The 72089-nt window shown below is 37.5% G+C and overlaps 4 protein-coding genes across 5 annotated transcripts; 2 read left to right on the top strand and 2 right to left on the bottom strand.

Annotated features, from left to right (window-relative positions):
• Positions 1-7467: 7467 nt before the first annotated feature.
• Positions 7468-8021, bottom strand: LOC109011540 (IAA-amino acid hydrolase ILR1-like 4). Its single transcript, XM_018992791.1, has 2 exons — positions 8004-8021; positions 7468-7866 (listed from the first exon to the last, which is right to left on the bottom strand). Exons 1-2 carry the CDS (start codon positions 8019-8021, stop codon positions 7468-7470), a joined length of 417 nt encoding a protein of 138 aa, XP_018848336.1.
• Positions 8022-17175: 9154 nt separating this feature from the next.
• LOC109011538 lies at positions 17176-21193 on the top strand. The gene is made up of 5 exons (XM_018992788.2): positions 17176-17330; positions 17798-18687; positions 18988-19188; positions 19393-19588; positions 20720-21193. The coding sequence occupies exons 2-5, from the start codon at positions 17833-17835 to the stop codon at positions 20899-20901; spliced, it is 1434 nt and encodes a 477-aa protein (XP_018848333.1). The 5' UTR covers positions 17176-17330; positions 17798-17832; the 3' UTR covers positions 20902-21193.
• Positions 21194-38619: 17426 nt separating this feature from the next.
• LOC109011536 (dnaJ protein ERDJ2A) lies at positions 38620-51877 on the top strand. Of its 2 annotated transcripts, XM_018992785.2 has the most exons (12): positions 38634-38776; positions 39004-39078; positions 39817-40064; positions 40167-40262; positions 40476-40596; positions 40717-40823; positions 42153-42370; positions 43152-43329; positions 43432-43551; positions 48989-49075; positions 50370-50480; positions 50877-51877. In XM_018992785.2, exons 3-12 carry the CDS (start codon positions 39873-39875, stop codon positions 51705-51707), a joined length of 2061 nt encoding a protein of 686 aa, XP_018848330.2. In that variant the 5' UTR covers positions 38634-38776; positions 39004-39078; positions 39817-39872; the 3' UTR covers positions 51708-51877. The 2 variants fall into 2 exon arrangements, with proteins under 2 accessions (XP_018848331.2, XP_018848330.2); XM_018992786.2 differs by lacking the exon at positions 39004-39078 and having other exon boundaries at positions 38620-38776.
• A 1467-nt stretch (positions 51878-53344) lies between these two features.
• LOC108999396 (DNA repair protein RAD51 homolog) lies at positions 53345-57090 on the bottom strand. Its single transcript, XM_018976292.2, has 9 exons — positions 56907-57090; positions 56269-56413; positions 56033-56143; positions 55755-55846; positions 55283-55377; positions 55090-55203; positions 54603-54732; positions 53837-53958; positions 53345-53730 (listed from the first exon to the last, which is right to left on the bottom strand). The coding sequence occupies exons 1-9, from the start codon at positions 57000-57002 to the stop codon at positions 53607-53609; spliced, it is 1029 nt and encodes a 342-aa protein (XP_018831837.1). The 5' UTR covers positions 57003-57090; the 3' UTR covers positions 53345-53606.
• Between the last annotated feature and the right edge of the window lie 14999 nt (positions 57091-72089).

Below are 72089 nucleotides of genomic sequence, written 5' to 3'. Positions count from 1 at the left end.
AGGCCAACAAAGGAAGAGAGACTCACAGACACACACACACAAACACACATACATGCACTCACACACACTCCTGCAATGCAAGCACCAACAAACACACCCATTTGTGCACTCACACATGCACTCACACACACACACACACACTATATGCCATGGTGTTGATTGGATCCTGTGATCGTCCTTTCCACCTACGCATGCTTCAACAGCAATAGTAAGCCTCTATGCAGCCAAACCACCATAAAAACAACAACTAAAACACCGCAAAAAATACCACCAAAATAAATACTTAATTCTAACTGATATACAAAAGAAGTATAAAAAATCATAATCATCACCAAACTTTACGCACAGAGAGAGAGAGAGAGAGAGAGAGAGAGAGATACCTGGATTAAGGAGGTTGAAGTCGACAAAGAGAGAGGAAGAGAGACAGAATACGAAGGATGGTGGGAGCCTAAAACATTGAAGTCGATAGAGAAATAGAGATTGAGACAGGAAAAAGTGAGGGGGAAAAAGGGAGACAATTGATGCGGGGAGGAAGAGTTCAGGTTCTCGACAATAGCTAATAAGAAACGATCTTATTTTGGAGAGACTCAGGACTGGGTGTCTGCACAAAACGACATCATTTCATTTTAAAATATATGCTAAGGCAAAAAGTACGTCGTTTTTGGGGAGTAACCTGTTTGTTGTTCCCAAAACCTCATAGTTTTATAAAAGAAGTTTAATAGTTAAGGCCGAGCAAATGAGAGTAAATCCTGGGCATGATAGGGTCCACCTAGAGCCTCACCCCGGCTCCCAGTTAAGCATGTTTCTCTTCCATCCGTATGCGCACTCACACGTGCACTCACACACGCACTCACCCATACACACGCCCAGATGTGCATTCACACCCACACATGCTCTCTCTCTCAACACACACACACATACATCCACACGTACACACACACGCACTCTCACCCACATTCACACATACACGCCCACATGCACACACGAACACAAACACACACGCCGACACACATTGACACACTCAAATGCACACACATGAACACAGGGCACGCTCACATGTGCAGTGGCCCACACACACACCCACACGAACACGAACACACACACCCACACGCACACACAAACGCACACTCATACATATACACGCACAAGCGCACACACCCATAGACACACCCAAAACACAAACACAAACACACACACACACCCACACCACACATGCACACATACACGCACAGGCACATACACCCACATGCGCACACGCGCGTGCATGCGCACACTCACACACACGCACACCCATGCGTATGCACACACAAACGCACCCCCACTTACGCACTCACACACTCTGTCACACATACACACACATGCACGCACATACACACACAAACATGCACACATGGACACACACATACACAACGTATGCCACAGGATTGATTGGCCCCCGCGGCCGTCCTTTCCAGCCACCTAAGCTTTTACACAATAGCTCAGCCTCTACGACAGCCCAAACCACCATAAAAAATATGGCCCAAAATACTGCCAAAAGAACTGCTTAAATCCAACTGATAAACTAAAGAAGTATCCAAAATCATAATTATCCAAAACCAAGCTCTGGCATAAAGAGAGAGAGAGATACCTAGAGCAGGATACCCGAGGTTGACGAAGACGGAAAGAGAGAGACAGCGACAGATGGCGGGGGTCTGAGGCATGGAGGCCGCCAAAGGAAGAGAGATTAACACACACACACGCACTCGCACACACACCCATGCGCGCGCACACACAAGCACACCCACTTGCGCACTCACACATGCACTCACACACCCACACTGTATGCCATGGTGTTGATTGGACCACGTGGTCATCCTTCCCATCTACGCAAGCTTCAATACCAATAGTAAGCCTCAAAGGTAGCCAAACCACCATAAAAACAATACCAGAACACCGCAAAAAATACCACCAAAATAAATGTTTTAATCTAACTGATATACTAAAAAAGTATCAAAAATCATATCATAAAAACTCAAACTCTGGCACAGAGAGAGAGAGAGAGACATACCTAGAGTAGGCAGGTTGAGGTCAATGGAGAGAGGAAGAAGAGAGAGAATACGACGGACGGTGGGAGCCTGAGACATTGAGGTTGATGGAGGAATAGAGATTGAGACAAGAAAGACAGAGGGGGAAAAGAGAGACATTTGATACGGGGAGGAGTGGTTTAGGTTTTCAACAATACATAATAAGAAATGACCTTGTTTTGGAGAGACTCAGGACTGGGAGTTTCCACAAATCGACATCGTTTCGTTTTAAAAAAAAATGCTAGGATAAAACGATGTCATTTTTTAGGAGTAACTCGTTTATTGTCCCCAAAATAATATGGTTTTATTAAAAAATTTTATTTTTTCTGAATATATATGTATATATAGTTAAGGCCAAGCGCACGGGGTAAATCCTGAACATTCTAGGGCCCTATTAGAGCCCCGCCCCCATTAAGCATGTTTATCTTCCAATTAAGCATGTTTCTCTTCCACTCGTATGTGCACATGTGCAATCACACAGGCACTCACCCACAGACACGCCCACGTGTGCATTCACACACACACACATGCTCTCTCTCTCTCTCTCACACACACGCGGGCACACACACTCACATACATCCACACACACTCACTCACAATTGTGCACTCACACATACACGTCCACATACACCCCCAAATGTACACACACCAACACGGGCTAAACACACCCGCTTCTGCCCCCATGCATACACCCACATGAACACCCACACACCCTCAAAATACAAACGCACCCACCCACACACGCGCACACACACACACAAAAACATGTATGCACATACATACACACACACGTGCACAACACAAACATACACGCGCACCACACACACACACCCATGCGTATGAACACACATGCACCCACTTGCGCACTCACACACAAATGCATCCTCACTTACGCAGTCACACACACATGCACGCACATACACACACAAACAAGCATGCAATACACACACATACATGCATACACACCATATGTCACAGGATTGATTGGCCACAGCAGCCATCCTTCTCACCTGCCCAAACTTTGACACCAATAGCTCAGCCTCTACGACAGCCAAATCCATCACCAAAAACACAGCCCAAAATACTATCAAAAGAACCACTTAAATCCGACTAATAAAGTAAAGAAGTATCCAAAATCATAATCAACAAAAACCAAACTCTAGCAGAGAGAGAGAGAGATACCTGGAGTAAGGAGGCCGATGTTGACGGAGAGAGAAAGATAGAGAGGCAGTAAGGGAAGGCGGGGGTCTGAGACATTGAGGCCAAGCAAAGAAGAGAGACTAACACACACACAAATGTGCACACACCCACACCCACACCCACACCCACATGCACACTCACACACAGTACAGACATGCACACAAAGACGCACTCACCCACACCCACAAACGCACACACAAGGCACATGCACATACCCACTTGCACACTCTCATTTTCACACTCCCACGCGCACCCACAACCACTCACACACAAAGAGACACACCTACATGCGCGCGCATACACACACGCACGTCTAAAACACAACACACACACACGCACACACCCACACAGTCACAACACACACATACATGTGCACCACACACACACACACACCCATGCGCATGCACACTCATGCACCCACTTGCACACTCACACACAAACGCATCCCCACTTACGCAGTCACACGCACGCACTCACACACCCACAAAATGCATGCAATACACACACATACATGCATGCACACTCACATACACACCGTATGTTACAGGATTGATTGACCCCAGTGGCCATCCTTCCCACCTACCCAAACTTCGACACCAATAGTTTAGCCTCTATGATAGCCAAAACCATTACCAAAAAACATCGCCCAAAATATTATCAAAAGAACCGCTTAAATCTAACTAATAAACTAAAGAAGTATCTAAAATCATAATCATCTAAAACTAAATTCTAGCACAAAAAGAGAGAGAGAGAGAGAGAGACCTGGAGCAAGGAGGCCAAGGTTGACGAAGAGAGAAAGATAGAGAGACAGCGAGGGACGACGGGGGTCTGAAACATTGAGGTCGAGCGATGAAGAGAGACTACACACACACACACAAACGTGCGCACACCCACACCCACATGCGCACTCACACACACCCACACCCACAAACGCACATGCACATACCCACTTGCACACACCCATTTTCACACTCCCATGCGCACCCACAACCACTCACACACATAGAGACACACCCACACGTGCACTCACTCACACTCTCACGCCCACACGCACCCCAACATACCCATACGTACACCCGCGCACATGCCCATGAACATTCTCAGCTGCATGCATGAACACACACCCACCCACCCATACACCTTGCGCGCATGCACGCACTCCCACTCTCACACACATACAAAGTTCTACTCAAAAGTAAGAAACAATAGACCCCACCTGCGTGTAGAACTTGTATATGTTAACCAATTACTTCAAAAAGCAACTTATTCTTATAGAATCTAGTAGAAGAAATGAATAAATAGATTACAATATTTAGGGTTATGATGTAAATATAAATATTTCTTAGTAGATGTAATAATTAAAAGTTATACCAAAAATAAAAATATCAATAAAAATATTGTGATCACTGTGAACTTATTGTAGAGAACTTATTGTGATCACTGAAAAAAGATAATAAAAAACTAGAATGCTTATGCATTGTTGGAGCTTTGGTCCTAAAATGCAAAAGAAACAATAGGCTTTGTCATTTCAAAATACATAATTGTTTTTTTTTTATTTATTTAAAATAAAAAGCGTTTCTAGGCTGAATAAAACTAATCAGATTTTTCTCCTTTTTCAATCGAATGGAGAGAGAGAGCTCTATGCTTCTAGAAATTTTACATATCCCAAGTAATTAACTATGTAGCCTACTTATCTTTTTAAGATTTCACGGAAGGATTATAATTATTTTTGAGGTAATAAAAGTGCATTTTATGTCAAGTGAATAAAGGGTGAAAAAACTCAGGCTAATTTATTTTTAATTAATTAAAAATGGATTTCATTGTCTGAGACGTCAAACTAGGCCACTTATTGTTTTGTGGAAAATGTATAAGCTTTCGTGCACCCATTGGTTCTAACAAAAACAAAGGTTATGATTTGTGGGCAAGATGTATTCTATAATACTGACGTAATCAATAAATGTATTCGGCAAGATGTATTCTATACTACTTTAACAGTTCGAATATATGCAAAAAAGGACCACTAAAGAGAACGACACAAAAATAAGAATACCAAGATTTGATCTAAAAAAAACAAGAAGATAATGTCACTAACCCACTTCAATGCAATAGAGAAGCAATTAAGTGAGTTGCTAATCTTCCAAAGGGTTTTAGGTTCCATAGGTGAGGATGCAATAATTAATAAAGAAACTCATGCCCTTTTTTGTTTAGGATTCATGACGACATCAAATGAATGTCCAAAAATACTCTAAAAAAAAATTAGTCGATTTCGCTGTAAAAATTTCTCTAGAATTTGTTAAAAAAGCAAGTTAAAATTTACTACATAGCATCCATTTTTTACTTTTATTGTAGATTTATTTTAGCGTCATGCTTCCCCCTGATTCAAAATAGAAAAAACGACTGTTTACAAAAGCATCGAAACAGATTTAGACCATGTGTGTATTTGTTTTTCTTTCCGTGCAAAAAGAAAAAATCCAAACAAACAAAAACAGTCAATGATAAAATGCCACTGCATTAATAAATTTTATACTGTAAAATTATAGAGAGTTACGTTTCTTGGATATTTGAGTTTGGCAAAAGTACAAGAATTTTTACTGTAAGTATTGCGATCAAATAAGAGAGATGAGAAGAAGGAAGAATTATATCAACCTGTGAGCGTGTGAAGAAGCAGAAGAACGATCTCTCCCTATCTCTTCATTATAGAGCTGAGACTCCGGCAGCCAGAACAAAAGTTTTTAAGCAACCTCGCATAGAAAATGAAATTAGCAAATTGGGAATTGTGGTTGACTACAAAAAATCAAAAGAAACTACATTCATGTGGCTCTCTCGAAATTGTTTAACAAAATTAAGAATCTTCATGTTCTATCAGATTTCTCCGATTACACGAAAAGCAAATCACATCATAAAAGGAAATCCGATTGCAAATTGAATCCAATGATGCGAAAGAAATCAAACCAATGTACATTTCATATAAAATCAACAAAACAAAAAGTGAACAAACAGAGATAGATTGAGAACTAAAAAATAAATTTTGAAGTACCTCTGGCTGTTGCAGGCGAACAACTCCAGAGGCCATCTCTTGTTGTTATTGAGAGGTATAGCAAACAACGACTCCCAAGCTAGACAAAAACGATGATAGAAACACTTGGAGACAACTGTTGCGCGTCCTTCAGCGTCTGCGGTCAGTCGTCGCCAACTCGTCGAACCCAAATTCTGCAATCTCTCTCTCTCTCTCTGATTCTGAGTTTCTGTGTTTCTTTCTCTTTACGGGCATAGGGTTTATATTTCTCCTACAGGCTTTTTGGTTTTGAAATTCCTAGCCAATTTTATGTTCGTAGAATTACTAGCCGTTGCTTGTCAGTCCTTTTATATATTATGAAGAATATGATTTAGGATTAATTTTTGTTTGTGGGGAAATTTCTGACCGTTGGATGGATATCTAATCCAAACAGCTACATATCCTTCTAGGCTTTTTATGTTGCGGGATTTTCTAGCCGTTAGCTCAACCTATTGCAATTCGATTTCCTAATTTTCATTTTTAATTTACACACACAGATATATGTATGTATATATACATGCCATACACACACACAAATATAAACCTGTAATAATGTCTTTCACCATGGTTGTTACCTTTAAAGCAAACACAAGGCTGTCCTCACAACACATGGAGCTTCGTAGCTGACAAAGGTAAATTAGCTGATATTATGGATTTTTCTGAGCAAAGTTGTCAATGGAACAATTACAGAGGTAAAAAGACTGAGAAATTAGGAGCAGTTCAAATTAGGAGCAGCAAGAAGATTGAGAAATAGCTACCATTGGGTGTTTTCAATGCCGGAGAACAGTTCCGGCGAGTGTAACATAAAAGAATACTAGTGTCGACATAGATATTGGCTCCGAACTTGTTCGTAGAATTGCCAAAATGGCACCGGAAATTGGTGGCTTTGGAGGACTTTTCCCTCTAGGTATTTTTTTTTTTTTTTTGGCTTTTTTTCTTGTGTTATTATATAGTTATATTTATATACAAGCTGCAAATTATGAACTTTGAGAAAATTTGAAATTCGAATAGCTATATATATATTGTGTATGCGTTCTTTGCCTTCTAATTGTGAGAAAAAAAATACTTTTCTCAATAAACAATCTTGTAAATAGATTTCCCCATGCATTAGTAACAAGAGGCTTCATTCACATGCTTTAATAAATCACCTTAGAGCTCATCACGAAAGCTCACAGCCTTTGGCAGATTAGGTTTGGGCTTGTTTTCCAGGAGGTACTTGGTGACCACTGATGCATGTAATGCTGCTCCATAAGGAAGTGCATCTTCATTAACCATAAAGTAAGGTGAATGTCCCCGTTTAAACTTTCCTTTAGTCTCATTCTTCATCCCAATGTAGACTAAGTATCCGGGAATCACCTCTGCATAAATCGAGAAGTCTTCTGCTCCCATCATTGGTTGCATTTCTAATACGTTATGGCCACCTAGCATATTCCCTTCAACTTTCTGGAAATGCTCGTGTAGATCTTTGTCATTTACAGTCACTGGGTAAAAGGGCTTCTGATCATTTGCATTAAAAGTGACAGTTGCATTGCACCTGTGTACACTTGCCTGTTTTGTGATAACCTCTCACATGCATGTTGCATCTAAACAAAATTAATTAACTTTCACCCATAGAAGTTTTCTTTTTTCTTTATATATATATATAAGTAATGAAAAGCTTTATTGATGAAAACATGTACATATACCTTAAAGACACTAAGCATTATTGACAACAGATACAAGACAAATGTTGTGCGATATATACTCATTACAACAAGAACGGTGCTTGTGTGTGTTGTGCGAGCATGAGAGTGGAGGTGAGGGGAAAAAAGAAATATTTTCTAAAAAGTGGATGTTGATGGTCACTGGGCGTGTTAGAGGGATGCGACTCGGGCTAGGATGGGCTTTAGTGTATCTAGGTCAGGTCCAACCCAATGGGGGATGAGAATATCTCCTCCAATTAACCCACTAATTCTTACCGCACGTGTACAGTAGGAATTTTTCCATTTTTTAGGGCATCTCGGCTAAACGTAAACTTCTGACTGACGTGCTCTCGAGTGCGCCCGTTTAACTTCCGACATTGTTTCTTGCAACCCAAATCGCGAGATCCATACCCTGTCACCTTTCCTCCTATGACGCGTGTTAGTTTACAGTCCGAGTAAGTCCATACGGTGTGGACTTCTATTTATACCCAGACTCCTTCCACTCTTGGTTCATTTGCTTTCATTCCCTCTTGAATTTTCGAATTCTCTGCGTGTTGCTGGCCTTCTTGCTTTCTTCTTCTCTTTCCCTCCTCTGCTTCCTTCTAACCAATTCTTCTCTTTCTTTCCATGGCTTCCAAGAGCACTTCTTGCCCTTCTTCTTGGGGTGCATGCTCTTCCTGTCTAACAAACTCTTACAAGACCCTAAGGGGTTTGGACTCTCCAGAGGTCCGTGGTGCCTCATAGTACTTTGAGGGGCATCATTGGGATTCGGTTGTTACTCCCACCGACCTATAGTTGCTAAGATCCTTGTACGGGTTGCCAAACTCTGTTGCGCTGGAGATCTCGGTGGCCCATCAAGGAGCCTTGGATTCTAATGGTTATGCCACACAGGTGGCGTTATTCCTCTTGATGTTCTTGAATGGGGTGCGGCTTCCCTTCTGCCGGCTAATTCGAGATGTACTCGACTACCTCTGCTTGGCTCCCTCACAACTCCACCCTAACGCGTGGAAGATCCTTGTGTGTTACTGCATTGTCTGGCGCAGAGTGTTGGAGGACACAGAGACAGACTACCCAGACCTTACTGCTAAGGAGTTCTTCCTCCCCCATAGCTTGTTGAGGCATTGATGGGAATCTGTGCAGCTTCCCCTCCCATCAGGGGCAAATGGTTGCCTACCTGGAGTCTCAGTTTTCCCATATCAAAAACTAGACTCAACGGTTTTCTTTATGTTTGGTAGAGGATGGGAGTTCCCTACCTTGAAAGCTAGTCAGCAGGAATTCCATGTCCGTGTCATTTGGGGGCTTGTGCTTGAAGACAAAGAGGACTAGTCAGCCTCAACTAAGGAGGAGGAGGAGGCTTGATTAACGACTATTCGAGCCAGGGTGAAGTCGCATTAGCAGGAAGTTTACACCGACGCCCTGTTGACCGATGCCAACATAGGTTGATATCTAGTCCACTCGTTTCGAGGGCCACCGCATTCCAATGCAGTCCCTAGTATGCTAGGACCATAAGAGGCCCCCTAGCCCGCAATTGGAGGGGAAAGGGAAGAAGCCTGGGGTCAAGGAGTCCTACAATAGCAGTTCTAACTTGGCTTCACCACCTCCCCCCAGACAGTCCTCCTAGGGTGGGCGACGACATGTTTCGAGCCCATCGGGGGCCCTTCTGGTGCTACATCTATCGTTCCTTGGCCGAGACCATCTCCTGTCTTGGTGGGGACTTCTTTCTCCACCCCGCCACCTCTTTCTCCTCAGACCGCGCGTCTTTCCACCCCGCCAGGCAACGAGGGCACCATGGGGGTACCCTAGGGGATTCGAGTCATGCCTGGCTCAGCTGAAGTCCCCCGAGTCATTACCCCCTCTCTTGCTCCTCAAATAGTGTCATCTCCTACCCCGTCAGGCAATGCGGGGAGGACCAAGATCCACACTCAGGGAGAGGAAGAACTCAAGATGGCATTCCTCTCGGCCTTTTTGGAGCCACTCAAGATGGCATTCCTCTCGGCCTTTTTGGAGTCTACTCCCAAGGAATCTCTGTTCTTCCTACCACCACTAGAGGTCAACTTGGAGATTATCCTCTCCCCAGAGGCCGGCAAACGCGTTAATGAAGGCATGGAGTCTCTTGTCACCAGGAGGCTTTGGATGCGGCGCTGTAAGGCCAAAATGGAAAACTCTTTTGAATCGGCATCAAGAGTCTGTTTGGTAGTGAAAGTTTGGATTCGGAAGATTTCGTCTCTGATGGAGAAACATTGGACTATCTCGGCCAGGGATGGAGCTATTCTTCGCACGCTTGAAGTTCATTACGTTGATCAGGCAAAGCCTATTCCGAAACTGGTTTATTGGAGGAAACAGAATGCTGGGTGGATCAAATTGAATATAGACGGGTGTTGTCGTGGCAACCCGGGCAGCTGTGGTGGAGGAGGAGTCATTCGAGATGAGAGAGGTATTTTCAAATGTGCTTTCTCTTCTTCTTTTGGTCATGGTACGAATAATGAGGCTGAATTGGGAGCTTTAATTTCTGGACTAGCTTTATGTAAAGAATTGGATTTTACTCAAATTATTATTGAGAGCGACTCCAGTTTGATTGTCTCTTGGTTGAGTAGTCGCAAGTGCACAGCTTGGTATTTATGGGATTATTGGGATGAACTTTTGATGTTATTAAGAGACATGAATTTCTCCATTGGACATCAGTTTCGCGAGGGGAATAATGCAGCAGATTTCCTTGCTAGACAGGGCGAGGAAGGTTTTAATAAAATTGTTTATGATTTTATTTCGTTGCCTCGTAAGTTGAAAGGCATGCTTCGGTTGGATAAGGCGGGTTTGCCCCATGTTAGATTTTAAGTGGGTTTGTGGGCATTTTCTTAGGCATGTTTAGTTTGTTTATGGTAACGTTTTTTTTATGGTCTTTTTTTCTAGACTTGGGATGTTTTTCTTTCATTATTTGTAAATCACAAATATCCTGCTTATTACCACGGTTTTCCTCCACCATAAGTGAGGGCTTTTAATAAAATTGGGAGGACGTCACTCATGGACAGGTGATCTTCGTCTCTTCTTAAAAAAAAATAAAAAATCTCGGCCTCTTGCCTCTTCTTCTCCAGCAGGTCGAGTTGCTCTTCCAACTTTTCATCGTTCAAGCTTTGGTCAAAGTGCTAAACCCTGTAGTTGGCATTCTTACTTCCACAGGCACCACTACTACTTCACCCCCATAAGTGAGGGCGAAAGGGGTCTCCCTTGTTTGTGTCTTGACCGTGGTACAGTAGGCCCACAAGACCCCGGGAAGCTCCTTTACCCAAGCCCATTTCTTGTTGGCGAGCTTCTTCTTGAATATCCCGAGCAGTGTCGTATTAGTCACTCCAAGTTGACCGTTAGCCTGGGAGTGTCTCGGAGATGAGTACCTGAACTTGATTCCTAAGTTTCTACACTAGTCGTGTTAGTAGTTTCAGTCGAACTGTCGCCCGTTGTTCGAGATGATGAAGCAGGAGATACCGAACCTACACACCACTATCTTCCACAAGAATCGAGTGATGGTGTTGGTCATTATTGTTGCCAAGGCTTCGGCCTCTACCCATTTGATGAGTCTTACTCCTCCCTTACTCGGTGGTAAGGGTCTGACCAGGTCGATTCCCCACTGTGCAAATGGCCAGGGCGACATGGTTAATGGCAGCTCCTCTGGCGGGCAATGAGGTATCGGGGTGAACACTTGACACTTATAGCATTTTCGGACGAACTCTGCCTTGATCACTTTTCCTGCTAATGCCTTCCCACCGAATGGTTCCTACACACCCCTTCCTGTATATTCGCCAGTATGTATCACGCTTCTTTGAATGAGACACACCTCAGGAGGGGTGTGGAGTAGTCCCATTTGTACATGACCCCATCTACCAAGGTGAAGTACGCTGCCCAATTTTTACCTTACGCGCCTTCCACTTCTTATCAGGGAGCTTGTTTGCATCCATATACTTGATTATCTCTATCACCCATTCTGGAGCCCCCGTCTGACTTCTAAGATTTCGAACCTTACTGCGAGAATGTCGACCGTTCTAATTACCGTATGTTCTGGCAGAGGGGCGTATTCTTTTCCAGACATGGCTCATGCTGGCCTATCTACCTTTTGGATCTCTCCCTTCGATACTTGCTAGATCTGGAAGTAGCGGAAGTGCTCATGTTTTCCCCATACCATCAGCAAATATTTCTTTAACTTCTCACTTTTCATGATGAACTCTCCTTGGACCTGGATAACGACCACTTGGGAGTCGGTACTTACTTCTACTTTATCAGCACCTAGTGACTGAGTGATTGCTACTCCAACCAACAATGTTTCATACTCTGCCTCATTATTGGTGGTTTTGAATGCTAGCCTGATCGCGTAGTTGTGTTCCTCTCCAGGATGGGCCATCAACAAAGACCTACCAGGGATTCATCAGAGGTGCATCTTGGACCTCTTTCAGGAAGTCAGTGAATTCTACAACAAAGTCTGCTAATATGAATTTTATGGGTTGCAAGAGAAGAACAAGAAAAAGAGAAAGAAACAAGAACTGAATCAAGAAGCACACTGATGGATTTTACTCCGAGGGAAAATCCCACCTCCTTAAACTACAACAAGCAAGTTCTTCTAAATATCTATTTCTATCTTCCTGCTGGCGTTTATACACATACATGAAACAAACCATTTGTAATACAAGCATTCACAAGTTTATTCACAATTACCACTAGTTTAAAACGCATCACTTCACTAATCTTCCAACGCACTGTTTTGTCTACTTTTTTTCATTACTTCTCCTTCTCGACAACACTTCCTCTAATCTTCCGCATCACTTCTGATCTTCTTCTGCACTTCACTTCCCTTCCTAACATTCTCTCCTTCACCAAACCACAAGGTTGGCATGGCAAGGAGTTCAAATTCACCAAACCACAACGCATCTTTACAAATTTCAATATTCCAACACTCTTCATAGAGCCCATTATTTGCAAAGCCTTAGATCATTGTCATCCAACCTATGGAACAAAAATTATAAGGGGCCACTTAAATATATCTCTGACGACTTAATTCCTCATGATATTACTTTCCTCTGTCGAAGGGCCAGCAAGTTGGTATTTCAAAGAGCTTAAATGAAAAAATAAACAAAATCATAGCATAAGTTTTTGTTCTAGGGTGAAGGGCCACAACCCATTCAGCCATTACATCAAACACTTTGAAGCCAAGTTCCCAAGACTTGCATTTCGCACAGACTTGAAAAATAGTACTGCCCAAATACAAGTCAAAAGCAAACACAGATTTAAGAATCTGAGTTGCCATTTCAAAGACTTGGAACATCTCCTTCTAAACTTTTGTTTCTTCTTTCTCCATATATTGTTTTTTTCACTCGTATTCTTGCTTGCTTCCCATATTCTCAACTTTATTTTTAGTCAAACTATTTTCTTCAAATGACTTTGGAACATCAGCAATATTTTGAACTGTGTATGAACTTGGTGCATCCCCCAAATTGTGGCGTAAGCTGGAACATTTCTAGTTTCGTCATGCTTATTCCCTTCAAGATCGTCACCAAGAGCAGGTGTAACTTCAAGACCTTCAAGATCAGCACCAGGAGCAGGTTCAACTATTTTTTTCTCTTCCTTATAAAATTCTCTTCTCTAAGCCTCCTGAAACTACAAGAAGCAAGTTCTTCCAGATATCTGTTTCTATCTCCTCGCTGGCTTTTATACACATACATGAAATAAGTCATTTGTAATACAAGTGGTAATTGCATTACCATTAAAACTGCTCATATACAAGGAGAGCACTATGGAAGGCAAAGTGCTCATCCCCATTGAAATATCATGTAGAGTAAAAGTGCTTACTACTGAGCACCGTGAGAACAAAAGTGCTCGCCACTTTGGTGAGAACCATGGGAGGCTTCATGCTCGTTACCCTGATGAGAACCGTGCAAGGCAAAGTGCTCCTCAGTTAGGTCGATTTGGATGCACAGCGGTGACAGGCGTCCATAGGTCGATCTGGATGCACGGTGTCGCCGTGGTCCATCTTTGGGTTGTTGGACCCACGATGGTGCTGTGGGTCTATCGGTGGGTTGATGTCGACACACAGCACTATCGTTGCCGTGGATCTTAGCACCAAAGACCCATAGCACCGGCACTGCCATCAGTTTGGTTTTTTTGTTGTATTGACCCACGTTGTTGCCGTGTGTCTCTGATTTTCATACCCATGGCACCATTGTGTATGTTCTATGATTGATTGAGATCTAAGATGGAGATTCCCAGACTTTCGATTAGAAAATAAATTTATCTCAATTCATCATTATAATTTTTTCAAATCTCAATATAAAATATAATAAATAATTTAAGTTTTTCAAATCTTAAAATAATAATAATAATAAATAATAATATTCTAACAATATTTTATCATTTCAACTCAACTCAATTTAACATCTAAACGCACCCTGAGTCATAATTGTGGAGATTTCTTATTGGACTTCGATCGACTAGTTTGATTTGGATCAAGGTATTGTTTTCTAATTTGATTTGTTGTAGGGGTATTTTAATACATTCAAATATTTGGCAGTGAAATTTTAGCCTAATCCAAAAATTATAGTAGTGGCACTATGGTCAAATCAATATCTGTAGGATAGGTATTTCAATCTAACATAGGATCTGTAAGGGGGCATTTTGGTCTAAGTAATTACATAATTCCTATGTCATAGCTTCTAAACTCACTCTTATATTATAAATAGGGGTCTAACAATTATTTAAATTTAAGTAAACAACAAGTGTCTCAAGTAGAAGGGTCCTGCTGCTGGGACAACTGCGTTTGATCGCTAGTGCATTTGTGTGGGTGTTTTATTTTTAAAAATATTAAAGAAATATATAAATATATTAATAGTCACAGATGATGATCAGAATTTTCTCAAATAAAAAGTGTTTTTCGCATCTCTTGAATTTGGACATTCGAGTATTTTTAACTGAAACTGAGTATGACCCCTATACTATAAAAAGGGTTATCTCCAAACAAGAAAAAAAAAAAAATCAAGAAGATAATCAAAAAATTATTAAATAGAAATATGAAGAGAATTAAAAAAAATTATAATATATAAAAATCACTATAGATGAGTAGGATTCAAAGTTAATCTCAATTCATCTCATTATTATAATTTTTTTAAATTTCTACACAAAATATAATAAACGATTTAACTTTTTCAAATTTTAAAATAATAATAATATTAAAAAATAATATTTTATTCAACTTTCATCTCAACTAATATCATATCAACTCACTATCTAAATCTCGCTTTAGTATTAATACTAATATATACTATTAGTAATCCACGCCCCCATTATGGCCCATTATATATAGTATTAGTATACTATACTAATACTATATGTTAGTGATGATATAGTATAATTACAAATACTATAGTTATTTATATAGTTATTTATATATAGTGGATTACTAATAGTATTAGCATTAGTGTGTGTGTATATATATATATATATATATATATATATATATATATAATAGTATCATATAGTGATATAATATTTGATTATGTATATTAGTGATAATATGCTAGTGATAATATGTTAGTCTATAACTTATTTATATATTTGATTATATATGTTGGTGATAATATGATGGTTAAATACATTTTTTATATGATATTATAATTTATAAAAATGTATTTATAAAAAAGAATATATATTATAATTTATTATGATATAAAATGTATTTATCCTTAATAAATATATATAAATAGTTTATATTAATAACATATGATCAAATGTTCATATTTAAAATTAAAATTTTATATTATATTAATTTTATATTATAAAATTAAAATTTCTAATGATAATGTTATGTTAAATGTTATATTAAGATTTATAAAATAAATTTTATGTTATATCAAATGTTATATTAATATTATATTATTCGATTATTATTATATATGAAAAATAGGATTTTAAATTTAATGTTATATTTATTAAAAATTTAGCATATAATATAAAATTATTTTATATAATATAGAAAATTAAATATATATAAATCGGTCCAGTCGAATATTTAAAAAAAAATCTTCAACCAATTTAAAAAAAAAAATCGATACCAGTCTAAACCGTTTTTAAATCGAACTAAATCTACCAATTCGGTCCGGATAACCAGTTCACCATTTTTGTTTTTCACTGCTAAAATTTAAATCAAGAGAAAATCTTCACACATGCATCTCCGTTTTTCCCCAAACAATAGCCTCCAATTATGAGGTGCCACCTATACATGCATCTTCGATCGACTCACCCCCTTCAAACCGTCGCAATTTACATCGACGTCTCTCATCTGCAATTTACATCTCTCATTTTTTTTCCATACCCAAACCTGCGTCTCTCATTTGTTTCCAAACCTAAACCTGCATCTCTAATTTGATCTTCTTTTTTTCATTCTTGATCATGTTTGTGGTCACGAAGTGATTAAAAAATAAAGTGTAGCTGTTGTTTATTGTGCTGGGTTGTGACTGGCTTTGATGTTTTACCACATTTGCCATGCGAAGAAGTTGTAAGATTACTCGTACAAGTAAATGGTCAGCTTGTACAATGGCCTCTGAAATTTTAGAATAGGCATGGAAAAACTGCTCTGTTCTTGATTTCCTATAGAAGTAAAGATTAAAAAAAAATAGAGAGTTCTTCAATCAATCGTTGATTTGAGAAAATTTTACACGGAAGCATTTCCACTGGCTAATTTACACTCATTTTGAAGCTTTGAGAAAAAATATCCCTCGGCTGAATAATCACTCTCTGTTCTTGAAAAATTTACATTTGAAAGCACTGACTAGCTCAAAGAGGAGAGACAGAGAGAGAGAGTGAGAGATAGAGAGGGAGGGGGGAAGCAGAAATGCGAAAATGGCGAGGGAGCTACACGGGTACTGCAGGAGCTTTATTTTTGCTATCCTGTGATGAGGTGCAATAATTTTTTATAAGGACTCCTGATCTGTCAGTTCTCTATTGGGAGCCGATAAACTCACAAAATAGGAGTTGCCGTTCAAAGAGAAACTCTTTATTCAATAGATGTGATGAATAGAATGGGGTGTAATTCCTTAGAATTGGGCCTAAGAAACTGAGTATTGTAGGGACTGGACCTACAGAGAGGTCCGGTCCATCCATATGCTTTATTTTTCGTTAAATAAATATATGCATACGTGTACGCAACAAAAAGCCATCTTTAACTTCATAACTCATCTTCTTCCTTGTTATCTTCAATTTCAAAGCTCCTCTTCTTCTTCCTTCTTCGTCCTCCTTTTGGTTGGTTTGATTGGTGATTGAATGTCCTAACAACTTCAAATTCTCCAGATGAAATAAAAGGTATTATATTTATCCATTTATTCGATATTCTTGATATTGAGGTAAACGTAGGTATGGTTTGAAAACCCTAATTCGAACCAAATACTGATTCAGGGCGTCTGCGTAGCTATTCTTCTTTTCTATTATGTTACTTGTTGTTCCTGATGGCTGGTGTTTCTGTAATTCCTTAAATTCAGCTCTCTTTATTTTTCGGTTGTTAATTCTTTTAATTGAAGAATTACTATGTCCAAACACGAGAATTGTAGGCAAAAATTGGTCGTCTCTATAGTTCCTTACACGAATATGATTATTATGTTGTGTAGAAGTTCGTCCACATGTACAGTTCCAGTGACCCTTCAACCACATAATTTGAGCTCATTAGTTCTTTCCGTATCTCCATGTAATTGGAGGTCTTTTTTCCAATTTGTTGCAAAAAACTTGTAGCATTGTCTCTGTTTCTTACGGGTGTCAATTTTGGATTTTTTCAGTTATACATCTTGTTGGTTTTCGGCCGTTATAGCGCATGGCAAACTTTGACGCAAGAGTTTCATATTCTTCACTATCTAATATAGAAAAGGACAATTCCAGATTCCACTATGAAGATGACTACAGTGATTCTCCATGGTCTGTGCCACAAGCCCCATCAGGCTCAAACTCCTCTAAACAAGAATACTCATACCATTTCCCAATTGAATCCGATGACTTTCTTGATGGAGGATATGATTCAAGTGATGATACTCGAAATTCCATGCTAACTAACTTTCCTCCTGAGGTGAACTTAAAGAATGTGCTCAGTGGCATGTTTGCCATTTTGACTGGCCGGAACAAATCGGTTCCAAGACTCACCTCAAATCAGCAACTTCCCAGTTCGGATGTTTCGTTTCTTGAGTCTGGAAAGAATGGAAATACCTTCCTTCATTCCTCTGTTTACATACCCAGTGCCCCACCACTCCTCGAGCCTAGTGGAGTTAATTATAGCGCATACAAAGAGGTCTTGGAGGCCGAGCCCCCCGAGTGGTTGCCAGATAGTTCTAGTACAGTTTGTATGCAGTGCACTGCTCCTTTCACGGCACTGACTCGTGGTAGACATCATTGTCGGTTTTGTGGAGGGGTTTTCTGCAGAGCTTGTACCAAGGGGAGGTGCTTGTTACCTGTTAAATTCAGGGAGAGAAATCCGCAGAGGGTCTGTGATGCCTGCTATGATAGGCTCGATCCTTTGCAGGGTATTTTTGTGAACACTATAAGCAATGCTGTGCAAGTAGCAAAGCATGACGTCATTGATTGGACATGCACAAGAGGATGGTTGAATCTTCCTCTTGGTTGGTCCATGGAACATGAGATATACAAAGCCTCCAATACATTGAGAAGCTACTGCCAGGTGCAATTCTGACTTACATCACTGCTTGTTTTATACATGTCAGATTTTTTTTTGTCTCTGTAAAACTATGTTCAGTTTCCTGCTTTGTAATGTCGTATATAGGATTCAACTTGCTAAGCGTGTAGTTCATGCTAGCTCATAGATACTGTTTTGGAGCTTTATTTGTGTTGAATCTTTGCTTCATTCATGTACTTGTCAACTAGCTGCTCATGGTACTTTTAGAAGTTGGTACTTCCATTCTAACTAACCATATCCGTTACAAAGTGATTTTTAACTTCAGATTGTTTTTGGAAGGCACAGGTTGCTAGGTTGAATCCTGATAAGTCCATACCCTTGGCAGTTTTAAAAGGAGCAAAAGGCCTGGCAATTTTAACTGTTGCTAAAGCTGGTGTTCTAGTTACTTACAAACTTGGCACAGGTTTGGTCATTTCTCGAAGGTCAGATGGATCATGGTCTGCACCGTCAGCCATATTCTCCATGGGCTTAGGATGGGGTGCTCAGGTAAAGACACCATTGGTTCTTAGTACTTCTATAGTATATTTCCGGCTTTTACTGCTACAATAAAACTTGAAATTTTATCAACTTAAATGAATAGCATAGAAGAAAAATATTGGATATGCATGTTTTGGGATGAACTCTTTTACATAGATGTGAAGTCGTATTCTTTTGGCTTCCATTGTTTTTATACTTGCCACGTGTTCCCAGATTGGGGGTGAGCTCATGGACTTCTTAATAGTGCTTCATGATTTGAAAGCTGTGAAGACCTTTTGTAGTCGGATGCATTTTTCTCTTGGTGCTGGTTGTAGTGCTGCAGCAGGACCTGTTGGGAGAGTGCTGGAAGCAGATCTTCGTGCTGGAGATAGAGGTTCTGGCATGTGCTATACTTATAGTTGTAGCAAAGGTATTGTGTTATCTATTAGGTTTTCTCTGTAACTTCTTGGTTTATAGGGGATCAGAATCGTATACTTGTATGTCTTCGTATACTGGTATGAGCACCTTATAGATAGCGATAACATGAAATAAGGGGATAAACAGTTGTTTATATCATTGGCTTTGACCTGTATCTTCCTCAATTTTCCACTTCTTAAATAGGGGTTACCTTTTGTATACCATCTTGTGTACTTGGCCGATGCCTATTCATTTGAATATAATCGTTCACTTATAAAAAATTAAAAAAAAAAGTATCTTCCTCAAGTCTTGTTCAAACCTGTGAAATCTGCTGAGAATTAACATCCAATTTGTCAAGCCAGAGAATTCACTGCCATATCCGTTTCTTGTTTATGGATTTATATTGACCAATCAATCAACTACTAAGCCCTAATTCAGTTGGTTGAGTTTATTTTCATGAATTCTTTCGACTAACACTATAGGAAAAATGTAATGATAAATGTTTTATGTTCCATTTTGAACATTTTATAGGGGATAGCCCATACTCATCTACCTGTATTCATGTGAACTCTGGTACATACCTTGGGCGCCCACTTTTTTCTTTGCTGGAATTTGGTGGTGGGTTGGTGGGAGGCATTCTTCTGTCAGTATTATTGAATTTAACAAGATTTCAGGGCGAGGAAAGATATATTTTATGACTCTTTTTAGTATATGGGTGTTTTGTGTTGGTTGATGTATATCTTTGCTGCTTTCAGGATTATATGTTCTTTTGGTTGTACAGTACTTGGCACTTTAAAGGTTATAACTGAATTGGATGTAATTATTTTCAGAAGACAGCCTAAAATAAATGCACAATGGAGTGAACAGAGACTAGAGAAAAATGCCAAAGTATCATGTTCCAGAGATCAGTTATTGATTTGCTGTTAAAATAAGTATTTTGGTTTAAATATTTAAATCAGTTTGTAGTAGAAACCCGACAAAAGGAAAAAAAGTGTGTAGTATTCATTTCTGCAAGGTGGTAGTAAAGACAGCTCAAGGATGTTTCGTGAATTCCATTCTAATGTGGTTTTTGCATATTTTGTGGTAGCCTGAAAATAAAGGAGCACAGCTGATATCTTGTATTTTTTTTTATAAATTATGACAGGCGCATTTGTGGGAGTGTCCTTGGAAGGGAATGTTGTTGCAACAAGGATGGACACCAACTTGCGCTTCTATGGCGATCCATATCTCAGCACATCTGATATTCTACTTGGAACGGTAGACAGACCAAAGGCTGCTGAGCCCCTGTATGCCTCCCTTGAAGACCTCTTTTCCTGTGTACGGTGATGGTTCCGATTGTCTTTGCAATATGGTGTCTTTCTGGAGCACGTGAAGAATCTTTGCAACCACTGGCAACCTCCACTTTTCAGACACATGGTCAGATTCTGTTGCGCATTCCTCATCTTAAATCTGTTACTGTAAATAAGTTATTATTTCATGTACTCTGTATAAAGGTATTTACTAATCTCGTGCGTGCATCTGTAATTGCCAAACCAATCAGTTTATTATGACGTGATACATTTAGTAGAACCGTTTGTTTACCCGTATAAATGCAATAAAATGATATAATTTCTCTCTCTCGCTGTGATTCGACTATGCTTACCAAAGGACTTCCTGTCATGCATGGTGGAACAGAATCATTCTAAAGTCGCATTGTAGGCGAGCATAATATGGTTAACAATCTGAGTTGTGTTGGCATATTTTAGGGTTACTTGGTTTTGTTATTGATGATGTGCCATGGTGGAGCAAGAGCATCATGTGCCGCGAAATTTGATAAAGAATGTCTTGGAATGGTCTGAGTATCGCACCTGATTAGCAGCATCAGGTAATTAAGGGCTTGTTTGAACACTATCTGTGAATAGCAGTGAAATGATTTAAGTTAAGATGATTTATTGAATTTTGGAAAGAGAGAGAAAAGTTGAATAAAAATTTTATAAAGTTAAATTGTTTAAATCTAAATATTTTTTATATATATATTTGAAAAAATTACATTATTTTTAGTCTTTTGTTTGTAAATTTGGAAAAGTTGTAATGATTAGATAATGATTAGATGAAAAATTTGAATATTTGAAATTGAAAAATATTTTGTATCTGAGTGATGGTTGAGAAGAAAATATCTAAAAATATTTGAGAACATATGTATTTTTAAACTTATTATGTCCCAATTGAGCAAGACAATTGTTGCGAGCTATAACTAGCTAATAATACTTTTTTAAGATACAAAACATAATCATCATCAATAAGACTGACCATAAACACAATATCAGGATAGGTTTCTCTTGAAACGTAAAGCTCAGCACAACATATATATATATAAAGATATTTGTGTTGGGATAACTTGCAATTAAATATTGAAAAACAATAGCAAACGCCCTCCCAAGCTGTCTACTAACAGATCAAGAATCATTTTCCAACAAAATGAAAAATTACAGCGCTATGGTACAAGTTGAGGATGGCATGGGGAACTCGGCTAAAATCCACCTTGGTCCTTTGAGGGATGATATGAGTTTGCCCATGAAGGTTCAGAAACTGCATTACATCCCTAAGAAATCCCTCCTGCCAGGACGTATAATTTCAGGAACAAATTATCGAAAAACGTTCACATACTAGTACAAAGATTCCTTGGGCATGAATTGCACTTCGTATATATATTTAGGTCTAAGGCAGAACATGGATTATCTGGTTCCGGACTGGGCCAGGAAAAAATCCAGCCTGGATGAACAGTACTAAAACATGGATTAAGGTTTTGTTTTGTTTTTGTTTTTTGTTTTTTGTTTTTAATTTTCCAAAATGGGAGGACAGTACTTCATAATTTTATTTAAGAACCCTTACTCATTGGAGTGCTATGGTTACCTCTTGTGATTATTTGGTGGTGACAAATATTCAAGAAATCCATAAGATACCTTGGCGGTTACAATTATTCCATAATAATTTAATGTAAACACTTTTAACAATAAAATATCACTATTGTCAACAACATATAGATGGAATGCCTCCTTCCCCTGACCTCTCCAGGCAGCACTTTCCCCTAGCTCCTTGTTTTGCCAAGAAATCTGCATCAGCATTTGCTTTTCTAAATACATGTGAAACTGTAATACCCATGGTAGATATCCATAAGATAATTTGGTCCCAGTAATTCATCACTGACCATGGCATTCCTACCTTTGTTTTCAACAAGTTGATCCCCACCTGAAGAATCATATTCTATATCTACCTTTTCCAGATTTTTTTTTCTTTTTTCTACACAGCTCTGCCCCATCAAGATCAAGAGCTTGTACCTCTGCCTCAATATTTATAACTTTTTGTATTGTAGAGAAAAGCTGCAAGACAACTACCTCTCTCATTCCTTAATACTCCTCTGCCTCCACATGGTCCCAGGTTGCCATGGCTACTTTCATCCACATTCAGCTTCACCCTACTAGGACTTGGTTTCTTCCATACAACTCTTACCAATTGTTTAACCTTAGTGGGGAGACTGGGAAGCCCCAATTGTCTCATGATATGGTTTTCTGTAAATTAAAGCTTTGCAACCCATTTAACTTTGCCTAACGATTCAACAAGGATCATTTTAACTTTCCAACATACTAATGATATATCCTCTTTTTTGTTGCCCATACTTGCCTTGCATCTCCTATTCCATAGAAATCGACTGATGATTAAAGTAAAACAACAATGCCCACTTGAGATTTGGTTTGTGTTTAGAAAAACCATAGCATCACTCTTCCATTGCAAAATTATTCCACACCTAGATAGTAAAGTCTCCATTATACAATACATGATTCATTGATTCTATGTGAGAAGATTCACAACAATCACATCTTTAGGCTAATGGAATTTTACACCTCTAGATATTAATGTCAAAAGGCACTCCTTTAAAGAAACATTTCTACCCAAATATGGAGACCTTGTTGGACATGTACTTATTCTACATCCATTTATCCCACTCCAACTTAAGATTTTGATTTCTTTGTATGTCCCAGGCTAAAGTGAAGAAAAAGCCCTAGAGGAGGATTCTATCCAAATTGGTGTGTCGCTTCCTTCTCTTATCCATATCGGTTTGCTTATAATTTGAGCAACAAAAGCAGGTGACAACACCTCTCTAAGGATTTGTTCATCCCATCCTCCTGTCTACAACATACCTTAAAGACTTTAACTTTTAAATCTAGTTTGCTAATATGCTCAACTTCTTCTACCAAAATGCCAAGTCCTAACCAGGTTTGGAACCAAAATGATACCCCCACCCTATCTAAATATCCACCCTAAGTGCTTTAAAACTTTTGAAATGAGTCGAAAGATAGATTTCCAAATATTTGAATCTTGTCTTGAAGTTGAAACCTGGTAGGCTAGGGTTGAATGTCTTTTCGGTATTTTGCTCCAAAGTATTTCAGCCCATAGGGAAGTTCTCTTAAATAAAAACCACCAAGCAAACTTCATATGTAGGGCCCTCTTTACTGTTTCTAGATCTCACCATGTAACACAGTGAAATGAAGCCTGATTTATATAATTTTGCCCACTTCGAGGGGGTAGCCTCCAGAAACTTAGAGAGAAACTGCATTAAAAAATAACCATTATAATACTGTCTTACACACTAAGGATATTAGTAACTAAGGAATCCACTTTGCAGCATTCCCTAGTCTCATCCAATGGAATCACAATATCTCATAATAGAAAAGGGTAAAATAGTAATAAGAGTTTCTCTAAGATTTTAATGGGCTCAATAAGGCCTTACAATTGAAAAGAAAGATAAAAACAAATGACTAGGCTCAAGCCCACCAGCGCGACTCTAGGCCTTCTTCGATGCAATCACCAACTAAGCTTTTTGTGCCTTCTTCATGCATGTGACATAGTCCCCCCGATTAGAACACATTGCCCACAAGGTGTGGGTAGGTCTCCTTCATATCACGATATGCTTCCCAAGTTGCCTCATCCGCGAGCTATCCCTGCTTGTGAATCAGTAGCTCAATCCAAGGTTGGTTCTTCACCTTTCACATTCTTCTATCTAGTACTTCTTCTGGTTATGGTCTCATTATTCCTTCTGCACTGATGGGTGGCAGATTTTGGTGTGCCACCACCTACTGGCCGAGCTTCTTCTTGATTTGAGACACATGAAACACTGGGTGGATGGAGGAGGATGGGGGCAGCTCCAATCGATAAGCAACATCACCAATTTTTTGCGTGATCTTGAATGGCCCGTAGAAACGGGAAGAAAGTTTCAAGCTATGGCAACGGGCCACCGAAAGCTGGTGATAGAGCATGAATCTAAGGTAAACCCATTCCCCTATCTCAAAAAGACTGCTCCTTTTTTTTTAAGATCATCATATTTCTTCATCCTGCTTTGGGCCTTCTGTAAATTGTGCTTCAATAACTATAAGATTTGGTCTCCGAATCTTAGTCCCTCATCTACTGCCTCGACCTTTGTAGTACTAGAGGTAAGGAAGTAGTTTGGGTGGTGCATAGCAGTATAAGGCATCAAAAGGGGTGATACAAGTCAATGAATGGTAGGTGGTGTTATACCACCATTCTGCCAAGGGAATCCAATAAGCCCATACTTTGGGTTGATCTCCCACAAAGCACCTTAAGTAGTTCTCTAGGCACTTATTAACAGCTTCACTCAGACCATCCGTTTGCGGATGATAGGAGGAGTCGAATGCTAGTTGAATACCATGTACCTTGAAGAGTTCTTGTCAAAACAGACTCGTAAAAACACTTCCCCTGTCTGAGACAATAGAGTGAGGCATGGCATGAAGCTTAAAGACATTTTTAACAAAACGCTGAGTCACTGTCTTGGTAGAAAAGGGGTGAGCTAAGAGAGTAAAGTGATCATATTTAGTGAGGCAATCCACAACCACCCACACACTACTGAACCCCTGAGAAGTGGGCCAAAGTCCATGGTAATGTGTATCCATGGCTATGAGGAAATTGGAAGGGGCTGTAGCAACCCACTTGGCTTAGATTGGTCTGCCTTGACCCCTTAGCAAATTTCACACACTCTTATATACCTTTTTAAATCTGATCTGAATCCAAGCCGATAAAACTCCCTCTTAATTTTGTGCAAGGTTTTGTCATAGCCAGAGTGCCCACATAGTGGTCCACTGTGCAGTGTCTGTAGAATCTTCTGCCTAGACCCCCCATGATCAGCAATCAACAGCCTCTGTTTGTAGTAAATTAACCACTCTCTGCTGGTGAAATTCAGTGGAAGCTTCCCCTCCTTAAACTGCAAGAAAAGACTAATTGTATAAGAGTCCTGGTTGTACCCTTTCTTGACTTCTTCCCACCACTCAGTAGTGGACATAGACAGAGTTGAGATGTTGATTTCTAAATCTTTCTTAGTGCCCTCATTGATTGGGCTGAGTTATTGTATATTTTATACATTTAGAACCAATATATTTTATTTATTTCATTACATTATTATTGGTTTTAGATGAAAAAATGGTTAAGATGAATAAATCTGAGTTGTGATTTAAATTGGTTAATAGCATGATTTATGCTTAATTTTATAACTTGTGATTTAATTGGACAATGTTCATTTACATACACAACATTTTTTTTTATATTCTATTTTTTATTTTATTTCTTTTCTTTTCTAATTTTTATTTATTTTTACATAGGCAAAGAAATGCATGAAAAAAAGTCAAAGAAAAAGGCAAGTCAAAAAGAAGTAAAAATGACACCAACCTCTTGGTGTTTGGATAGTGGACGGAAGTAACAAAAAAAAAAGGATCTTACTCAAAAAGGGACTCAAGACCTGCAAGACTCACGGAAGGGGAAAAAAAAAAGGGAAATGCACGCACGCCGCACCGAAAGGAAAAAAAAAAAAAAGCAAAGGTTTTTTTTTTAGGACGGACAGAATAACATACTTTTTGAGGAGAGGACGCAGCGCCGCTTGAAGAATTCCTTTGGGGTCCAATTGCTGCTCCAACCTTCTCCTCCATTGCCTACCACCTCCATCTACATTCATTTGGCTTGCTCTTTTTACTCTCTACTATTTATTTAATTTTAGTTTAAAATTTGTGATGTATTTTTGAGATATTTGGCTTAGACCTTTGGGCATTTTATTTGCTATTTATTTACTTCGTGTTATTTATTTTTCTCGCTTCTTTAAACTTTCATTTAACAGTAATTACAATTGCTATAGATTGATTTTTAGAATTTGTGATTTAAATACAATGATGAACTCTAGAATCTTGATTTTGGGACTTTTCAATTCTCAATTCGTATTTTGTCAATTACTTTCTAATCTAGTTTAATTCTTAAATTAGTTTTATTAATCTCTTAGTTCCATTGCATATTAGATTGATTAAAACTTAATTAGAACTTAAATAATTTCAGTTTTATTATTTAATTTTCAGATTAATTAAGATTGTTTAGTTTAGTTGATTCCTTGATTGTTAATTTCAATTTTTTAGTCTTTTACATTTCATTTCGACACTCAAAAAATCTAAAAATATGAATCTAGTCCATGACTAGTGCCCTTTTCATTTTCGTTGCACTCTTCCATTCATTGCATATACCACTATTTTTATTTTCTCTTTGTGAATATTTTCAACATTTTAAACGAGTTTGATTTTAAGTAACTTTCCCTGAAGAGACGATTTATGAATTTATTCGTAATTATTACGCGACATCCTCCTACACTTGGGATAGCCTTTGTGCTACTCATTTTTGAGTGAGTCAAGTTTTTGACACCGTTGTCAGGGAATAGTTGCTTGACGTAAATTTAGACTCGTTATCTTTTTTTTTATCTCAAATGTTTCTTTCATTATCTTATCTCTGATTACACAATTCACTTGTCACCTATTACTCAGTCACTTGAACCTTACTTATGCTATTTGGACTAATGATTCATGTTATGGATGAGGGACAATTCAAATAGGTTGGTTAGAGTTACATCAAGCACTGAGAGTAGAATACACAGCCCAGAGATAGACAGCTCTTTTATTTTTTCTACAGACGAGAACATTGAAATTAAACAAACCATGGCTACACCTACACCACGCACTCTTAGGGATTATTTGCAGCTCACTCGCACCACTACACCATCATGCATTATTTTACGTGATTATTTACCATCATGCATTAATTTTTACACGGCATCCTCTTGTACTTGGGATAGCCTTTGTGCTGCTCATTTTTTAGTGAGTCACTCATCCCTCCTAGATAAAGCATCTGCCACTCGGTTGTTTGCCTCCTTCTTGTATTCTACCTTGATGTCATACCCCAACAATTTGGAAACCCGTTTTTACTAAGTGGGGGTTCCCACCTTTTGCTCAAAAAAGTATTTCAAATTGTGGTGATCAGTCTTCACTGTGAAATTCTGCCTTGTCAAAGAAGGTCTCCATTTTTGAATTGCAGCCACCAAAGCATAGAGTTCTTTCTCGTAGATGGACCAAGCCAACACCCTACCCTTAAGGACTTAACTAAAATATGCAATGGGTCTTTTTTTTGCATTAATGCTGCCCTAATGGCCCTCCATGAGGCATCACACTCTATAACAAAGGGAAGTGTGAAATCTAGCAGGGCTAAGACACGAGGATTAGTAAGTGCAACCTTTAACTTTTCAAAAGCCTTCCTAGCCTTTTGTGTCCACACAAACTTATTTTTTTTAACAAGCTAGTTAGGGGTCCAACAATGCTCTCATACCCCTTAATGAATTTCTTGTAGTAGCATGTTAGGCCTAGGAAACCTCTTAGTACCTTGAGTGAAGTAGGGAAGGACCACTCTTCCATAGCCTTAATTTTCTCAAGGTCTGCTTTTACACCTTCTACAAAAATTAAATGACTCAGATAGGCACTTTAGTGCATGCAAAACTACACTTGGAGGGCTTGGCCAATAATTGATGCTCCCTTTCTGTTTCCAAAGTCCACCTGAGATACTATAAATGATCTTCAACAGTCTTACTATACATTAAGATATCATAAAAAAAAGATTAAAATAAACTTCCTCAAATAGGGTTGAATATGTCATTCATTAACTCTGAAAAGTTGAGGGAGCATTAGTTAGCCCAAAGGGCATAACTAAAAACTCATAATGGCCCTCATGTAAATTTTAAAGCCAGATTTAGGCATGTCCTTGTTTCTCACCCTAATCTGGTGGTATCCTGAGTGAAGGTCTAGTTTTGAGAAGATCTTAGCCCACTTAGCTCATCCAACAGCTCCTCAACCACGGGATGAGGTATTTATCTTTTACACTGGCCTTGTTGAGTGCCCTATAATCAACACACATCCACCATGAGTCATCAACCTTCCTTACTAAAATTATTGGGGAAGAATAGGGATTTTGACTGGGTTGAATCACCTAGTCCTAAGTAATTCCTGCACTATTTTCTCAATCTCTTTTTTCTAAAAATATGGGTACCTATAGGGCCTTATAGACATTGGTGGAGTATTAGGCAATAAGTTAATTGAATGATCATGTCTCTTGTGGGGTGGTAACCCTTGAGGTTAGGCAAAAACATCTGAAAATTGCTCTAATAGTTCCTTAATAGTCGAAGTTGGACTTGAAAAATTCAGAGTTCGGAGTCGGAGTCAGAGTTTGAGGGTGAAAATAGTCGGAGTCGGAGTTCGGATTTGAACAAGACTATAAACTACCGGCTCCGATAGATATACTTAATATATTTAATATTACAACATAAATACCTGAGGCTTGATTAGCCTAATTGTTGTTGCGATTTTTATTAATCTCCATGCGGTTTTTATAAATACCTGAGTTCGAGCTCCTAGTGCCCCACGACCATGAGAATAACTTTTTTTAGGCTTTTTAACTAAAACGACGCCATATATATTAGAATGAAATCAATTGAATAATGTTTTTCTTCACTTTCTCCCCCCAGGCCAGTCCCCCTCCAGACTTATTTCTCCCCCTAGACCCTAGTCCCTCTCCAGCCTTCTTCACTTGTTTTCACTTTTCGGTGCCGAGAGTCGAGAGAAGCATGGTGCATGCTATTCAACAAAGATGGTGGCTGAACCGAGATCGATCGGATTTGTGGGCTGAGGTGAGATGGGTTTCGTTAGGCTAAGAAAATGGAGGAGATAGATCGAATATAAGTATGAAATTTCTTAATCTTTGTCGAATGTTGTTGGATATTGTTTGGATGTTGTTTGGAATCTTTGGGTGTTGTTTGGATGCTAGGAATGTGGGAAGAAAATTGAAAAAATCCCTAACTTCGAGTTGGGCTTCAACTTCCGACTCCGACTCTGGAGCTTCGATCAGATTTAGAATCTGCTCCTGATTGGAGTTGGAGTTGGAGTCGAAGCTCAACTTGGCCTCCGACCTTAGTCGGAGTCGAAGGTCGGAGTTGACCATTTCAACTTCGTCGGAGTCAGAGTCGGAGCCCACCCCTAGGCTCACATGAGAGCTCGACTTCCGTACATTTGATCTGACCCCAAATCAAATTGTCAGATCATGTGGGAGCACAACTCCTAAGCATCTGATCCAACCTTGATCAAATAGGATGGATCACGTGGGGACTCGGTTCTCGAGCATGTGATCCAAATATCGATCAAATTAATCGAATGCTATGGGAGCTCGACTCCCCGGCGTGTAAAGTGTTGGTTAGCAAGCAAAGTGCTTCCCTCAAAGGGCAACTAACAACAACGAGCACTTTGCTCAAATGTGAGCTAAGGTCCTCACATCCAAGAGGGCAAGTGACAACATTAAAAGGAATGCTCTCACCCGAAGACAAGTAAAAACTGCATGCAAATTGAAAAGCAAGCAAAACTATCCGACCCCTTGCCAGCAAAAGTGCTTGAACCTACCATGGAGAGTAACAACAACTCGCACACTGGAGCGAGAAGCCACATCTTGCACCCAAGTCGAGTAAAGGGTGTCCCACCGAAGCGAGCAACACTATCTTGCACTCGGACAAAAGGACATCTTGACAGGGTGAGCAAACAATGCTCATCTCGAATGGCAACCAAAAGATCTTGCCTCGAGAAGCACTCCTCCTAAGGGCGAGCATGGTGATGTTTGCAAAAGTGTTCATCTCAAGCCCCGTTGTGCAAGCACTTTGCTCACATTACATGCTCGGGTATTATGCATGATCTAGTTTAGATTACATGGGAGCTCCTGAGTATGTAAAGCGTACTAGATTGCCAACAATATCCGATCAAGTAATGTTTTAAATTCCATTCTAGTGATCATTTTGGTTGTAAGTATTGGGATAAAATATTTTGGTACCGGTACATTCTGATGTACCGTTTTAAGATTAGATATATATATATATGTATGTATGTATGTATTTATGTATGTATGTATGTATCATATATGTATTTGTGTGTATGTATGTATGTGTGTATATATATATATATATATAAGATTTGAATATTTCTAAATATACCTTGAAAATATTAAAAAAAAGGTAGAGATATTGGTGTCACAAGATTATTAAAAAGATTACAAACTTGAGTTGGAACACAACAAAGATAGAGTCGAGTAATTATTAAAAATAATAAGATTTAAAAAGAGTGAGAGAAAATGAAGGGACATATTTAAGGTTATAAAAGAATTTAAATTATATAAATCCCTTTTAGATTTTAGAATTACATGAATGTCATCTAGATCTGAAATTTATAAAATGCCATCCAAACTCAAAGAAATTACAAAACTGTCACTAAAACAATTCAGAGCGAAATGTAGATTGAAATTGGCTGGAACGGACATAAATTTGGAATAGGATGTATATTGTTCAGATACTACACCGGAACAAAGGATTTCAGTCGTTTCCACTAGAAATCTCCATCTAAGAACCATCAAGTAGGCAACACACATACCCATAAAAAATCTCCATATTAGAACCATCAAGCCAAAGGCGGAAATACCCACTAGAAATCCCCATCTCAGACCCATGACAACAATAGCATCGTGGATCTCTAATGGGAAAGTGAAGATATTTCAAATTCTTCTATACAGTATAGTGTTTGAACTGAGTAAAAGTGCTCGCACCTAATAGAGCAAAAGTTGTTGCACCTTTGGGAGAGCAACAACAGCTTACCATTTTGCAAGCAAAGAACTCCTCACGAAGGGCAAGCAACAACATCTCTCACCTAGAGGCAAGCACTTTGCTCAGATGTGAGCAAAAGTCCTCACATCCACCAAGGTGAGTGAAGCACTTGAACCTCAAGTGAGTGACAATACTGAAGAAGTGCTCATCCCTAAGCGCACAAAAGCCAAAAGTGCTCGCCAAGGCGAGCAACAAGTGTTCCTCTCAAATGGAAGCCAAAAGAGCTCGCCCCTAAAAGTGTTCCTCCTAGAGGCGAGCATTAAATTAATAAGTGATGTTCACATAAGTCCTCGTCCTAAAGCGCACAAAAGTCAAAAGTGCTCTCCAAGGCGAGCAACAAGTGCTCTCGAATGGCAGCCAAAAGAGTTTGCCACGAAAAGTTTTCCTCCCTAGGGCAACCATTCAAAGAAATAAATAAGGTGTTGTTTGCAAAATCACTATTCCTGGGTGTGCAAAATTCAAAAGTGCTCACCACTCGAGGCGGGCAACAACATCAAGCACCCGTTGGGTGAGCCCTTTGCTCACATTATATGCTTGGGAATCATGGTTATTTCCATAAATATCTTACCCTCAATCAAATTGGTAGGATTACATGGAAGCTCGGCTCACGAGTATGTAAAGCGTACCAAGCTGACAACACAGATACCCACCAGAAATCTCCATCTTAGACCCACGACAACACCAACGACGTTGGTCTTTGGTGTGAAAGTTAATATATTTCTAGTTATTTTCAACATGAATCACGTTGTGGGTCTCTGGTGCAAAAGTGAAGATATTTCTAATTATTTTAACTGCGAGTTACACCATGGTTAGATCCAATCACTTCGACGTGGTCGTCCATCTGTGTCATGGGTTGCGTAGTCACGTCAGCGAATAAACATGGCTATGCAATTTTTCCAAAGAAAAAGAAGTTTGAAGCAGAAGAGAAGAGAAAGAGTAGAAGATTGAAGAACAAGAATAGGGTAGATGGAGAGAGGGGAGTGCGAGAGAAGATGAGGATGAAACTAGTGTCGGAGATTTTTGGTTGTCAGTTGGTTTAGTTTAGATCAGGGTTGTTTCTTTCTAATTTAACTTATTATAGGGGTATTTTAGTTAGTTTGGATATGTGGCAGGGCCATTTTAGCCTCACCCAAGTATCTTGCAGTGGCACATTCGTTGGATCACCATATGTAGCAAAGGCATTTCAGTCCAACATGTGATTTGTAGATGAACATTTTGGTCCAAGTCATCACATAAATTCCTACATCGTAGACTCTACAATCGCTTTTTTATTTTATATATATATATATAATAATTATCCCGAAGCGGTACAATAGTATGTACTAATACTAAAATATTCTGTTCCATTGCTTAAATTGGAGTAATCACTGAACATAATTAATTGGAATAAACAACTAATCTATTTTGCTTAATGACTTGAATGAATTTATTTTAATATTTCTAACGTTTTTCTATAGATAAAAAGAAAATTAATAGGCCATTTATATAAATGAATGAAAAATGGGTAAAGAGAGTGAATATCTCATTTAGGACTCTTCCTCATAATAACAATGTGTGAGATAATATTATGAAAATTCAATATGAGTATTTTTGGTTAGAATGGCATCACATTTCATTCATAATAGCCAAATGAGACTGTAAAAGCAGTTTTATAATGAACTTTTATTATTGATTTATATTTTTTAAAATCCACTTTTCATATCAAATTTTTAAATATATAGTGGTATTATATAATAGTGATAATAAATATTTTTTATTAGGAATTAGCTAATAAGTCATTAATCTCTTTTTTACAATACTCAATAACTCAATATAGAAGACAATACAATTATATGGTGACTTACTTTTTCTAATCAATCATTTTTCTAATCAATTATTTTTTTAATAAATTGTCAATATAATTTTTTATAATATTCTAATAACTCATTATTCATTTAAATAGGTTTGGCTTTAATATGAAGGTTCTTTTCCAAAAACTCTTTCTCATTAGATAATTCAACTGCATGATGCTTCCTATTTCAAAAAGCATTTGATAAACTAGAATATATATTTTTCTATTATTATCTTAAAATTAGTATCTTTTTGTACTAATAATGGATCTACCAACTGCTCATCTACTCTTTTGTTTTTTAATTATTGTTTGAGAAAGCTTAGTTTTTTAGTTTAATTTTATGTTTTGCTAAATAGTTAATTTCTTACTCAATGAAGTATTTCTTTAATGATTTATTTCGTTTGAAAGGGTGGAAATAAAAGCTTAAATTGATTTTTTTGTCCAAATATGTTAGTAGTCATCCTTTTATCTGTTTCTGAAAAGTGATATAATAAAGCAAGAAAAGGATTTCATAGAATAACTTTTGTTTTAATATTTATAACCAAAATAAATGTAGTTTTAAAGCAAATCCAATTGTTACAAATATTTGCATTTGATAATTTATAATTTATATATGTTTAATTTTGTGCCCATTAGCATGTCATGATAATATCTATTTTGTTTTTTCAAAATACTTATAGGATATTAATCATTCTTAAAAACAATATAAGTTTGCTCTAGTATCTAATAATACGATTGTTGTAAATAAATATTCTTGATTAATCAAGATTGTTATTTCCGTGTACCATTTTTTAAAATCTATTTTATTCATAATATTGACCAAACTTTTAGACTCCTCAGCTCGTTTATAATTATAAGTCATGAGAAGTCAGTTTTTTCTTAATTAGGTATTATAATATGTTAATCCATTTTTAATAATATGATTCTTGTAATAGTTGTTCATTTGATACTTTTAATTTAAGATTAGACATTTTCTATGTGTTAATATATTGTTTATTTGATTAATTTCTTGTTACAAATCATGTAAAGTAATTTCTGGTTTTTCTGTCTTGAATCGATCGATAATGTTTAGAAATTATAAGGTTGAGCATCAGAGTAGTCTCAATTCTTTCTAATTATTTACCCATAGTTTGTAAATTTAAATTAATATACTTATTTTGTTGAATAATATTATCTATACTTAGTTTGAATATTGAGTTGATATGAGATGAAAGTTGAATAAAATATTGTCAAAAGATTATTTTTTAATATTATTATTGTTTTGAAATTTGAAAAAGTTGAATTGTTTATTATATTTTATGTAGAAATTTAAGAAAATTGTAATGATGAGATGAGATGAAGCACTTCTTATATCCAAACCAGATCTAACTGTATTAATTAATAGTCTCAAAGGGTGGATATTCTTCACAGACAAGTTGATCAGTGCCTCATTTAATTCGTTGGTTGTTCATTCTTTTAGTGGTAGATAATTGATTGGAGTTGTAAATATCAAGCCATGTAAAAATGACTCAAAATAGTATATTTTCTTGTATTTCATTTAAAACTCAAACTATTTTTTCGAATAAAATTTCTTTCAATTTTAGAAAAAGTTGCAAGAAATGATAATCTTTTGACTATTATCTTCTAACATAAAATCTTTTATATAAGTTTTACAATTGTCTTTTAAAATAATATAAATTTAAGCATCATCTCTAACTATTCATGTATAAGTTGGAGAGGATGGTTGCTTTTGTGGAATAGAAGTGGTATGAAGTTGAAAGTATATTTGTATTGACATAATAAAATTGTGTGTCAATAACATTTCCTGTAATAACTCTTTGATTTTGAGACTTATTTCGAGAAGCTGAAGTAGATACATATCTGACTAACTGATAATTTGAAGATGAAAATATTTTAATACGAGAAAAAGATCTTCTAAAATGTTGAAAACATATTTGAACTAATCTACCTAACTTTTGAACCATATAATCAAGAATAGATATAACATTATTTTCAACTTTAGATAATAGAGTTATATTTTCTACTTTCCATAATTAGGAAGAGTAGTTTGATTCAATTAATTTTTCTATGTTATAATTTCGTATACTTGACTATAATAATAATGTATAACCCTTGGGATTAGTAATCAGAGCTTGTGCAAACATTGTTTTCATTAATTTATAATAAATGCGATAAACAACACTTAAAAAGGGAACGATCATTTCATCATATGATAACGACTAATTTTAATATTTAATAATAAATTATGTCGAATATTGGCATCAAATAATGATAATGAATAATTAGGATGTCAATTAAAATAAATAAGATCTTGATATAGGCTAGATTCTATCATATCAATTAATGAATCATAAAATTTATAATGGTGTCTATCATGTACACATAGTAATTAAGAAGCATTTAATCCACCTATTGTCAATGGCTTAATAGCAACTTGTATATTCAATAAGAATAAAATAATATTTTTATTCAATATGTTGCTTAATAGCCTCTTAGTTAATAATTGCAATGATTCATAATCACTGTTTAAAACTAACGGTTTTTTCAATAGTTTCAATTGAATTATTCATGAGAAAATATAATTTAAAAGTGATACTAGATTGCTTATAAATTTGATTTTTTGGAACATGAAGAATGATCCAAATGCAAATTTCTTTCAATATCTAAGATGGCTTAGGGCTCACTTCTCCTTGTAACTTTAAAATTTTTTAGGCTAATGTCTCTAATCTATGGAGGAATTCTTGAGTAGAAATTATCTTCTTCTTTTTCTAACCAAATCATCCAATTTGTAGAACGTTGGAATTCTGTATAAAATAATTACATTACTATTAAAAAGAAAATTTTAGTTATCATAGTAAGTATTTATAGGTTTCAAAATGATTTATTAAATCAAAACTTTTTTACTGTGATTTATTAAAACTTTCAAAATGATTTGGTGAGTTTGGTTACCAAACTCATCTCAACTCATGATTACAATTTTTTCAAATTTCAATATAAAATATAATAAACAATTCAACCTTTTCAAATCTTAAAATAATAATAATATTAAAAAATAATATTCTAACAATATTTTTTCATCTCAACTCAACTCACTTCAACATCAAATTAAATGGTAAAGAAATTTTAATTAAAGACAGAAAATTTGACTTCTAAATAAATATTTACTAGATGATTAGTTATATAAAATATTTTTTATTTCCATATTAAACGTATTAAAAGATAAACTAATTATCTTTCTAATTTACTCTCTCAATAATTTTTACTGGAAAAACCTTATCATCTTTCAAATTTTGAGTAAAGTCCAAATCTTTATATGCTCCAGCTCCACCATCTCTAAGCTCTCCTTCTCATCCTACTATTCCAAGAGTCTACACAGTTTTAGGATCCTTGCCGTCGTTGTAACATGCTAGTTTGGATTTAGAGATGAGATGAGATGGTTTTAGATGAAAGATAAAAGTTGAAAAAAATATTGTTAGAATATTATTTTTTAATATTAATATTATTTTGAGATTTGAAAAAGTTGAATTATTTATTATATTTTATATAGAAATTTTAAAAAATTGTAATAATAAAATGAAACATTTTCTAAATCTAAACAAGACCTTATAATTACTTTTCATCATTATCTTCTCCAATTTCTTCTTCCAAATTACCCACTTATTCGAAAGTGGTCTCTCATTCTAATTATATCTCCTCCTTCGTTATCACAACCATCATCTTATTCTATTGTTATTAAATCACATTGGCATTGTATCTTCTCTATTAAACCAGGATTTCAAATCTCACTAAACCTCGTCACGGTCTTTCCTTCTCACTAGCATTATCCTCCGTCTCATTTTATTTCATCTCATCTAATCATTATAATTTTTTTAAATTCACATACAAAATATAATAAATAATTTAAAATTTTCAAATCTCAAAATAAAAATAATATTAAATTCTAATAATATCTTATTCAATTTTTAACTTTATTTTCATTTCATCTCATCCGTGTAATCAAATAAGACCTTAAGAAAATTCAATACCTTTACAAATTCATTTTAGTAGATAATTTATTCAATCATTATTTTTATGTTATTCCTTGCAATTTATATACCCAACCTACTCCTTCTACACGTTCAATTATTACCTTCCATAAAATTACTATTAGACAGATGATTACTCATCCCAATGGGATAAAAATCCTTATTTATTAAGAAAATATTCTCAACCTTACAATTTACAATATTTTGATTATTATGGACGAATACTACTTTTCTTCAACAAAATAATTTATTTTATAATTATTGGCTATTTCATTTTAACAAATCACAAAACATTAAAGTGTTTTGTCGATGGTGGGAACATAAAACTCTCTTGTCTCTTCACCATTACAATAAAGCTTTAAAATTTCCTCTAAAAATGATTATCCTCCCACAATAGAAAATTTCATTTTTTCTAAAAAGCAAATTAAATTAAATTAAATTATGAAGTGGTTGATAATTCTTGCAAGACCATCCAAAACTTGACTCGTCTAGTTTCAATAAAATGGTGGTATAAGTATAATTATGATAACATTATTAAAATATTGTCTCAAATTTTCAAATCTCCTGAAATTTCAATCTAGCATAGCAGATTGCTCAGTTTAGATTGAGAAACACTCTCAACCCATCTTATCTCATATCATCATTATAACTTTCACAAATTCTTATATAAAATACAATAAATAATTTAATTTTTTTAATTTAAAAATAATAATAACATTAAAAAATAATATTATAATAATATTTTATTCAACTTTTAATTTTCATCTCAATTCATCTCAACTTACTATCCAAACCTAACTATAATATCTTTCTTATGTCTTCCCAAGCCCATTTTGATATTTTAAAAATATTTGTTGTATGCATATTAAATATAAATATAGAACATAAATAAAAATATTGTTTCATACCTATGTATGAATGTTTTATTTATTCTCCATTTAACAATATGTATTCTTATAGACTATAATTTGATGATTTTTTGAGTTGAAGTTATTAAAATTTTAGATAATATATATTTAACACAGTGGTACTTACTTGTATTTATCCTCTGTAGTGAGATATTGATTATAGTTATAAAAGGTGAAAATACTAATTATTATTGTTTTTATTTTTATTTTTATTTATTTTAAAGATGGAGTTCGAATCAGCGGCCTCTTGGCTAATTAACTTTTTCTTTTGTAATGTCGGCTTAAGATTTAGCAGTCAAAACCAAAAGGATTTCGAGCTCGACAACATAGCTGCAACTCTCCGAGGACACCCTTCGCGATCCCCCACCTCCTCCTCCGATCTCCTCCGATTTTCTCTCAGGTTTTCTCTCTAAATCCGAAATCTCTCAAAAGCTAACCCTAATCAACCCCTTTCTATTATTGCTCTACTGCTTCTATAGCCCTTTGCTTGGCCATCCCAAATTTTATAGGATTAGGCTTCCAATCTCTCTCTCTCTCTCTCTCTCTCTTTGGTACCCCGTCTTTTGTGTTTCATTCCTGCTTGGATCCTTTTTGGTTTAGTACTTGAATTTCTTGTTTGTTGCACAGGATTTTAAATCCAGTGCGACTTTGAGCTCAGCGATCAAGCTCTAAGGTTTCAAATTTTTATCACCTATTGAACAGGTTAGGTTTCTGCTTGGAAAAAGAGGAACTGGTTAGTCTTATTAGGGTTCTTGTATGCATATGTTTATGTATATGAGCTCGTATAGCTCATTGAGGTTACGCGGTAGCTCCTGGATGTGAATCATTTGGGGATTGTTCAAAAGGCTTATTTGTATTTAGGCCTCATGTATATTAACTAGCTTATGGTATATGTTAGTTGTCGGGTTGCTTTTCTTTTTAGGGGGTGGGGGCGGTCGGTGCATTGCCTGGTGTTTGGTTTCTGAGAAAATGGAGGAAATGGTAGAGAGGGATCTGAGATTCGCTTGTTTGTTGTGATAGGATGAATCGAGAGGAGTGTTTTGTCTTGTTGGTTCTTCCATGCATTCACAATGGTACTCGTTTGCTCAAAATATATTTTGGCTACTGAAAATTTGATGAAAATCAAAAGGAAGTCCTGAATTTTATGTTTTATTTTGGGGTAAGGAAACACAATTTAAATTGGTATTCTACTATGCACATTTTTCCTGCTGTTTGGTTTATATTAATAGTGAGGACATGGAGTGTTGTAATGGAACACCTTGAACTTTGTATTTGCTGGTGTGATTCTTCGGGTGAAAAGCTGAGTTTTTAAACTCCATCCAGGTCAACAAATTCTACTGTTGAGCTTTGTCAAAGGACAGGAAGTAGAAGAGATTTATCATTAATTGAAAGTATTGGTTAGAGCTCCTTGACTATCAATGACTGGCTTTTTTTAATCAGATTCATTCAGGCAGGCATAACAACTATATACAAGTTGTTTTAGATAGAAGGTCTCAATGGCTGCTTCAGAGGAGAATAGCGCTTTGTTTCCAATTTTTATTCTGACAATAATGGCCCTGCCATTGGTGCCATATACAATTATGAAGTTATGCCGAGCCGCCTCAAAGAAAGCAAAGAGTATACACTGCCACTGCTACTGCTCCGAATGCTCTCGTTCGGGAAAGTACCGCAAATCTATATTTAAGCGCGTGAGTTGCTTCATCTTCCCTTAGATGTATCCTCAATTTTTTATCACATGACTAGTCATGTTATTTGATCTAACCATCGTGTCGATACTGCCTATCTTGCAGATTTCAAACTTCTCGACTTGTAGTAATTTGACTCTGATACTGCTTTGGGTTGTCATGATTGTCCTGGTTTATTACATTAAAAATATGAACCGCGAGGTAATTATTTTAATTAAAACTTGAGCATCAGTTTTCAAAATCTGAGCATTCGTTTAAAACGTGGCTGTACGACTTCCGTGTAGTGTTATAACTTATTGAGTTCCTTGCTATTTTTCATGATTGTTGATTTTGTATAGGATTTTGTAGCCACATGCTTTGATGCTTGAATGTTACCTCACCTTGAAATTCTTTTTTTGGTGAGTTTGTGCTCAGATTCAAGTTTTTGAGCCTTTCAGTATTCTTGGATTAGAACCTGGAGCTTCCGATTCAGAAATAAAGAAAGCATATAGAAGACTATCTATTCAATACCATCCTGATAAAAACCCAGATCCAGGTTGAAGGCTTTTTAGTTCTTCGGTTTATATTTTCAGACCTTTGTACCATTGAGAAAGATGGCTCAGTTCAATTCCCATGCATGCTAATAGTATATTTTTTTTTGTTTTTTTTGTTTTAGAGGCCAACAAGTATTTTGTGGAGTCTATATCAAAGGCTTATCAAGCTCTGACAGATCCAATATCACGTGAGAATTTTGAGAAATATGGCCATCCGGATGGCAGGCAGGTAATAATATCTTTACCTTTTTGTGAATTGCATGTGATTCCCCTTTTTTTTTTTATAAGTTAAAGTAAAGTCTTGTTGATAAAAAGGCATCGCCTAAGTACACTGGTAGTATACAACGAACATGCCTAATTACATCCAAGTACTAGTGAGAGATACAAGCAAGTCATGAAGATTGTCAAAAAAAAAAAAAAAAAAGATTGTCTGTATTACAATAATGGCCGAAGCCCAAGAAAGTAAAGTATTGCAAAAAAATCGCTTCAGTTCATCCAAAGAACGCTCCACGTCTTCATAGCACCTCTTGTTTCTCTCCAACCACAAGCATCACATAATGCAATGAGGGATCATTCTCCACACAACAGCGATGTGGGCATTCTCCCTAATTCTAGTCCAACACCTCAGAATATCCCTAACTCTTCCAGGCATAACCCAAGCCACCCCGGTCTGATTAAAGATCTCATTCCATAAACACTGGGCCACCTCGCAATGTAACAAAAGATGATCCACTGATTCCCCATCTTTCTTGCACGTAAAGCACCAATCTAAGATGATGAGACCATGTTTTCTCAGATTATTTGAAGTGAGAATCCGCCCAAGAGATTCAGTCCATACAAATAAACCAATCTTAGAAGGTACCTTGCACTTCCAAATAGCCTTCCTAGGAAGACTATGATCATTGGAAAAACCTAAGAGAGTCGTATAGAAGGAGCGCACTGGGAATCTTTTATTTCCACTTGGATACCAAATCATCCTATCCTCCATCTCATTGCCCATCGACATTGCATATCACGAGTCAAAGAAATCAGCAAAGATATTCAACTCCCAATCGTAAGCCGCTCTCGAGAAACTTACATTCCAATGGATAACACCATTAGATAATACCACTAAGGACTCGTTTGGATAGTGAGATGAGATGAGATGGTTTTTGATGAGTTGAATAAAATATTGTTAGAATATTATTTTTTAATATTATTATTGTTTTGGAATTTGAAAAAGTTGAATTGTTTATTATATTTTGTATGGAAATTTGGGAAAGTTGTAATGATGAGATAAGATGAAACCATCTTTGTATCCAAACAAGGCCTAAATCTGCCACAGCAGCCTCTGTCACAAGAAATTTGGTAGAGTTTGGGAAACACCTGCTTTAGAGCCCTTGCACCACACTAGACATCATGCCAAAAATAAACGCTATTACCTCTTCCAATTGTGAATCTGAAAAACTTGGAGAATCTTCCATCCAGCTCTAATGTTTTGCCCTTTATTGTTTGTCTAATTGTACTAAAATAGAAGTGGTCAAGTTTTAAAACTATATGTGAATTTTTGTTGGAGCAGGGTTTTCAAATGGGCATAGCTCTCCCTCAGTTCTTGCTAGATATTGATGGGGCATCTGGTGGAATACTTCTACTTTGGATTGTTGGTGTCTGTATTCTTTTACCTTTAGTGATAGCTGTTGTTTATCTCTCGAGGTCTTCAAAATATACGGGAAATTATGTGATGCATCAAACACTGTCAGCATATTATTACTTGATGAAACCTTCTTTGGCTCCAAGGTACATGTTTTAATAGTTAGTTGATTTATTTTGTTTACAATCTTAATATTTATTTCCGGTGAAGTCCATTTGGGGTACATCTGTCAGAATGAATGCTATCTGCATATGGATATGATTTTCCTGTACATTATTAGGTAAAAGATCTAGGCATGCTTGCAATAGGATGCTAGAACTGGGTGAGTTTTTTAAAGCTTAAACATCTTTTGTTTTAACCCCTAGGGGCCTTGGTATTGGTGGTATGTTCCCTCTAGGTCTAAGTTTCAGACCCTTGGGCACAAACATTTTCTAGGGGCTACATCCCATTGGTGAAAAGTCAATCATTTACCTAGTTCGTGTGATGGGGACGCATTACACGGGTTTGGGGTTTAACTGGGTTAAAGACATGTTGCATTTGCACGGTCTGGGATTCCTCTTCATCAAAAAAGAAAAAGAAAAAAGAATTGGGTGAGTAACATATACTCCACATGCGCGTGCACACACAAACACAATAAATGTTTCTTAAGATTTGGAAGATGACACCTTTCTTCCAACTAAACCAAAAGTATACTCTGATTGGCATTACCTTGTAAATATTACTGATATGCTTAGTACAAAGAGTTTAAGTGGCTCATTGATGTTCTAAGCAACCAAAATATGACACTAAAATGATTAATTGGAAGCATTGGTGATGCCTGTATTTTTCTTTCCTCTTATTCATACATATTGCTGAATCTGCTGCATATTAACCTGTAATCTTTGTTTTGGTTTTCTGTCATTCTAATATCAACTCTTTATTTCACAGCAAAGTCATGGATGTATTTATAAAGGCTGCTGAATATATGGAAATTCCAGTTCGTAGGACTGATGATGAGCCCCTCCAGAAGGTTTTTATGTTGGTCAGGAGTGAGTTGAATCTGGACCTTAAAAACATTAAGCAAGAGCAGGCAAAGTTTTGGAAGCAGCTTCCATCACTAGTTAAGGTACTTTCTGGGGCAAGATTTTGCTGTATTAACCAATTAAATTGTGTTTTAATGGATTTTTGTAATTCTTGTATGATTGTATCTTCTTTCTTTTCTATTCAGACAGAATTGCTAATTCAGGCTCAATTAACTCGTGAATCAGCAACCTTGCCTCCATCGTTGCAAGGTGATTTTAGACGGGTGCTAGAACTTGCGCCTCGCCTTCTCGAAGAATTAATGAAGGTTATATCTATTTCCTCTGTTACACTTTTCGAGATTTATAAGACCACTGCTAATTGCATTTTTTTATAAGTACTGCTGATTGCATTTAACACTGATATCTCCCGTACGTCTGTCCTGTTGCCTGTTAATGATTGAATCTGTTGGAATGTTTCTTTGTTTGAATTGGTTGTCTAAAGTAGAAAGGAAGTCAAGTGTCATGTTCTCAAAATTGTTGTTTATTTTTTCATTGATGAGGAGTTCTATTTTTTCCCTCAAAATATAAGTTCTGTTTAAGCTATAAATGTGTGAATAATGGAAAAATAAATGTGTGAACAATGGAGTTTTTTAGGGCGATTATGTAGATTTCAGTTCTCAAAAGCACTCTGAATATTTTCACGCAATCTTTTGTTGAGTATCCCATAGTTTCACAAAACGTAATAGAACAGAATGTAAAGTGGCTTGTCATTTATTGTTTATATTTTTAACAACTAATCAGCAGGTTTCTCCAGTTGTAATTGGTTTAACAAAATATAGAATGTCATTTTTAATATATTTTTTCTTTGTTCAGTGGGTTCTTTTTTGTAAGGTGTTGAGGGTTTGGCTATGAAAACTGATGTAGGATAGAAGTGAGAACAAGAGATAGAAGCAGAGTAATAGGAAATAGAGAAGAAAAGGAATCATAAGAGAAGAAAGGAAGAAGAAGAAAGCAAAGAGTGCAGTAGGAAGGAGGCGGCTGTGGCGCTCAACTCTTAATTCAAAACCTACCGTTCCAATGTTTCTTACAAGTCCTTAAATAGTAGGGCAATACAACCCTAAATAAAACAAATAACACATTAATAAAATAACAATAATAGAAGATGTCCTTAAATAGTAGGGTAATACAAACCCTAAACAAAATAGATAAGACATTAATAAAATAGATAAAACATTAATAGGAGATGTCCTCTTAGGCGCGAGCTTGTCCTTCGGGGTGTTGCTACACTTGATCACGCTTACTCTTTAGTCTGAGACTATGAGTCGGTTATGAGGACTCTGTATGGAAGGCATGGTGACAACCGCTCTCCCATCACCCCAGCGCCCACTCTTTCCCCTAAGTCTCTCTTAGGGCTTCCACCATCTAATGTTCCCCCGCATGAGAAAATAAGGGTAAAGGTCCTGAAATTTCCAGGACTTCCTCCCGCTTGCAGTGCTTCAAATGTAAGGGTTTTGGCGACATTTCTTCCAATTGTCCTAATCAAACCCTAGTCATTGAGGAACATGAGGGTATAGTTGATGAACCGTTAGAAGATCAAGTCTATGAGCCTAAGTTTGAGGAGTTTGATGATTTAGGTGATGATGAGGATACCTTCTTAGGTTGTATCCGAACCCTTCCTGTGGATCTAGGTTCTGTGCCCCTTGCTCCCGACACACCCCGATTAAGTGTTGTACGTTGTACCCATACTCAACCCAAAGGTGCTGATGATTGGTGTTGTCATGCCATCTTTCATACTTATATCAAAATCAATGATAAGGGTTGTAAAATCATTGTGGATAGTGGGAGTTGCATTAATGTGGTTTCTGTGGCTACTGTGTCCTGGCTTAGGTTGCAACCAGTGCCTCACTCTCAGCTGTATAGTGTCTCTTGGGTTGATACTTCTTCCATAACTGTGAAAGAGCGTTTTCTGGTGCCTATCCAGTTCCTAAAATATAAGGATCGTATATGGTGTGACATCATTCCTATGGATGTCGGTCATGTCATTCTTGGCAGGCCTTGATTATTTGACTTAGATGTGACCATCCATGGTCGCTCCACTTCATGTTCCTTTGTGTTTAATGGAAAGAAGATTTATCTTAACCCTTTACCCCCAAAACCTGTTGGCTCACGGCAAACAAAGAAAATTGTAGAACGAAAAGGGCTAAATATCATTAACTCTAAGGAGTTTGAGCGTGCACTCGTGGGTGCTTCTGTTGTGTTTGCTGTGGTTGTTATGGAGGTTCCATTGGAGTCTCCAATAGTGGCCCTTGATGAGGCCCAATCATTTTTTCAGGAGTTTCGAGATGTCTTCCCTTAAGACCTCCCTGACCACTTAGCCACTTTTGATGTCCACTGAAATTCTCCCCTCTTCATGTACTCCTTGATACGAGCCATGATTGTGCTAAACCCCTTAATAAAACGATGATAAAAGGTAGTCAGACTATGAAAACTTCTGGCGTCATGTATAGTCTTGGGCTTAGGCCAACCAACAATGGCCTGAACCTTTGTGGAGTCAGCAGATACTCCAGTAGAAGACACAATGAATCCTAGGAAGACAACTCAATCGGTGAAGAAAGAACATTTCTTCACATTAGCATACAGATTTGTTTCACGAAGGGTGGAACAAACCTATTTGAGATGATCTAGATGTTGTTCCTTAGTCTTACTATAAACGAATGTCATCAAAGTAGACGACGATGAACTTACCCATGAAAGGCCGAAGAGCTTGTGTCATCACTCTCATAAAAGTACTTGGGGTATTGGTTAGTCCAAATGGCATGACTAACCACTCATAAAGACCATCCTTTGTTTTGAAAGCAGTTTTCCACTCATCACCCTGGAGAATCCTAATTTGGTGATACCCACTCTTTAAATCAATCTTAGAAAATATTGTGGCACCAACCATCATATCCGACATATAATCAAGCCTAGGGATGAGAAATCGATATTTCACTATGATTCTATTAATGGCACGACTGTCAATGCACATCCTCCAAGAACCATTTTTCTTAGGAGTCAAAAGGGCAGGGACTGCACAAGGACTTAAACTCTCACGGATAAAGCCTTTGTGAAGAAGTTCACCAACTTGCCTTTGGAGCTCAGCATGCTCAGTGGGATTCATCCTATAAATAGTAGGGCAATACAACCCTAAATAAAACAAATAACACATTAATAAAATAACAATAATAGAAGATGTCCTTAAATAGTAGGGTAATACAAACCCTAAACAAAATAGATAAGACATTAATAAAATAGATAAAACATTAATAGGAGATGTCCTCATCAAAAACCATATAGAAGAGTTATAGAGTCTTCATAAAAGGATGTAGGAAGTTACTAGTTCTGGAAACTTATGTTAGTTACAGGCTGTAATCACCCACGTGTTTTAGACAAAGTATTGAGCTAGTGTAATTCCCACAATTGATCAAGCAATATTTAGTAACATAAAGGCACTATTATTCTACCTCAAAGTAATATAAGCAATGGAATTTGCTACAGATATTTTGTTTGGAAGCATATTCACTCTCGATATTACCAGAGTACTGTAACATAAACACGATTTCATAACTTAAGGTCACATGATCAATTCTTGCTGTATAGGCCAGGTCTAGTTCATAACTATAATTCTAGTACAGACATAAATTCAAATGGCAAAATACTGTTTTCTTGGTAAAGAACCAAATAATGTACTTATAAAAAAAAATGGCAAAATAAATATCCCTTTGATCATATAGGTAGAGCATATATCACTCAATCGTATCTAGTGGATCCAAAAGCCCACTACGCAAGCCCTCAAGAGTGTGCCTACACTTTATTTTAGCTTCTTGTCCTCTATGTCAGCGTCCTTTATAAAATAAAAATTGTATAGATGGGAAATGAGTCTTTGGCCCATTAAGTAAACAGCAAAAGTGAGAATTCAAATGATAAGAGCCTTGTTTTAATCCATGAAGATAAAATTCTTTAAGGACGTTGTTTCACTTTCAACATAACAATAATAAACTCAAACGCAATAGTGGAACATAGTTATCATTACAAGAAAATAGAATTGTATCATAATCATTTTTTTATAGGTTGCATTATTTCATAATCATTTTATCTGCTCAAAAAATATAATATACCAAAATATCCATTCAGTTGCAATTTATCATATAATAAAACTATCCTTTCCTGGGTACTATATATTAGTTTAGTTTCAATACATCATATTAATAAAACTCATCGTTTCATGCATACTAAAAATTGCCATTTAATAGCTATTTACTGAAATATAAAACTAAACAATTAAAAGAAAATTTTGGTCCACCAATGTTAACATAATACATGTGGCCGAATCACATGCTGTCATGTTTCAATTTTATTTAAAAAAACAAATGAAAATATGATGGAAAAGTTAATGGAAGGTCCTCTTTCTGCTATACTCAGACCACAAGGGTTACTTAAAAAAATGTACAAGGTCTTAAACCTAAGTATCCCATAGCGCAGAGAGTGTTTGACCAAAATCTCCTTCTGAAAAATGCCTATTTGATTCATATTATTCGATTAGTAGAACTCTACAATTTATGCATACTAAAAATATTCATTTAATAGAAATTTATTGTGATATATGTCTACAATTCATTAAAAAATCCATCTAATCACACCGTATTATGCAAGCAAATTTAACCCCATTTTGGAATTCATTTTCTTACCTCGTTCACCATCAATTTCCTTATTCTCCATCAATTTTATTTTTAACACCTTGGGCATTGGTTGATTTTTTTTCCTTTGTTAATTGGTGTTTTTCCTTAATTCACAACTTTTGTTTTTTAAAATTACTAAAGTTAATCTTCACTAAAAGTTACTCTTTTTCTTCTTCCTCTTGTCTCACTCACTCCTCGATTGCTTCCCCCCACCTCTCTCTGCCGTTTTGTGGTGTGTGAAAATGGGGAGGGGAAAATTTGTGTAGATTGAAGAAAATAGGAAAGGGGTTGGCTTTGAGTTATAAGGGGGAAGGCCATGTTGCCGACAGAATTGTTTTTCGGGGGGAGCTGGTGATGCACCTAAACTTCCATTTTTTTTCTCTTTTTTTTTTGTTTTATTATTATTGTTATTTTTTTTCTATGACTACACCTAGCTCCCAAGCAGGCTATAATACAGAAGTAGCCATGGAAAGTTTGTAACACCTCAGCCCCATGTTGGCAGTATGAATAATCCACATACAGTTGACAAGTTATAAAAGTAGTTATGGGTGTTAAATCCCACATTAGCTACTTCTAGCATAGATGTGGCTAGCACCTTCAGTATGATAATCCACATATAGTTGGCAAGTTATAAAAGTAGTTATGGGTGTTAAATCCCACATTAGCTACTTAGCAGGTAAAGCTAGGCTTCAGATTGATTAACCTGTTTGGTGTTATAGCGTAGATGGGAGTATTATGGACATATTTGAAATATGTTAACTTTTACATTTGAAGGCAATTATATTATAGTTGAGGCAGGGGATATTAAAATATAAACATAAGAAATGTAACAGAGAAAAACTATGAGTGATTGAATTAGAATATGCAGTTTTTAATGATAGACAAAGCTTGCAAGTATCACTCTTACAGGTTTGGCATAGGATCCTTCATTTGAGATTCAGATTACTTTGTTGGTGTAACCAATATGCTACTTTTCTCTTTGACAGTTCATATTCCATTGCTATAAAGTGACAGTTAGACTATGGTCAATTCCTTATCTCTGCAGATGGCAGTTATACCACGCACTGCTCAGGGGCATGGATGGCTGAGGCCTGCAATTGGTGTAGTTGAGCTTTCACAATGCATCATTCAGGTGAGATGTCTGTTGAGGACATTGTTTTAATTTTTATGACACATTCCAAAGCTATCTGGAATTTTTGGGAGGATTGGATGCAACTTTCGTAGCTTTTGTATTATGTAGAAGCTAGTAGCTAGCATCTTATAAACTACGTCTCCAAACATCGAAAGTTATTCTTTTATGTTTAAAGCTTGTCAGCATCTCTCTGTCAAAGCATGGATGGTGTTTCTTCCACTATAGGGCCCACTTAATTCCATAGTGTCATTCCAAATTAGTTTTGAAGAATTTCAATATATTGAGTGGAAAATAATACCTTCTGAGTTCCTAGTAGAAACTTGTTGAACTTTGCTCCTAAGTTTGTAGCAGACCTGAATATGCTCTGATTTTTACATGTTTGCAGTCTACATTCCCTGTAACATTTGACTGTACTTGCGTTATTTTCCAGTCAGGTACTGAAATATCAGCAAGTTCCGTTATATTTTTATCTAGTTATTGCTTGGCAAAGCTTTTGCCGCATGGATACCTACCTTCATTTTCAGGAAAATACACAAACACTCAAATCCAATCTGCTAAGACTCCCAAATTATCAATTTTGGTGACACCCCCCTCAACCGACAAAAAGATTGTAACCTACTTCTTTAAGAGCTTTGATATAAATATCCTTGATAAAAAAAATTAGAAATTAGAAATTAAAAAAAAAGGGGAAGACAAAAAATAAAAAAGTAAAAAAATGAAGACGAAAAAGAAAAAAAAGTAAAAAAAATGAATCATATTTTGCAAAAAAAAAAAAAAAAAAAAAAAAAAAAAAAAAAAAAAGGAAAAAAGAACATTTTTTTGATCATACAACATGAAAAATAATATTTACTTTTTTCTTAAATTCTATTTTAATATTTCAAAAATATTTATTGCAATTACTTCTTTTATTCTTAAAGAATATTTATAAAAAAATATTTTTTGACTTAATAGGTTATTTTGTCCTTTTTAAGAGTTTTACAGGTAAGTTTATCTTTTTAAAGGGAGAAAGGGGTACTTTGAAATTTTTTTGGTAGTTCGGGGGATTCGGGGAATGATTGCTGAAGGTGATAATTTGATGGTGACTGTAAATTGGGTAGTAGTTTGAGGGGGTTTGTGCGTCCCAAGTATTTAACTAAACTTTGTTTGATTAGTAAAACAAACGTAATAACTAAACAAAAGTGCTTTGCAACAAAAAAATGATGGATACCCTTTGATGAATGGGAAACACTTATTTTTATCTTTTCCTTGTTCATTACTCACAGTAGGATTCCTTATATTGTTTGACATGATGCAGGCTGTTCCTCTCAGTGCAAAGAAGGCAACCGGTGGATCTGCTGAAGGCATTGCACCCTTTCTGCAGTTGCCACATTTCAGCGAGGCTGTTATAAAAAAGATGGCACGCAAAGTAAGCAGATAAAATCCCTCTCTTGAGTATCAAGTTGAGTTAGAGTAGTTAACCTGCCTGTGTAGCTTTCGATGGAAGAACCACAACTTTATATGATGGCTGCCCTTGTTTACCTTGTAGTTTGTATATCCGTATATTTTCTTCTTATCTTGTATTTGAACTCCTATAAGTTTTCTAATCCCAAAATACAAATCTGATGAAGTTTTGGAATGGATTTTGCATGACATAGAATCCTGATAATGATCAAAATGGGGCATTTAACTTATTGTTTGTTTGAGTGATGAATACATCCTGTGTTTCCCCTTCTCCCTCCCCTTCCCACCCTGAAAAAGACTCACTCCCCATGTTTATCTTCTGTGGATATATTTTAAAAGCTTTTTTATTCTTCATTTGCAGAAGGTAAGAACGTTTCAGGAGCTTCGGGACATGAGTTTGCCCGAACGTGCTGAGCTGCTTGCTCAGATAGCTGGATTCTCGCCTGACAATGTACAAGATGTTGAGATGGTGCTGGAAATGATGCCTTCTATAACAATTGAAGTTGCATGTGAGACTGAAGGTGAAGAGGGTATACAAGAGGGTGACATTGTCACGGTCCAAGCTTGGGTAACACTCAAACGTGTTAATGGCCTGATAGGTGCCCTTCCCCATGCCCCTAATTACCCATTTCACAAGGAAGAGAACTTCTGGTTTTTGCTTGCAGACCCTGTTTCAAATAACGTGTGGTTTTCCCAGAAGGTTAGTTTTATGGATGAAGCTGCAGCTATAGCTGCCGTTTCAAAGTCAATTGAGGACTCAATGGAAGGATCAGGAGCAAGTGTAAAGGAGACCAGTGTGGCAGTAAGAGAGGCAGTTGAGAAGGTGAAGGCTGGGTCTAGACAAGTGATGGGCAAGTTCCAAGCCCCATCAGAGGGTAATTACAATTTGACTTGTTACTGCTTGTGTGACACATGGATAGGCTGTGACAGAAAGACTAATTTCAAAGTGAAGATTTTGAAACGGACTAGGGTTGGCACCCGAGGTGGCCTTGTCACAGAAGAGGGGCCGATCACAGAGGATGGAGTTGAAGAGGAAGAGGAGAATGAAGAAGAGGAATATGACGATTACGAGAGTGAGTACAGTGAAGACGAGGTGGATGGACAAGATGCTAAAAAGAAAGGCCCTGCTGCCAATGGCACCGTGCATAAAGGAGGCTCGAGCTCAGAAGGTTCGGGCACAGATGACGAGTGAAACACAATTTTATTTTATTAGTAACGAAAATAAACTTAATTTTTTAGCTACATTGATCTTTGGAAAAACTTTACTACCTTTAACACCTCGGTGAGTCATTTTATACTTGAAGGAACTCGTTACGAGCTTGTTTCCCCCACGACTTAGTCCATATTTTAGGTATTAACCGATGCAATGGCTGTGCTTATAAATCCAAATGATACCATAGGTTGAAGGGATTGTGTATGCACGCTTTTATTGCAATCCGGGCATCTAAACTCGTGGTGGCGTGATAATGACCCCAATCTGTTTGGTGTTCATAATTTTATGAAACTAGAATTTCAAACGACACCAAAATTATTTCTTCATCTTCCCTTTCGCTTAACTATTGGTCGTATAATTTGTGGGTGTATGCATTTGAAATACACACAAGACAGTGGACACCCAATTTCATCTATACCCAAGCCTTGATACCGCACACCAGATTGCTAGCATAGATATTTATTTATTTTCCCCCCAGTCTGGCTCCCCTCTGAATCTTCCCCCCGTCCGAAGGTCTGGTTGCCTTCACCCACGCTCGTGCGAATCTCTCCCCCTGTACTATTGATAAAGCTATTGCTTAAGGAATACAGGAGAATCTGGCTAGAAATATGTCTTGAAAATGCAGAGGAGAGCAGCTTCCTATAATGTTATATCACAAAGATGAGCACCTTTGCTTTGTCTGGGTTGCTTCTTTGCCGGAATGCTCTTCACAGACATACACATATTTTTCAGTTTCTGCAACTTTTTGAAAGGCAGTTTCTCCTGGATTTCGACAAGTTGGTTCATTTATGCTTTTTCTGAAACCACGTGGGAAAGATTTTGGGGGAATCAGACGCGGGCAGAGAAAAAAATCCGCAATTGAGGAAAATTATATTTCACGATGATTACATCTGATAAATAAGAAAAATTCTACATGGAAGTCTTACACCACACACCTCTATCTAATCAATATAAGAAAAATTATATTTTTACAATGATTATATTTTTTGTAGAATTTCTCGAGAAATAATATTTACAATCATTTTAAAATAATAGGGGATATTCAGAATCCCTAAATGAGGCCTTTTATCGTCCCTTGTCTTTATAATGAGATGAGATGAAATAAGATAAGATAAAATGAAATGTAATGAAAATTATTTCCAAACATCCCAGTGCAACCGAAATATTTATACGAACAATAACAAATGCAGTAGTTCCATTTTATGTATATCGGGCATGAACTTGAGGGGCTATTTTTCTAGTGTTATGAGATCTCGTGTGTATTCCTGTTTTTGGTGTTTATTTATCGTACTTCAGTTTGTTTGATTAGGTTACTTGATTTTGTGGTTTTAGGTTGTATTCACTAGTGTTTTGTGATAATTTAAGTAATAGAGATGGCAGTCTAAGATTAGTACTTGCTTATCTTAATGGTAGCATTGTCTTTTGATGTAGTGAAGCATGTTTTTTGTGTCACAAAACTTGGATTAAGAAGCTAACTAAAATTTTACGCCATAACCACAACATTCTTTGGCTCTCTTAATCAAGTGTTGTCTCAAGGCTCAATATTCAATATTACTTGGACTTTGTTTGTCTCTTGGATTGCCTACCAATTACCATATGAGGAGATATTGCAAATATTAGACTCGTAAAATGTATTAGATTCGTAAAATGTTGTAGAAATCCATGACAAATCCTTTTCCTTGATACTACTACACAAAACATGAACAAAAACAGAATATAGAGAAAAAAAATGGACCCAAAAATGCTTCATTGGAAGCCCCTTACTGTCAACAAAATTACAAAGATATCACTCAGTTGCAGAAAACATTGAAAAATACAAGGACAAGTGATCAACAGGACCTTGTGTAAAAGTACTGGAAAATGGTGGGCTGAAATGGATCAGTCCTTGACATCAGTTACACCTTCTGCAGAAATCTGAAACCGTGCTTCAGCTTCGGCCAAACAAGGAGAGCTTATTACTTTACAGATGCGCTCCTCTGCTCTTCCCTTCCGCAGAGCAAGCCTGTCGTAAAAGCATGAAATTGCCATAGACATTAGTCACATTCAAACAAGGAACAACTTTTATTTTTGGGGGAATGTCGTGAAGAATAAAATTTTGTTTTACGGACCTTGTTGTGGAAGCATGCGCCATAATGTTACCACCAATAGGCTTGATTTGAGGCCCAGCAAAGAGTGCTGAACCATCCACTTGTGCAACCACTTGGTTTGTGATAACAACAGCCACACCAAACTACAACCATGTATAAAGACAGATTGCAAGAATCAAGGCCAAGACAAAACAGAGCACATCTAGCTTACAATCAAGCAAGATCATTCAAAATCAATTTTGTATATTTTTGTAACTGCTGCATAGTTTTAGCCTAATTGATGTACATTGCCGTAAATAGTTTTTCCTAGCTGTGTATATAAGTCAGCTCTTATTACATCAATAAAGTGTGGGAAAATATTCATTGAAAAAAAAGCAGTGTTATTTCCTCTATATGGTATCAGAGCCATTCTCACAAGAGCATACGATCCCAACTATGTCATCTTCCTCAGATCACCTCCCACTAAACACTCATCCCTCCTCCGGCACTGATAAACAACTTATTACCCTCAATCACTGCCCAAATCAATGAAAAGTTAACACCCTCCACTTTCCCTCAATGGCGTGCTCAATTCAAAGCACTCCTTATTGGCTATGATTTGCTTGACCATGTCAATGGTAAACAGTAATGAATGTAAACAGTAATGAATGATAATTGCCAAAGTTCAAGATGTGAAAATGCTTATCACAATAACCATAATCAGAAAACATTTAGAAATGATCTCTTCACCGAGATATCAGTTGAATGATGCTAAGTTACTTAAGTAACAAAATTTAAGATTCTTTACCTCATCTGCTAACTTTTGAAGGCTCCGGAGAAACTTTGCAAGATGCATCTGCCGGGCAGAAAGTTCTCCCCTTCCAGAGAAATCTGTTCTGTAGAGAGCAGTAGCACTGTCTACTATCATAAGAGCAAACCTATAAAAGCAAACCCATTGAACAATTAGTCTTAGCTGCAATTGCAAATCACCAAAAACAGCTACATGGTACAATTCAATAAGCTACAGCATGTAATAAAAAATTCTTTATTATTTTATAGGTTGTAAGAAAGATCAAGTTTGTCATCGCCAGCTGAACAAATACTGACAAACCAGAATCGAACAAATATCACCTATTTAGAATACCGAGCTGTAAAACTGATAATAAATTCATGATCTGTTTAAGAAAAACAAATAACATTCTAAACAGGTTTCCACGTTCAAGGTTGAGCTTGTTTCAGCATTTTCAGAATTCCAGGACAAAAGATAACAGTCAAGACAAAATACAGGATTACACCTTGTTTCCACCATCATTGAAGCTGCTTCAAGCAAAAGCCTCGACTGATGATCGGTGTTATATGCTCTAGCATAGGCCACATTCTCCAAGACATCAGCACCATTTAGTCCAAATCTGCAGCACTCAGAAGCATCAGCTATAAATGGGACAGATGGGAGAGAAGCATATTCATCTCAAGGTAACTGCATGACACCTGTCTGCTATCTGTAAGAGTCTCTGTGGCCTGAATGTGCCCTCTGCATCGATGTACATTGCTTTTCCTTCACCACCTCCTTGATCTAATGGAAGCTGACATATCAGAGTGCATTAGTGTGCAATTGAATATATTGGCATTCTAGGTAACGGATGGTAGTTGCATCCATTGAATAATCAAATGGTTGTGTCTACTCAACGGACTGATATTCAGATTACAAGCTCCAAAATCTGTGCAACTCAATGTAAAGTTTTGGAAATCTACTCATAACACCTTTACTGTAACGCAAACGTAATACCATCAATATTCACATCAATCAGCAGTGCTACACAAGTGTTACAAATAAAAGTGTATATTTCAATTTCTCAACAGGAAAAGAACAAATACATCTATTTCTTATGATATTTGATGAATCTGTTTTCTAATGTAAAGCAAAGGTGCGGTGCGTAATAAAATAATGACAAGCTCTTACTTGGCAAGTGACACAGAGCGTGTGACACAGCTGAGTCTTTCCAGAACGGAACTCACCATATAACTCAGTAATAGATCCTGTCTCGATTCCTCCTGTCATTAGCTAGCTATGTCAAGCTACAAACATGGAATATCACCATCAAGACTCTTAATGCTTGTGAACAAAATTAGCATGATCCCTTTCTCTTCTGTTTTGCAAGTGGCTCAGAATTATTTGGCTAGTCAGCTAAAGAAATAGTTTATGACTAAAAATCTGGTACACATCATTGAAAGGCTGACCTTCCAAGATCTTGTCAAGCTCTCTTGATCCGGATGTTATTTGAATAATTTCAAGCCTTTGAGCATGAAGTTGGCTAGCACTAGTAAAACCCAGAGGGACTACCTTTGAAGCTGTGATAAATGAAGGCACAAACAAATCCAAGCAAAGTGATCTCAAATAACATATCACAGACGATAGCAAAGGAAAATATGAAACTGATGAGAAAAAGACATAAAATTGGGTGGCGTGGACGTGCCTGCTTCAACGATCTTGTCAACTTTAGCTTCGCTGATTCCTTTGATTTGCAGGAGATCCTTCCGAGGAGAGTACGCAACAGATTCGACAGTGCAGAGACCCGCATCTCTGAGCTTCTTAATATCAATGGAAGCAATGCCCGACGCCTTGAGTTGAATATGAAAAGGAAAAAAAGCCAACACAAGAAAATTACTAAACGATTTAAACGACACCTAGAATTTCAGGGCAGAGATGAGAAAAAAACCCATTGGCCAAAAACAAACAAAAACTACTAATTCTTTCATTGGCAATCTAAAAAATTGGGTTGGCAATCGAAAAAACCCCAAACTTAATTGGATAATACTGTTATTTTCGATTGACTTGAAATAGACGCAACACCCCCAATATCCGCATCACGAGAAACAAAGATGTCCAAATGCAAAACGGAAAAAGATTATTGAATCTCGAGGCTAACACAACATTCTACCAGCCTATAAGAGATCGAACTGAAAGTAAAATTCTTTGCTTTTTTCCCCGACAAGTAGAACATATCAATCTCAAAAAAGCCAAAACTTGGATCGTGCCCATGATTCTTGGTGCAACCCTGAAATAAAAAAACCTGGGGATCAAATGGGCAGAAACGTGTAAGGTAGGTAAAACCTGAAGCTGTTCAACAGGGAATGGCCCATGCTGTATCTCTTCAACTTCGCCGTGTTGTTGTTCTTGTGCCATCTTCTGATTCCTTTGCTGCTCCATTACTATTTTCCTAACCCCTCCCCCACACCCACTGAGAGAGAGAGAGAGAGAGAGAGAGAGAATTGTATTACAATGTAGTGGCACGGGAAAGGAGGGAAATGATATATTTCGAACAGGGTTTTTATGGGCGCCAAAAGCAAAGGCTTGCTGAGTACGTTTTGAGCTTCACGTATAACTATTTGGGCCTTAGTTTGGGCCCATTGAACTTTTTCTCCAAGGAAATCTATTTAAATATATAAAAGGTGTTCAAGATGTCCGAGTTGACTTTCATTCCGTATTTTTCGATTATGCATTAAATATCAACCAAACAAAGTGAAATGAGGCATACCAAATTTCGAAACTGTCTTAATACATATAATAGAGATGGGGCAACTCTATTATATGTATGAAGAGTTGCCTAGACTGGAACACCTGTTAAATATATGACAGATATATTGAACATTCTTTCAACCTTCTACAACATGTTCGAAGACCAACCATCTCCTCTACCAATGGTGTGAAGTGGCGAAGAATCAACAGGTTTGCTATGCCTGTCGTTTATTCCTTTTATCATCAGAAATTTTTGGTACATAGACGGACTAAGGCAAGTTTTTTTTGCTATTTATAAGAATTCTGCATGTCATCTTAGGTTATATTGAATAATTTATATGCTATGTCGAAGATTAATGTGTCGATTCTAACAAAAACTCAGTTGAAAGACAATTTTTTACAAGTTTACAGAAATAGAGTCAATCCCCGATGTTCGATCATCCTCATCGATTACAGATGGACTTACATACATAGACTACGAGGCTACCATCGACTTCAACCCGGACAAGCCCACCGTCCAGCCTCCCAACCATTGCCATGGACGAGCCTAGCCCGAAATGAAACCCAGTGTAACGTCCCGTGGCACCCATCGAACAATACCACCATTGGTAGCCCACGCTGTTGTACGAGCCGCCCAACAAACCACCACCACCACCCTTGCCCCTTCGCAACACCCCACACATCGAAAAACAGCACCCTCAACCTCATGGAAGGCGCCCCTGTTTCCTGCACAAAAAATAGAGCAAGTTATGTGCTCTTAGCCCCGATACTTCCCCGCACTTCACCACCCTCATGCACTTCACCGGCAACAAAGGATGCTGGAAAGCAAGACTCCATGGTTGGACTGCAACCAACACTGCTCGGTCGTCGTTCTCCTCTCGGTAAGGCCACGCCTAACCTTCTCTCACAGTGCTCTCCGTTCTTTCTCTCTCTCTCTTTCTCTCAGCGCCTGCTCTGCCGTCGCACTCACCACCGTCGACTTCAGCCCATCTTCTTGTGTCGTTGCACGTTCACTTCTCTCTCGGTATGGAGCTCACCTATCTGTTTGCACGTAAATTCTGGTTTGGAAGTGTTTGCAGTTTCAGAAGGATTTTAATGTCCCAAAAATGACAACTCCTGAAACCAAACTACTTATACGTATAAAATGTTTTAGTATCTTACGTGTTGGACTGAAATAATATTAACTCTCGAAACCAAACTGCTTCTATATATAAAATGTTTCAATATCTTACGCATTGGACTGAAATAATATTTGCTCATTCAGTTCCTTTCTCACCTTTCGTTACTACAGGTATGTCTGGTGGTTATACTTTCTTCCCTCTTTTGTGAAATTAGTAGCCTATGCTTAATCCCCAAGGTTTAAATGGATGCCTCATGGTAACAAATAGTAAAGCGTCATGCAAGGAAATCAGGTTTATATATCGGGTGGACATGCAGCTTTTGAGGGAGTCTGAAAGTGACACGTGGAATTCTTTAGAACTTGGGGGTAGGAAGACAACTTCTTGAGTTGTAGGAAAGCAGTGAAACTTATAGGTCAAAACAGATTAAGCAAGGTTTCTTGGAGTGGAGGGTCAAGGGCGTTGTTGGGCTCCAGTGCAGAAAATCCTCTAATTTTGTGAGTAAAAAACAGAGCCTTCCACTTGCAGTGGTTTTTGGGTAAGAGACGAGTTACAATTAAAAGGGTGCAAAGAGAGAGCTGCACCAAGTGAGAACTGTGAAACATTAATGGAAGAGGCAACCTGTAACATCCCGTATTTTAGTGTATTTTTTAATTGAAGGATTATTTGTTATTAATTTAAAAATTGATTCTCTTGTTTTAAATTTTCAGATTTTAGTGGGTTTATTTTTATGATTTTTTGTAATTTGTGAAAATTAAATTTGACATGTTTCCTTAATATTAATAATTGTGATGCATTTAAATTTTTCTTAATTTAAATTAGTTTGTGGGTTTTAAAATTATTGTATTGTTGGATTTAATTATTTTATTTTACTTAGTCACTATGTTTAAATTTATTTTATTTAAACTGTTGTTTTGAAATAATTTTCGTTGTATTTTTGTGACCCAAGTTGTGAGGATTAGACCTCATTCATTTCCCTCCATTTTTCTTCTTCCTTTTTTTTTTTTTGTTTTCTCTTCCGCAACTGCTTCCTCCCGCGCGCGACATCCCTCTCTCCCTCTCCTCGTGCGTTTTCCTTCCTCACCCAGCCCGCCGCCGTGCGCCTTCGTCCGGCGACACCGCCCAGCCCATGGCCTTCCCCACCCTCCGGCGACCACCTCCCTCCAATCTCAGCCCCTCTAGCGTCACCGTTTGCCCCCACGCGCAACCTTATGACACAGCGTTCCTTGTGCTCGCGCGCCGCCGTCACGCCACCACCGGCCACCATTTCTTCACCACTTCATCCTCGACCTCCTAGCAACCTAATGCACCCATCCTTGGCTTCGATCTGTCACCGGTGAAGCCCCATCTATCTCCATCTCCGATTTGAGCATTTTGGCCTTAAACCGCCGCCCACGCCGCCGCCCACGGCCAACCACCACCACTAGCTTCACTGACATCCCTAAGTCCTACCCTAGCAATCTTGGGTCTTGGTTTGTCACCATTCATAAGTGGGTTTTTGAGACCCACGGCCACAGTGCTTTTGGCACTGTTTTGTTGCTACGTTGCCACTTCTAGCACCTCCGTGATCTTTCAAAAATTATATTATAGCATTGTAAGTATTTTCTCAAAGAACTTTTGAGATTTAAATGTATTTTCGCGCTAACTCATATTTACTGTGAATTGGTTAGTTGTACCGGACTGAGTCCGAGGAATAAGGGGGTCGGTTGGATTGGATGATGGAGTTGTTGGTGTGATTGGTTTATGCTATGAGATTTGTTGGCTGTTTTGAGTTTAAATATTGATGTTTTGTGTTTGACGTGGATTATGGTGGATATTGGTAATTTTAGGAAGTGATGATATATTTTGGGATTATGAACGCTTTAAGTTTTGAGAAATTAAAATAGGTTATTTAAGAAGGTTAGGCTTAAATATCGAAATCCGTGATTGATTGAAAACTTACGAAAATTATGTGATTATTTTTATAGGTGACGATTTATAGTCGACTCGACATTTTTGAGGAAATTTCTGAAAAGCTAAGTTGCCCAGGTAAGCGGGGTTCATATACTAGTTTTGCATAAAAGAAATGAAATGAGGTCGACTTTGAAAATATGCATGTTTGTTTGAAAAGAAATATGAAACGACCTCAAATGTTTGTTCTGCATATGCATAAATTCTATATAAGAGAAATTATTTTCTGTCATGACTGGTGTAGACATGAGCTAATTTTGCGCATTTTGTTCTGAACTATGCAAAAGGAGTGAATATGAAAAATCTAAAAGTTTTTGTTATAAATAAATGAAGATGTTTTGGACTCTGTTTATTTCGAACATGTGAAATGATCTGAAGCTATTCAGTATTTTGTTTTGATATGATGTGTCATCTGAAAACTTTGGCATGAAGTTCTGATTCTGTATTTGAATGTGATTTGGTTCCGATGATGTTCCATTCTGTTTCTGTTAAGGCCCAGTCACTGGTATAATGGTGGTTTATAACCCTACCATGGGGGTGAAACATGGAATACGGCCCAGCCACGGGTATAATGGTGGTTTATAAAATGGTGGTTTATAACCCTACCACGGGGGTGAAACATGATATACGGCTCAGCCACGGGTATAATGGTGGTTTATAACCCTACCACGGGGGTTAAACATGGTATTTATCCCGATGTGATGCTATAAGATGATATGAATATAATGTTTCAGTTGGATATGCCAAAGGACTTTCTTTTTGAGACCAAGTTTGTTTTTCTGAAAAATTTCGCTCTGATGTTTTGTAACAAGTTTTGTTTATGCATTCTGAAAGAAAATATGTTGTTTCTGCATTCTGAAAGTAAATGTCTTGTTCTGCATACTGAACTTTATAAATGCTCATGTTTACATGCTATTATATGCTCTCTGCTTACTGAGTTGTTGATAACTCACCCCTTATCTTCACAATATTTTTCAGATATGAAGATGGTTCAGCTGAGGATAAAGATTATGAGGCATTGAGTGAGATGATTTAAGTGTAGTGGTTCAAGCATAGGAAGTTTTTTTTTTTTTAGTATTGTCGAATTTTATTAAGAAATTTTATTCTGTTGTGATGACTTGACATTTTGAAAAATTGGTTATATTGAGAAAATTAGATTGAATCGAATTTTCTATATGATATTGGGAATTTGGAGTCTATTTTTATATTGTTGAAATGTGAGTTTAAGTGGTAGGAAGTAACTCTCCGACCCGTGCGGGACCGGGGCATTACACAACCGCTATCAAAAAATAAAATGCTACTAAAGGTTTCTGGGTCATGGGCGTTGTTGGGCTCAAGTGCAGAAAATCCTCTATTTCTGTGGGTAAAAAATAGAGCCTTCCACTTGCAGTGGTTTTTGGGTAAAAGGCGAGTTACAATTGAAAGGGTGCAAAGAGAGAGTTGCACCAAGTGAGCACCATGAAACATTAAGGGAAGAGGCAACTGTTATAAAAAAATAAACTGCTACCGAAGAGGCAACCATTATCAAAAAATAAACCGAAGAGGCAACCGAAGAAATTGAAGTGGCAAATAAGAAGTGGTTCTCTTTCGATCATATATGTAACGCCCGTCCTTGAGGTGTGAATTTTTCCAAAATATTTTTACAAAAGGATGACATGAATTACCGTCCTATTTAAAACTTTTCACTTGCATACCCAGGGTGCGAGACTCCACATTTATAAATAAAATGTGATTTGATAATAAAAGAGGTTTATAGAGGAAAACATAAATCTTATAATAAAAAGGCCTCTTGTACGTTTAAAACTCGTGCCTAGACTTCCGCGCTCTTCCCCATGGGCCTGTCTGTCCCGATCATGCAATTCCTGTGGGAGGAGGGACATATATAAAAACTAAAATTAGTTGAAGACTCGTAAGCATTACTTCATACGGTTATATAACAACATAAGTTTTTATTCATGCATTCATCACTCGTACATACTATTACATGCATGCATACGTGCTTACATGCGTTCGTTTGAAAACTTCATTGGACATGGTTTTTCTCTTTTAAACATAGGCATCCTTTTCGTAAAACGTTTCTCCCGTAAGTGCCTTCATTTCTTCAAGAGTGAATGCATGTTTACGTGCATTCTTTTGAAAACTTCACTGAATGGGCTTTTCTTTTTAAAAGGCTTTCATTTCTTTAAAACGTGTCTCCTGTTAGTGCCTTCATTTCTTAAAAGTTCGTGCGTTCGTGCGTTCCTACATACATGCATACATCCATTCGTTCTTATCACTTTCATAGGCCAGTACACACAATTACGCCCCGTGTGTTTGGGGTTAGTGGTCTTCCTTTGGACCCGGATTCCGCCAGTGGCCATGGGTTGGGAACCCCTTTTCATAGGGGGCAGCACTGGGTGCACTTCCAATACTACTTACCTGGCATTGCAATCTGCCCATTCATCGGTACCCTCTCATTCATGTCATGTGGCCGTTACGTGTCTTCATACATTCATGCTTTCATGTCTTTCTTTCTTGCTTTTCATTCATTCGTTCATGTCAGCTCGAAAGAGCTGGAGCTTTCGTTCAGTTCGTTCTTTCATTTACAGTCCTTTCTTTTCATGAGAAAACATTTCTTTTCGTGAGAAAATATCGTTTGGGGCGTAAGCCTGAAAATGGTCTTTTCGTCTTTCAGTTCATTTCAGTTCTATCTTTTCTTTAACGGTTCGTTCGTGGAAAACTTCATTTAAGAACATACATGGGCTTAAACGTCAGCTTTCGTGGCATACATAAGCGTCACCTTGAACGTCGTCAATTATGGCATCTACGAGCGTTACCTCGTGGGGCACATGAGAGCGTCGGTTCGTAGGATTCACAAAAGCATCCGCTCTCATGCCTTTCATGCATATTCATCAGTTTATGGATTTTTCTTAGAAAATACATACAATAGATACAACGTATAGTCATCCATTCACATGCGTACAATTAATACTTTGGTTGCGTAAACAGGGGCTGCCAAGAAGGGGCCGTACATACTTATACCTTTGAACACTTAGCATTTTCTTCCTTAAAACGTCTTTAGTCTTTTCTTAAAGCGTCATAAAGGAAAAGTTTTCGTTTTCGTTTTCTTTTATCTTATAAAGACTCTAGAAGAGTATGAACGTAACACTTACCTGGACTCCATGCTACTTGCATGTCATTCAGTCCATTCATGTGCTTGTCAGATGGCAACCTACATGCATACACATAACCTTAGCATCATTCTCTATCTAATGTATAAGCAACTTAAACTAGAAATAGAACTACGCTATACTTGGAACACTCTCCTTCTATCCCATGCACTTACGTGCATTTCACTATGTTAAACCCTTCGGGGACCACTTGCGGTCACCACATCTTCCAACTCAAGGTTTTGTCTCGAGTGCTCATCTACTAAAGTGAACCCATTATTCACCTTAGGATTAAGACACTAAGACATTCGTCTTACTCTTCTTACAACCACATTCGACGCATGATTCCGACCGATGGAATCACACATCTCAATCCTAACGATGCATTCGTCACTACCTTCATGCATCTTAGCCCACACCAAATCCTCATTCCCATCCATACAAGACACACGGCTCTAAGCCAACTCTGAGGCTTAAGCACCGTGCAACTATGCTCATGACAGATTACCCATTACATATGGTGAATCCGTCTGGCACGTGTCTCTCACCATATTTCACAGGTACCTTACTCCTTTATCACCTAAGATCAACATATATAACACGTTGATCACCTGCTCGTAGGGACAAGGGCCATGCTCCGATACCAATCTTCTCTTAACCAGGCTAGCATAACTCTTCACGCTATCCGTCCCTTTTGACAGTTCATCCTAACACTTAACACGACAAGACTCCATTCATAACTACGTTTCATGTCACGTCACATAGCCCGAGATTGCTCCAGAGCTACACTGTGACCTTGTTGCGTTACCTAACATTCTACCATGTCAACTCCTAACTCATCACGAGTACGGTTCCTCACGTACTCCCATCACATCGTGACATCTCGTCATGTTCCCGTTACACCATTTCTACACTTTAACACTTCACCCATCATAAGCATGACTTCCAATAACCACGTCACTTCGTGACGTTGCCCAGTCATGCTTCCGCTGCGTACTCTTACACTTATTCCACTACTTCGCCCATCACAAGCACGACTGTCAGTAGTCATGTCACTTCGTGAGATTCCTCAGTCATGCTTCCGCTACGCACTCTTATACTTGTTCTGATACTTCACGCATACTCCTAGCCATAAGTCAAGTATGGTGACACCCGTCACCTTAGACTACAGGCTATGCCATAACTACTTTGGGACACTGTTCCACAGTTCCCGGCACTATCCATCACGTTCCATGCCTATCAATCACATAACCATCTTTATCTCTACGACACGCCATACGGAGTGTCACTGCCACGTGGAGTACATTCCACGTATACTCCCTCATACATACCACATCACCACTATGGCATACCTGCCATATGATACATCACTCCATCACATGGAGCACGTTCCACTTGTACTCCCTTTACATATGCTCCATCACCACTATGGCATACCCGCCATATGGAGCATTACTATATCACATGGAGTACACTCCTCGTATACTCCCTTCATACATACCACGCCACATCACCACTATGGCATACACGCCATATGGTGCATCTCACTATCTCATAGAGCACATTCCATTTGTACTCCCCACATATACCATACCCCACATAGAGTACACTCATCGTGTACTTCCTTCATACACACTACGGCACATCACCATTATGGCATATCCGCCATATGGTGCATCACTATATCACATGGAGTACATTCCACATGCACTCCCCACATACATACCACATCACCAATATGGCATACCTGCCATATGGTACATCACTCCATCACATAGAGTACATTCCACTTGTACTCCCTTTACATACGCTCCATCGCCACTACGGCATACACGCCATATGGTGGATCACCCATCATATGGAGTACATTTCACATGTACTCCACCTATACTCATCCCACTACATCACCATTATGGCATATCCGCCATATGATGCATCACCCATCAAATGGAGTACATCCCATTTGTACTCCCCACATATACAACACGCCACATCACCACTATGGCATACACGCCATATGGTGCATCACTCCACCACATGAAGTACATTCCACATGTACTCCTCTTACACGCACTACGCCACTGAGTACACTCCACTTGTACTCATCCCGTTCCACAATACGTCAGGAGGGTATATTTTACATATACTCTCCTTATTTCACATTACGCCACACATAAAGTACACACAGCGTGTACTATTCTCATTCCACATGCCACATCAACATTATGGTATATCCGCCACATAGTGCATTACTCCACCACATAGAGTACACTCCACGTGTACTCCTCACATATACCATACCCCACACAGAGTACACCCATCGTGTACTCCCTTCATACACACTACTAGGGGTGTAAACTCAAACCGGAAAATCGGACCGGACCGGACCGAACTGGACGGGTTTTACAGGTTTTGAACCAGTCCTGTCCGGAACCGATTTTTAAAATATAAAAACCGGCCGGTTCCGATTCCGGGATTTTTTGGACCGGACTGAATCGGACCGGACCGGTTGATTAAAAAAATAAAAAATAATATTTTTATATATACGTTTTATACAAAATATTTTATATATATTAAATATTAATATATAAGTTTTATATATAATGTATAATTATAAATTTTTATGTGAAAATTTATATATAACATATATATTCTATTTCTTATTATAATTTATAAATTATTACATAAAATGTTAATACTAAATCACTAAAAGTTTATAACTAATACTAATATATAACTTATAACTTTACCAATAGTCTAATATTAACACTATTATATAGTCTAATATATTAATAAAAGTATAAAACAGTTTTTTTTAAATCATTTTTTTTTTTTATAAACAATTTTTTTATGACAAATTGTGAAATTTACATTTTAAAAAAACTGAAAAACCGGACCGGACTGGAAACCGGTAAAACCGGAAGTACCGGTTTAGGAGGGTAACCGGTGCATAATCGGTTTTGAAAAATACAAAGCCGGTACATACCGGTTCGGTCTTAGATTTTATCCAAAACCGGACCGGACCGGACCGGACTGGTTACACCCCTACACACTACGGCACATCATCATTATGGCGTACTCGCCATATGGTGCATCTCACCATCACATGGAGTACATTCCACTTGTACTCCCTACATATACAACACGCCACATACACATATAGTATACTTAGTGTGCACTGTTTCCATTCCACATACACCATGCCACCATTTCTGCACATGTTCCCCAATCACACTAAATGGCACAGTCCACAACACTTCTCATCTACACCCAACACATCACAGTACACTACACGGCACAATGCACTTCTATACAACACAGATTAGCCCAACACTTCACTACACAGAATGCCCAATACTTCGTCATACAACACCACATCACGATACCACAACTCCACAAATACTAACAGTACAGTCCACAATCTAGTCAACTAATTAATATCTAACATAATTAACAAGAGATGGAGGGTTATACCATCGACGGGATAACCCGTGCATTGCTCGTTGACCGTCATAGTCGATGATGTCGGAATAGTCGTACGTGGTGGCTAACTCACGTACGGTGACTATTTAGGCGTTTAGATAGCTAGGTGTGGTCTTGGAAAGGCTCGTGATAGCCTAGTGATGATGGCAAGGGGCATAACACGGCGCATCTAACCTTGTACAGTGGCGGTCAACCACGCGTAGTGGCTGTTCATCACGTGCAGTGATTACCCACCACATAAAGTGATGGTTTGGACCTAGGGCTTGGCTAAGGGAGGTGCGGTGAATCTCGTGGTGGAGTTAAGGTGGTGCCAAGGTGGCTCACGGTGGCGGATCTGGCCATACCGTGGAGGAGAAGCCATGGGAGAGTGAGAGAGAGTGTGCTTCCGTGGGTGGCAGATCGGGGCCATGGGAGGTTGGGTTGGCTTGGTGGCGGCCTGAGGAGGCTGGACGTGGCGGTCATCAGCCTTGGGTGGCGGTGCATGGTGGTGCAGGGCGTGCAACCTGTGCGTGAGAGAGGGAGAAGCCGTGAGGTGGAGGAGGGGGTTTCTGGCCATGGGTCACGTGGAGGAGCTCGGGGAGGAGCCATGGTGTCGCTAGGTGGCCGTGGGTGCTGCGCACGGCGGCGCTAGGGGCCACTCACGGTGAGGCCGTGCGTGGGTCTCCTTGTGCATGCGTGTGTGCGACGGAGGGAAGGTGGCTGCATGGGAGAGGCCTAAGCTCGCTGGGGAGTGGTGGCCGGCGGTAGAGGAAGCTGCTGAGGGAGTGGTGGTGTTGGAGGAGCGGTGCTACGCGCACTAAGCCCATTCGGGCTGTGCAGTTCCGAAATGGAGAAAGGGAGAGCGTGAGAGGGAGAGGTTGGCATGGATGGACTCGCCGGAGGGAGAGCAAGCCATTGGTGCCGGCGGTGAGGAAGGGCGACGCACGGCGGCACCAGGCTGAGGCCTTAAGCCGTTCGGCGTGGAGAGAAGCTGCGTACGTTGTACGCTGGGGAGAGGGAGGAGAGAGAGGGTTACGGGGAAATGAAAGGGAAAGAGAGGGGGTCTGGGTATTTAACTCAGTCCCTTCGTCTGGGGATCTGCACAACGATCTAACGACGAGGAATTAAAATACTGATTTGAAGATGCGTAAAACATTAACTTAATTAAAAGTACTTAGAGGAATTAAGGTAAATATTATTTTAAACTAACTTTAGTTTATAAAATATATTTCTTCATCATTAATAAAGTGATGAAGTCTCACTTAACATATTTAAGAGAATAAAACCATTTAATTAATAAAAGTTCTCAACATAATTTAAATTTCATAATATCTTAAATAATTGAAATCATTTTAATAATAATATTAAAATGATTTCCGGCAATTATAATATTTTTGGAGCTCTTCAATAATATTATGATTGTCGTATTTAAGATCAAGTCTTAATTCAATAATGATGGAAATATTCCTTATAAATATTTCCAGCATATTTAAAACACTAGGCGTGCCCTAGAAGTCACACGATATCTTTCGAGACACGCCATCATGGTTCGGCACGCATAACGTGGCTCACAGTCGCTAGTGAGAAAGGCAGATGATCACATAATCTCTGCCTTCGGGATTTGCTTACGTCATAAAGAAGAAACATACGTCAGAAAGAGAGAAGCGTACGTAAGAAGAAGGAGCTGGGTATTACAATATATATTTTGGAAAGTTACATTTCTTTGTTTCACTTTCTTCTCCGCTCGCTCTCTCTCAAATCAATGCCACTTCGACCACGATGCCAAGCCACTGTATATTTCTACATTAAACTGTGTTTCGGTTGTGGAGGTGCCGTGACCTCATCTCAAGAATTTTGGTTTCAGATCCTGTAGTGGTTAGTGATTTATTATTTCCCAGAATGATATTTTTGTTTTCCTGCAAATGCATTGGTATTTCCTATTCTAAAAACAACTTGATAGATATGTTTATGTGTAGAGCCACTCTTTCTAAATTAGCTTCAATACCCATGTCATTTCTTTATTCTTTTTCTGTTAAATCAATGCAAATTTGGTCTTAGAAAGTCTTCAATTGATAGGCATATGACCGTTTGAAACAGGGACAATCATAGTAATCCCGGGAGATCTTGATATGCTCATTACTTCTAAACAGATAAACGGTAGTCTTGAAAACTTTTGCAGTTTGTAATGATTTGGGCTTTTGGTAGCAGTTTGGTATGTGTTTTATTAAGATATTTCTGATGAAAATAAATGATAATTTATGACATAATTTCTCTATTGAAACTGAATGTGAAAGAAAGAAAATGCAAGAAAAATTGCCTTCAAAACCTTCGTATGGGGAGGTTAAATACAGTGAAGATTTCTTGAAATTACTAAACTTTCGTATGAGGCCATTTCCTTATAATGTTGTTGCAGTATATTATTTCCTTGCATTCTTCATTCATTCTATGTTGCTAAATATTTACTACAGTTTTGAAGGGTTACGAAATCTTAATACTTGCTCACACACACAAGTACGAGTACTTGAAAGTGGCTCCAGATCACCTAAATTTCAAGTTTCACGATTTTATAACCTAATGCAACAAAGATTATCATTCATACATGGATTTGACATGATTATATATATACTATGAAAATATTGGATCCATAAAATATTGGATCATGGATTTGACATGATCATATAAATTTAATTATCAATGTATGTTGTTCATAATTATCATTGGGAAATGCGTTACAACGCGAGATCATGTAGGTTTTTAATATGGTGGATCTAGATTTTCAGTTTGAGGATTTATAAGAATGAGATTTATTTTTGGGATCTCGAGCTAAGTTGGGTTCATTGTGAATCGAGTGTGGGATTGAGGACTTCGGACTTTGGAGAGTTCTTATAGCTACCAATTTTAGGTTAATAGTTCATAGTTTTATTCGCTTCTTTTGATGCTTCTGATTTGAGAGATGGGTAGAATACACTTCATGGTTGTAACGCCCCCGACCTCAAGGGTCTGGAGATTTAACTCATGTTACCTGATAATCAACTCGAACAATACTAATATATTTCCAAATCCAAGAATATATACTTCCAAAACTCAAAAACAAACGTAAATATTTCAAATTAATAAATCACACATATTCACATACCAGATTCTCAGTACAACAACCCAAATAAAATATCAACTTCTCTTCATATTTCAATTAACAAACTAGAATAAAATAGAATTGACATAAGTCTCTATAAACCATCTAAACATATTGAATATCAACCTACTAAATAAATAAAATCCAACAGCAGCACTAATACCACAAGATACCCAAAAACTATCCACATCTAATATTGTCCACAAACTCTAATACTGATCATCAGCTTCAATGTCATATGAAAATATTATGAAGATTAAGGGGTGTGTTATTAACAACTCAGCAAGCGGAGAGCATATACTAGCATGTAAACATGAGCATTTATAACGTTCGATATGTAGAACAAAACATTTTCTTTTGGAATGTAGAAACAACATATTTTACTTTCGAAATGCATAAACAAAACTTGGTACAAAACATCAGAGCGAAATTTCCAGAAAAACAAACTTATTCCCAAAAAGAAAATCCATTGGCATATCCAAACTGAAACAATATACTCATATAATCTCATAGCATCACATTGAGACAAATACCATGTTTAACCCTCGTGGTAGGGTTATAAACTACCATTATACCCATAGTTGGGCCGTATATCATATTTCACTGCCGTGGTAGGGTTATAAACTACCATCATACCCATGGCTGAGCCATATACCATGTTTCATCCCTGTGGTAGGGTTATAAACCACCATAATACCCGTGGCTGGGCTGTATACCATGTTTCACCCCCGTGGTAGGATTATAAACCACTATTATGCCCGTGGTTGGGTCGTATACCATGTTTCACCCCCGTGGTAGGGTTATAAACCACCATTATACCCGTGGCTGGACCTTAAATATAAAGTCTGAAGGCCGCCAAGTGGTGATAGTCCAACTCCAAAAATAAAAGCAGTGGTTGACCCTGGTCCAAGCTACTGATCCAGGTTACTGAGCAATACACAAGATGATTTTCCTATGCTCAATATAAAGTCTGAAGGCCGCCAATCAGATCCTATATATCAAGACCCTTTTAATGATCCAGAACCTTATATTCCAACTATTCCAAACTATTCACCTTCGTTACAAGGTCAATACAAATCTGAAATGACATTGAACAAGGCAATTGACAAGAATTGGATTAGTTGGGATAATTTTGAGGCTTGGAATGATTTTAAGGAATGAAGCTGTGATTAGCAGATTAGTGAAGGCAAATGATATTTATTTTTCGATTAAAACTATGTATTTTTTAATTTTATGTTTGTTAACAGTTTTCTGACAATAATTTATTTGATGAATATGTAATGTATCAATGTATTACCATTTTATTATAATTACTAACAAGGACTCTACTATGCTCGGTTGAAATGTGTAGTATAAGTAAAGACATTTAATGAAAAGTTGGTGCAATCTCTGGTCTCTTGGCCACCGTCTCAATTTTCATTCTTTTTATATTTGTCAAGCATGTGGATTATGGAGGCTCACATGTAAAAACCAAATCAATAAAGTCTCATGAATTTAATTCAAAAAAACATATCCATCAAGATCAAGACGAAAATTAATAGTTTGTGATAGTTTTAATAGTTTTAAGTTTGTGACTATTTCTATTCTTCAGTAAAATTAAAAATGGAAAATGCGAGACTAGCATGTCGTACAAGACGAATGATTATAAATGATATAAGAAGTGGAGGAAGAATGCTTCGTAATGGTGAACAAAGAAGTGACATTATAAGTGATGACATAGTTGTGCGACGTAGAAGACAAACGATAATGGATGATATAGGAAGTGCAGCAAGAATGTGTGTTGATGGTGAACAAAGCAGAGCAACATACGAATATCTAAATATGTATCTATAGCATAAATAACGGTCCATGCATTGCGAGGGTTATAGGCTCATGTATAATAAGCATAAACTCATAAACCAACAATTTGTTTGTCCTTTGAAAATAGGAGGATGATAGTTCCTTCCAAATATGCCTCTAAAAGTGT

The sequence above is a fragment of the Juglans regia genome, chromosome 1, assembly GCF_001411555.2.
Source record: "Juglans regia cultivar Chandler chromosome 1, Walnut 2.0, whole genome shotgun sequence".
Classification (NCBI taxonomy): domain Eukaryota; kingdom Viridiplantae; phylum Streptophyta; class Magnoliopsida; order Fagales; family Juglandaceae; genus Juglans; species Juglans regia.
The sequence above is the reverse complement of the archived record's forward strand: the minus strand, read 5'-3'. Positions and strand labels throughout refer to the sequence as shown.

Coding starts and splice junctions, on each gene's coding strand:
- LOC108999396 (XM_018976292.2), bottom strand. CDS start 57,002: ATGGAGCAGCAAAGGAATCAGAAGATGGCACAAGAACAACAACACGGC. Junction 55,378..55,754: donor CGCTCTGTGTCACTTGCCAA/GTAAGAGCTTGT, acceptor CTGATATGTCAG/CTTCCATTAGATCAAGGAGG. Junction 55,204..55,282: donor CTCTTACAGATAGCAGACAG/GTGTCATGCAGT, acceptor TGAGTGCTGCAG/ATTTGGACTAAATGGTGCTG.
- LOC109011538 (XM_018992788.2), top strand. CDS start 17,833: ATGGCAAACTTTGACGCAAGAGTTTCATATTCTTCACTATCTAATATA. Junction 18,688..18,987: donor CATTGAGAAGCTACTGCCAG/GTGCAATTCTGA, acceptor TGGAAGGCACAG/GTTGCTAGGTTGAATCCTGA. Junction 19,189..19,392: donor GCTTAGGATGGGGTGCTCAG/GTAAAGACACCA, acceptor ACGTGTTCCCAG/ATTGGGGGTGAGCTCATGGA.
- LOC109011536 (XM_018992786.2), top strand. CDS start 39,873: ATGGCTGCTTCAGAGGAGAATAGCGCTTTGTTTCCAATTTTTATTCTG. Junction 40,065..40,166: donor GCAAATCTATATTTAAGCGC/GTGAGTTGCTTC, acceptor CCTATCTTGCAG/ATTTCAAACTTCTCGACTTG. Junction 40,597..40,716: donor TGATAAAAACCCAGATCCAG/GTTGAAGGCTTT, acceptor TTTTTGTTTTAG/AGGCCAACAAGTATTTTGTG.